We start from the raw sequence: 72,089 nt of genomic DNA, 5'->3' as shown, positions 1-72,089 counted from the left end.
CCATGTGTCAGTTCATTTAATTTACAAACCTATTGGGTGTTATGCATTTTTATTTTAGACTTGATATTGGTCCTGTGGATATGGACATAATAAGAACTTTCTTTCAAGTTGTATTTTTATATATGGGACACCATACACCTTTCGGTTCCCCTGAATACTGTGCTTAGCATGATTTCCCATTATTTGAGAAGGTGACTATTAAGCTTTGCGTATGAGATTTCACAAAGTTCATGACTACTGCTCTGTTTGCTAAACTTAAGTGATGCTAATTTTGTGCGTTGCAGTTTTATGTAAAAAGCATGATTGTGATCTGATTAGTAACTTTCGCTCCGGTCACCGTGGAATTGAGTGCTATGAAAGTGGTTATATAGGAAATAAACAGATTGTTTCTTATGCCTCAGGACGTGGGGTTGAACAAACTAAAAAGGGAAAAATACCTGAAAATGAACTGATCCTGATATCCCTGTATATCCCTTACTTACTGGTTTATGCGCAAGATTAAGCTTATCAGAATGTAAAACATTATGGTTCCAATTTAATGCAAAGTCCACGTATTCAATGTGAAAATTCCATTAGAGTAGTAGTTAAAAAATAGATACATTGTAAGAACATAAATTAACTGTAATATTTTATCGGTTTCCACAAGAAATATACAAGTACACTTTTCTCTCTTTTTCCCCGATTAATGCACATGAGGTCCAATTTTTAATTTGTCAAACAAGTTGTTTTAATTACATATTCTCTTTTATAATTTGTAGTATTTTTGAAATGATTAATGTTTTGGTTTTTCCCTAGGAATCAAGAACTCTTGCGGAAATTGCCAAAGCCGAGCTTGATGGTATGATCCTCAAAAATAGACCCCTGCGCATTCGTTTTGCTACTCATGGAGCTGCATTAAGTGTCCGAAACCTCTCTGCTGTGGTTTCAAATGAACTCCTTGAAGAAGCGTTCTCCATTTTTGGTCCCGTAGAGAGAGCTGTGGTTATTGTGGATGATCGTGGCAGACCAACGGGCAAAGGCTTTGTAGAATTTGCAGCAAAACCCCCAGCTCGGAAGGCTTTGGAGAGGTGCACAGAAGGAGCATTCTTATTGACCACGTAAGTAAAACAAGTGAAATCCATTAGTAATAAAAACTTAATGGCCAATCTCTATATCTATACTTATCTTTCCATGTTTTTCCATTTTCCTTATTTAGACAAGTGCAGATTTTAAATTAATTGAAGGTAGTTATTCCAACATCCTGCATACGTTCTGTTAATTATTGATTTATATAGCACCATCATATTCCACAACACTGTACAATGGGTAAACTGGGCATAACAAGGAGTGCAGAACATAATGAGCTTATAGCCTAGAACATTGTTTATCATTTACCTTGAAAATGCCCTCCTTCTGGTCTTAATGTAGTAATAAGTGGGTTTATTGGTAGACTGAACCAATGCATGGATACTGTTCTGGGATACACTGTCCATTCTTGTGGACACCTTTGAGCATTCTGAACATTCGTTATATCGGGGATTAACAAATTTGGTTTGGATCTAGGAGACGGCTAAAACATCAAGGAGCCAATATAAAAATTTTAAAACACCATCTAGGAAATAGTGATCACAATAGGATACATTATAACTTGTCCTTCAATAAGGGAACTCTTAGAGGAGCCACAAGAACCATGAACTTTAGGAAGGCAAAGTTTGATCAACTAAGAGAAGCCCTTAACACTGTAAATTGGGAAAATGTCCTCAAAAACAAGAGTACAGACACTCAATGGGAGATTTTTAAGGATATCTTAAATTCTCACTGTGAAAGGTACATACCGTGTGGGAATAAAAGAGTCAGGAACAAGAGAAAACCAATGTGGATAAATAAAAATGTAAAGGGGGTAATAAATGGCAAAAAAAGGCATTTAAGCTACTAAAACAGGAAGGCAGTGAGGAAGCACTAAAAAACTATCGGGAAAAAAATAAAATATGTAAAAATCAGATAAAAGCAGCAAAAGTGGAGACAGAAAGACTCATTGCCAAAGAGAGTAAGACAAACCCCAAAATGTTCTTTAACTATATAAATAGTAAAAAGGTTAAAAATGAAAGCGTTGGCCCCTTAAAAAGTAATGAGGGAGAAGTTATAGCCGGGGATCAGGAAAAAGCTAATCTATTAAATATATTCTTCTCTGCTGTATTCACAGAGGAAAATGAAATGCCAGGTAATATACAGCAGGATGAGATAACTGCCCCAGTACATGTCGCCTGTCTAACCCAGGAAGAAGTGCAGTGCCGCCTAAAAAAAATCAAAATAGACAAATCACCAGGTCCAGATGGCATTCACCCCCGCGTTCTAAGGGAGTTAAGTAATGTAATAGACAGACCCCTATTTCTAATATTCAAGGACTCTATAGTGACAGGGTCTGTTCCCCAGGACTGGCGCATAGCAAATGTTGTGCCAATATTCAAAAAGGGGACAAAAAGTGACCCGGGGAATTATAGGCCTGTTAGTTTAACTTCTGTTGTGTGTAAACTGTTTGAGGGTTTCCTAAGAGATGCTGTTTTGGAGTATCTCAATGAAAATAAGTGTATGACTCCATATCAGCATGGGTTTACAAGGGATCGGTCCTGTCAAACTAACCTGATCAGCTTTTATGAGGAGGTGAGCTCAAGACTGGATCGGGGTGAATCGCTGGATGTCGTATATCTTGATTTTTCCAAAGCATTTGATACGGTGCCACATAAAAGGCTGGTACATAAAATGAGAATGCTTGGGCTGGGGGAGAATGTGTGTATGTGGGTAAGTAACTGGCTCAGTGATAGGAAACAGAGGGTGGTTATTAATGGTACATACTCTGAGTGGGTTACTGTTGCTAGTGGGGTACCACAGGGGTCAGTTTTGGGTCCTATTCTTTTTAATATATTTATTAATGACCTTGTAGAGGGATTGTATAGTAAAGTATCAATCTTTGCAGAAGATACTAAGCTCTGTAACGTGGTTAACACAATAGAGGACAGCGCACGATTACAAATGGATCTGCATAGGTTGGAGGCTTGGGCTGGGATGTGGCAGATGAGGTTCAACACAGATAAATGTAAGGTTATGCACATGGGGAAGAAAAATTTAGGCTGGGAATATGTATTAAATGGGAAAACACTGGGGACGACTGACATGGAAAAGGACTTAGGAGTTTTAGTTAACAGTAAATTTACCTGTAGCAACCAGTGTCAGGCAGCTGCTGCTAAGGCAAATAAAATCATGGGGTGCATCAAAAGGGGCATAGATGCCCACGACAAGGAAATAATTCTACCACTGTACAAGTCACTAGTCAGACCACACATGGAATACTGTGTACAGTACTGGGCACCAGTGTACAAGAAAGATATAGTGGAGCTGGAGAGGGTTCAAAGACGGGCAACCAGAGTAATAAGGGGAATGGGAGGACTACAGTACCCAGAAAGATTATCAGAATTAGGGTTATTTAGTTTGGAAAAAAGACGGCTTAGGGGGGATTTAATAACTATGTATAAATATATAAGGGGACAGTACAGAGATCACTCCCAGGACCTATTTATACCCAGGACTGTATCTATAACAAGGGGACATCCTCTACGGTTGGAGGAAAGAAGGTTTCTACACCAGCACAGACGGGGGTTCTTTACAGTAAGAGCGGTGAGATTATGGAACTCTCTGCCAGAGGAAGTGGTTATGGCAAACTCAATAAAAGAGTTCAAAAGGAGCCTGGACGTGTTTCTTGAAAGCAATAATATTACAAGTTATGGATATTAGATTAACCCCTTAACGACAATTGCCGGTCCTGGCACGACACGGAAAAGCATGTGCTTTACGACAATTGACGTGCCAGGACCGGCACGTCTTTAAACGGGTGCAGAAAGCGGTCTGTTTTCGCTTTCTGCACCCAAAAAACGTTGCTGAATGCCTCGACCTCGAGGCATTCAGCAACGCCGCGATCGGAACGAAGGGGCCATCTCTGGCCCCTCCACGGGGCGTCAACATCCGCCATACTTTGTATGGCGGCGGACGCCCGTTTTAAAAGCGTTTAGGAGGCGATCGACGATCGCCTCCTAAACTTAAATGGTGTCGCTGGAATGCCTCGATCAGGAGGCATCCAGCGACACCAAACACTTACCTTTCGATGGGCTGTGACCGCTCCGGAGAGCGGTCACAGCCGCAGCTGCCGATGATCTTCGCCATCAAGCAAGATGGCCGCTGCCCTGTAACAGGAACCAACAAATTTTAAAAGTTCGCTAGATGGTCCAGACCATCTAGAGAACTTTGGCTCCACTTGCAGGTTGAATACAGGTACTGCATTCACTATGCAAGTCAATGGAACCCAGCTTTCTAATCACAGTGTGATTAGTAAAAATAAATTAAAAAATAAAATAAAATTAATAATAATTAGAAAAAAAATAGTAAAAAACTAGTAAAATGTAAAAATCATTTCCCACTGATGTCACTATCATTAATTCATTCATGTGAGGTATCACTGTACTCAGGAGATGTTGCTGAACACATATTGGGGTGTTTTGTGACATATACGAGAACTTTTTAATTCATACCTGAAGTAAAATGTGTGTGGAAAACCAAATGCAAAAAAATGACTACCACAAAGTTTGACAAAGACTGGTGGTAGATATGGTGCATGGAAAGAGTTAAAATACTAGCATTTGAAATACCCTGGGGTGTCTAGTTTTCAAAAATATATGGGTTTATTGGGCACACTGAAATGGCCCGGCTCAAAGATGTACCAAATAGGGCATAGACAGTGGATCCCCAAATGCCAAAAGTTCAACATTGAAAAATGCGCATGCCCCAAATGTGGCCCTTTTGCCCCCAAACAGCCAGGCAAAATCATTCATGTGAGGTATCGCTGTACTCGGGAGATGTTGCTGAACACATATTGGGGTGTTTTGTGATAGTGACATAAACGAGAACCTTTTAATTCATACCTGAAGTAAAATGTGTGTGACAAAACAAATGCAAAAAAATGACTACCACAAAGTTTGACAAAAACTGGTGGTAGATATGGTGCATGGAAATAGTTAAAATACTAGCATTTGGAATACCCTGGGCTGTCTAGTTTTCAAAAATATATGATTTGATGGGGTAAATTGCATTGGCCGGGTTCAAAGATACCCGAAATGGCACATGGGGGGAAGAATTACCAGATTTGGAAAAAATGGCTTTGAAATAGCAAAACGCTACCTGTACTTATTGCCCCATAATGGGTAGAAAAAAGCAAAAAAACATAAAAACATTGGGTATTTCTAAACTCAGGACAAATAGTAGAATCCATTTAGCAGGTTTTTTCATTACCTTTTATAGATGAGTAAAAGATTTTTCAACTAAAAGTTAGAAACAGTCATTTTTTTCTAAATTTTTCACCATATTTTATACTTTTTTTAGTAGTAAATAATATGATACAATCAAAACAATGTCATCTAAAGAAAGCCCTTCTTGTCCTGAAAAAAACAATATCTAATGTGTGTGGGTTCAGTAAACGGGAAAGAAGAAAATTACAGCTAAACACGAGCAGCGCAGAAATGTTAAAAAGGCCATTGTCACGAAGGGTACAAAAAGTAAAATCAGCCTTTGTCACGAAGGGGTTAATAGGGACAGAACGTTGATCCAGGGATTTATTCTGATTGCCATATTTGGAGTCGGGAAGGAATTTTCCCCCTGGTATGGGGCAATTGGCATCTGCTTCATAAGGGTTTTTTTGCCTTCCTCTGGATCAACACAGTAGGGACACAATATGTATATAGGTTGAACTTGATGGACTTTGGTCTTTTTTCAACCTTATGAACTATGTTACTATGTTACTATGTTACCATCAAACTACCGTATTTGCGCAAATATAAGATGACCCTGATTATAAAACGACCCCCCCAAAATTTGAAGATTATTAATTTAGGGCAAAAGAAAAAGCCTGAATGTAAGACTACCCTATAGGAAAAACAGTTTTACTAGTAAATATGAATTCATGTGTAAACTATTTTTTCATATTTCTGATATACAGAGTGAACCCCCTGATTACTGTGCAAAAGAACACTACTGATATGCTAATAGAGATACCTTGAGTTATACTCCAAAGTGGATATTTATACATTGTGCATTGCTTTCTGAAAGAGAACAGTTTAAAATATGTAAAATAAACGTTAATACAATAAAATATATATATATATAAAAAAAATAGTGGTTCTCCCCACCCTCCTGCAGTTGCTTCTTTTCTGGACAAGAAATAAAGCAACACTGTCCAAAGCAAAATGCGGCCGATATTAGTGATGAAATGGAGAGAAGTTGAGTTGGGAAAGCTGCTAAACTGTCCTAAATGGGACATCGGAAAATGAACCTGAATTGCTAGGCATACAAAATATCTTACATTTATGAATATGGTTTCAATAGAAAAGCCTACTTGTGCTGAAAAAAAAAAACAAGATTATAGTTGAACAGAGAGTAAAAACATGAAAATTGCTCTGGTCCTGAAGGGGTTAATGAGTCCTTGCTCTTGTCTTACATTTAGGATAGCCATATGCTTTTCCTAGGTATCTTAGGCAGCGCTCAGGAGACTGACTCCCCCATGTTACCTTGTGTTTTTTCTGTGCTGGTAGGCAGATGTCTTGTCTCTTATTTATTACATTTTTTCCTCCTACTCTTCCCTGAAGTAGTAACCCCCGGCTCCAGGCTATGCTTGAAAAAGTTAAGATCCTGCCTTTTGCACCCCGCTCTACTTTTGGGACTCCTAAGCCTGAGGCTTTTGAACAACCCACGGTTGCAGTAAGCAGCTCTAGATTTGCTCTGGAATTACCTTCCTCTACCTTACACCAAGCAGAATTCTAGAAGTAATCTGTCTGCTTCGCTCTTGCTATGAAAGAACCTAAGCAAGTTGTAGAAACAGCTTTTGTTTCCTTCTAGAAACAAGTATGGATCCTTCTATGGATTACAGCAGGAATAATCCTTACTTGTTTTGTGATAAATCATCCCGAGGCCTTGGCAAGGCTTCTGAAACCATTTTGCAGCTTGTGGGAGGACTTTTTCAACTCTTCCTGGAAGAGTGAACACTTAAAATAAAATACTTGGATCCTACAAATTATACAGATGGTTACAAACTAGAGCTCGCTGCTCATCCGCCTCCTTGCTTTCTAATTTTCCGATCCTCACGCAAAGCCCATATGATTCTGGACTTTTTACCAACATTAGTTCACCTTCCCATTCCCAGTTCAGATCTGAGCAAGGGAATTTATTCTCTGGTCTTGTTAGTACTCAAATGTAACTATAGTCGTGTTGTGGTATTTTATCTCCCAAGTTTGCTTCAAAATGCAGAAAGTAGTCAACCCTCTCAAGGATGCTTCTTTTAATATCCCCATGTGGTCAGTACATATTTGGGTTTATACACTGAAGAAGAGTTTAGGGTTGAGTTTTCCTCACATCACTATTTATTATGAATGGCCATCACTTCAACAACAAGGAATCTTTAAAGAACTCTTGCTGATTTAACTATACGTTATACAGGGCAATCCAATCTCTTCCTGCAGCACATAATGTACCCTCATAATGGATCGTGAAGTGAGAGATGAAACTCTCCCTTTAGCACATAAACCCCAGTAAGATCCCATAGTCTTTACTTTATCCTGCAAACCTTTCGCCACTGGCACTTGACATACTAGAAAGTGGAGCAGTACCTTTTAACTTCCTGACTTCACTGTGCTTTACGAAGGAAAAATCCAGAACTGCTTTGCCCTTCATTCTCTCAGAGCTGTCAGGTAATTCAATTTACCCCCTTAAACCATATATTTTTAAAAACTGTACCCCAGGGTATTTCAAATGCTGGTATTTTCATGCTTTCCAGCCTATGTCAAAGTTTGAGGTTGTCATTTTTTTTTCTTTCCACGCACATTGTAATTTAGGTATGAATTTACAGTCCTTGTATATGTCTGTGTCAAACAACACCCCAATATGAGTTCAGGAAGATCTCCTGAGTGCAGTGATATCATCCATGCATGTGTTTGTCGGGTTGCTTGGGGGCTAAAAGGCAACATTTGAGAGGTGTGCATTTTTTCTTTTCATTTTGACATCTGTTAGTCTGCCCATGTCTTATTTGGGACATCTTTGAACCCAGCCAATTCAGCCCCAGCAAACCATACATTTTTAAAAACTAGACACCCCATGGGTATTTGAAATGCTAGTACCAGGATTTTGAGGAAGATAGCGCTAAAACGTATCTTTTTCTATGATATATATATATTAGCGGAGTGTCGCCTTTTTAGAATCAAATCTTTGTATTGTGTCCTGGTACCCTAGCTGTGTCTGTATTGCAGGAGATTCAATTGGTCAAACGCATCCCTTGTGCGGCATTGCACCCTATCTCATCTGTTTACATAAACAGGTAGCCTTCACATTGATCTCAATTAGTTTTTCTTTTCTCCATGGGTTATTCATATTTACGAGCGTGAATCTTTCCCCTCATGTGATAGGTAAAAATGAAAACCTTTTTTTTAAGTTAATATCAAGTTAGTGATATTTCACATTCCCACTGATTTGTTTCAGAACGCCACGGCCGGTCATTGTTGAACCAATGGAGCAGTTCGACGATGAAGATGGTTTACCAGAAAAATTCATGCAGAAGACTCAGCAGTATCTTAAGTATGCTAACTTCATCATATATAAGCTGAATATTTTTGTGTTTTTGGAAACTTGTTCCATGTGGCTGTAATGCTTTGTTGTGAAACAGCCTATTGCTGCATGTATTGCTATTTTTTTTTGTTAGATTGCCCTCATGATATTGTCCCTATAGTGATTTAGAAAATTTATTACTTTTCAGGTTTTTTTTTTGTTTTTTTTTTCCGGTTTTCATTAATCACATGATTAGTATGTTTTATAGATGATTTGTAAATAATAATAAAAAAAAATATAATAATTTTAGGGAAAGGGAGGAACCTCCACGGTTTGCTCAGCCTGGTACATTTGAGTTTGAATATTCTTCTCGATGGAAGGCGCTGGATGAAATGGAGAAACAGCAGAGAGAGCAGGTGGACCGAAACATCAGGGAAGCTAAGGAGAAGCTGGAGGCAGAAATGGAAGCTGCCAGGCACGAACATCAGCTCATGCTCATGAGGCAAGGTGAGAAATGTTGTCCTGGTGGTATTATGCACGCTCTTCTGTTTAATTCTGCATCCGTAAAGTTATTATATACCGTTTTTATGCATCATTGATAAACTTCATCAAAAGCCTCTTAAATACAACGTCAAAAAATTTGGCTTCTCTTTTTTTTTGTAATTTTTTTGATGGTGTTAAACATGTTCCTAAAGATCTATGGCTTCACTACCATTGCAGATCTTATGCGCAGGCAAGAAGAGCTTCGAAGACTCGAAGAGTTAAGAAATCAGGAGCTCCAAAAACGCAAGCAATATCACATGAGGTAATTCTGATTATTTTCCTTCCACCTAATTTTCCCTGTTTTACACCACATAATATGTGTACAATTTAAATGGGTATTGGTACTCCTTTTTATATGTCAGAATCCCTTAAAGAATTCTGTATCACTTCTTATATAGAGTTCTTGGTTTAGAGCAGGGCTTGACAAATTTGTTGTGAATTTAGCGCCAGCTAAAAAAGTTAGGAGCCAGGATTTTTTTTTAAACTAACAGTTGGTCAGGAGTGATCTGATCATCATCAGCCCACTTACTAAACTCACAGCATTTGACCTGGAAGCACTCTGGACTTTCAGGTCAGTGCTGTTTTTTATTGGATTTTTTTTAACTCTTTCAATGCTGATGTTCCATTAGAGCACAGCATTGACTGATATTTAGTCCCCACAAGCTTGTGGGGACAAATGTTAACCCCTGCAATGCCACGAATGTGTCATACACAATTGTGGCATTGAAGGGGTTAACGCTGCGCTGTCGCTCTCATGGAGGGATCAGACAGCAGGGGGGTGTTGGGGCTGCTCTCCACACTCATGTGGAGACCGAAGAACCCTCTCCCCTGTCCCTGAAGCAGCAGAGCCCCGTACCAAACGGGAATTAACCCCTAAAATGCCGCAATCGATGCACTGAAGGGGTTAACGCTGCACTGTCGCTCTCATGGAGTCAGGTCCCTACACTTGTGTTGGGAGCCAATCAACACTCAACCCCCTTCCCTGAAGCTTTTTCCCGCAATCGCAGTTTCAGCCTACAGGATCACTCCGTGGGAGTGATCTTAGGCTCGGGGGCGGGCTCTGAGTGGCTGTGCTGTCTGCCCAGACTCCTGGGCAGACAGCAGCAGCAGCGCGATCACCACGATTGTGACATGGGGGCATTTTTTTAGGGATTTAACAGGCTGACAAACACCTTGGCAAAATGCTCAGTTGCCATGGCGACATGGCGCCTGGGATTTGTCGAGCCCTGTTTTAGAATTACAGTTTAGTATGCCAAGTGATTTATCCATTTTCTCAGACATGAAGAAGAGCAAAGGCGACGTGAAGAAGAGCTTATTCGCCATCGTGACCCTGAGGCATTCAAGTCTGGCTACATGGATGCCGTAAGTAAAATGTAATTTTAGGTATCACTGAAAGTAAAGATGTACAGATGCTATACAGCTAGTAACACATGCTTTCCAAACAACTACCATTTTCAATACAGTTTTCTTTCTCTAAAAATGAAATTATGCACTTTTATAGTTGCATGAATTGGTAAACCTTAATCTGACAAAGATGTAGATTGAATTTATTGGTTACTTAGGTTGTTGATAAAGTTAACCGGTGATAAGTGTATCAGGGACCAGCCTCTGTCTTTTTTGCAAGTTTCTTTAATGTTTGATGTTAAGACAGGCTGTCATTAAAACATGTTCGATCCCATTTATGTTGTGCAACCCTTAAAATGTTAATGCATTTCATACCTTTTTACGTTACACTTCTTTTAATTCTTTATACTTCTAATTTGCTAGCTCATATCAAAACATTAGATTAGTGACTGTTGCAAATGGTTGGCTCAAACTTAGTGTTTGGCACCTTTGGCCAGTTATACATTTTGTTATCAATATATTGAATTACATCCCATCACTTACGTACAGTGCCTTGCAAAAGTAGTCACGCTCCTTGGCATTTTTTCTAATTTGTTGGGGGTTTGTATCATTTGACTTACACAACATGCCTTTCACAATAAAGATATTTAGTATCTTCAAACAAGAAATAAGACAAAAAAAACAGAAAACTTGCTCCAGCTCCTTCCAGTTGGATGGGTTCTTTAAGTCATACCACAGATTCTCTATTTGATTGAGGTCTGGACTTTGACTAGGCCATTCCAAGACTTAATTCCCCTTAAACCACTCAAGTGTTGCTTTAGCAGTATGCTTAGGGTCATTGTCCTGCTGCAAGGTGAACCTCTGTCCAAGTCTCAAATCTCTGGACTGAAACAGGTTTCCCTCCAGCTCCTTCAGAGTTATCTTTGGTCTCTTTGTTGCCTCTCTGATTAATGCTCTCCTTGCCTGGTCCATGAGTTATGGTTGGTAGCCCTCTCTTGGCAGGTTTGTTGTGGTGCCGTATTCTTTCCATTTCTTCATAATGGATTTTGGATTTAATGGTACTCCGTGGGATGTTCAGGGTTTCCATTTTTTTTTTTTATTATTATAACCCAACCCTGTACTTCTCCATAACTTTGCCCCTGACCTGTTTGTAGAGCTGCTTGGTCTTCATGGTGCCCCGTGTCCAGTGGTGTTGGAAACTCTGTGGCCTTTCAGAATTTCATAAATACTTACGCACGCACCACTTTTTTTTTTTTTTTTTTTAAGTTATTTTCCTCATTTCACTTCACCAATTTGAACCATGAAATCAAATAAAAACCCATTTCAATTCCGGGTTGTAATGCGGGTGAATGCTTTTGCAAGACACTGTAAATACCAATGTATTTAGGTGTCATTCTTTGGTCTCTCTAAATACATACATAATAACTTACAAATTAAGTTCTGATCTCAAGCTGAGCACATCCCAAACATTTCTTTCACTGGGTCAAGTGAGATATCAATCCACGCATTTGAATGGGAAAAAGAACATATATGGATATCAGAATAATTGTGTAATGGACATCAGCACTTTAACTGTCAACTGATGTTTTAACAACGAAAAAACAAAAACTAGCAACATAACGTATAATGTTCATATTAATATTTTCTGTGACCCACCAAAATGACGTTTTCATTCTAAACTACTTCCTTGTGTGCGCTAAAAATATCACACCCTGGGTTATTGAACTGATTAGTATAATGAATATGATTCAAAATGAATGATATTTTATTGTGTAATGCTAAGATAATATCTATTTTACGCTAGTTAACTCACTAGAAGAGTAGTAAAGGCTATTTGTAATTCAATGTACAAAAAAAATGTATAATGGGAACCTATTTTGTTATTGTGAAAGCCCTTGGCGTCCTGACGTTTATACCGGAGCAGCTTTGGACGGGGTCATTCAGTAGTCTGGTCTCTCTCTTCTAGGTGCAGGGATTTAGCAGAATGTTGTCACTTGGTGATAGTTTAAGAAAAAAATGATAGATATTGGTCTATACAGTTTGTGACTAGCTCCTAAAATGTCACTCCCAGATCCCTGTAACGTTTCCAGAATTATGTTTTGACTTTACAGCCTCCAGAGCTTGAGCTCGATGTTATTGTTAAAATACAAAAGTATCAGTCTGCTTAACCTCCACCTTATCAAAAATACATGGTCAAAGAAGTCACAGAATCTACCACACCCTTTTACTGAAATGATTACCTATCTGTTATATTTGTAGTTAGTGAGTCTCTACGTATAAACATAGACTGTGATGGCAGAAAAGAACCTAATGGCCCATCTAGTCTACCATTACAGAAAGACCTTTACTTCATTTACTCCTTAGGATAATTCAAGGCACCCCAAGCTTTCTTGAATGTATATATTGACTTTTATCCTCCTTTTTTTTCCCCCTCTGTGTCTTGTGTGGAGGTAATGAAAATAATTCCCTTTACGTTTCGCTGACCATCATGAGTTAAATACCACTTTTTATGGTTTATTTTTGGGATCCAGATACTTGGATTGCCGTTGTGTGAGTGATCTTTAAAGTAGCCAGGGCTAAAGGGGTTAACTTTGTATGGTTTTCTCTATGAACGTGAACTTGCGTTTAACCCCTCTGTGAACTATGGCGTATCTATGTCATAAAGCTGTGTCTCTAGAGACCAGTGACCTACCTGGTGTATGTCACGGGTAAAAATGGTTGTGTTGATCTCGGGTTGCTGAGCGCTTCTGCAGCCGCATGGATGGATGTAGTCACACGGCAAAGGAAGCGTTTCTAATTTTATGTGCAAAATAAGGCTAGCATGTGCTGCTGTATTATGTGCCTTTTCTTCATTCAAATCCAATTGAATTCTATGAAAGCACTTCTAGATTGGTCTAATTTTAGAGTTCCACTGTAAGAAAATATACAGATAAATATTCATTTGATCTACTATGTTTTATCTCTGCTCAGGTTTGCTTAATGGAGTTATTTTCATGCAGCTCTGCTGTTAATAACCATGCGTATAAGCATTGCATTTTCGTTCCACCTTGTAGAATTGCATATATGATTTTTTTTGTGTGTTTATTGTGCATGATTTTTATCTCTTATTATATTTATCTGTTTGTGGCTCCTTCGGAAGTGACCCTGGCATCTTTTATGCAAGGGCGGCTTAAAGGGAATACTTGCAGGCTTGTGGTGGTCGTGCTCCAGGAAGTTGCAAATTAATGCTTTCTATTTAAGCTGTTTTTCGCTCACTATAATTAGTTTATGAAATTAAGTTAATTGTGAGAAACACTTGCTTTCTTAGTTTTAAAGAGTAAGCCATTAGGATTAAACCTTTTTTCTTGTGACTCTCCAACCCCCCCCCCCCAGGTCTAGCCTTCACAAAATAATTCTATGGGTTAAATGCCTGTATCGGTTTTATAAAAACAAATGCTGACCTGGCTTCTGTGTAGGGCAGCGCATGCACCTACATTGCTCTTCCAGGTTTACATGATGCTGATGTGGATTGATCACATTCATTCCATGTATTCCATAGGATGTTCGCATAAATAATTCATACTGGCACAGCTGACAGCAAATCGCTCTTTCATAATGCCTCCCAGTTTTATTTGGGGGAAGTTAAGATTTGTATTTTGCCTTCTCCTTATTCTGATAATTTCTGCGCCATGTTTCTAATTAAGCGATTCCTCATACCACGCGATCTGGACATGTTTTGTGTAACGTACAGTTCTGCCATGCTTTAGCTTAATGTGAAGCCGTGTACTTTAGATTACACTACAGTGTACCCTGGAGATCTTAATTACACTTTTAATGCTAAATGTTCTATCAATTTTCACATGTGTAAGAAAACACTGTACTGAATTTCTTTGGTCCCTATGGAAAAAAAAATGGGTCAATTTATGGAGTCTGCTACTTTTTACAAATTTTCTGTTACTGTGCCTAGCCGTGGAGTTGTAATGTGTGTGTTTTCACTCAGATGAGAATTTTAACTTCAAATGTTAGCAAGATTGCTAGAGCTGTTGGTGTATAAAAGTTCAGCACCTTAAGGATCATTCAAGCCCACAAGCAAATGGGATTGGTTTTACTGAAAGGCAACTGAATGGAAAAAATGGGGGGAAAAACCCATCCAGAGCCGTTACTGTAAGGCAGCACAACCTTCGGAAACCACGCAGAGACCTTCAGAATAACGGGTCGGTAGCTGGAGGGGATGCTTCGTCTGCAGTGCACATTTGCTAAGCCCTTAAGATAAGGTATCATTAACACACTGTAAAAATGTTTTGGGCATTTTTCACTTCCATAGGGCCTTAGAAACTCACTCCATTCGGGCACAAAATTTGTTACAGAATTTCCAAAATGTTGATATACCAGCACCATGCCACACATCAAAAGTTTGTTCGGCCTAATTATTTGCAGAAGGGCCAGAAACCAAGAATGAGTGTTTTCAGGAAACACTGAAGCATGGTGGAGGTTCATTGCAAGATTTGGGCAGCATTTCTGCAAATTCAGTTGAGGATGCTAAATGCTGAGAAGTACAGACATATACTCATCCATCATGCACTACCATGATTGAGACATGTAATTGGCCCCGAATGTATTCTGCAGCGTGACAACGACCTCGAACAAACAGCCAAAGTCACGAAGAACTATCTTCAGTGTATAGAAGAACAAGGACTCCTGGAAGTGATGGTATGGCACAGAACCCTGATCTCAAAGTCATCGCAATTGAGACTGTCTAAATCCACAGAAGAGCTGTGGTTAGTTCTCCATGATGTTTAGAACAGCCTACGTGCAGAGTTCCTTAAAGTGTGTGCAAGTTCGCTGAGAAGAATTAATGCTGTTTTGAAGGGCGGTCACACCAAATATTGATTTAGATTTTTGGTCTGTTTGCTCGCTTCACATTTTGTTAAATGATACAAAAAAAAAACCATTAACATGTCTATTTTTCTTGCTTAACAGCATTTTTTCAGACCTGCCTCAAACTTTTGCACAGTACTCCGTTTTCTGCGGAAAGGCAGACCTTTCTCGATATGCAGCTGTGGTGTAGAGTATTTCTCTATTTTTTTTTATTTTTTTGTTCATTAAAGTGGGAGTTTGCAGCGGACACACAGCTCAGACTAATGACCTTGTCCAGCAGTTTGTGGGATTGACCCCATAAAATTAATTCGTGATTAAAAGCAAAGGTTTGCATCATAAGCAGGATGCATAAATTGTGCACCCAGCAACATGCTATGTATAAACCGAAGTACCACTCCAATCATCATATGCACTTTAATACACATGATAGAGATCATGTTAAATGTTTGTTTGCCCCACCTTGCGTGTTTGCCCCATTTCCTACCCCAAGCTATTTTCCTTGCTGAAGATGTGTTTAGCTAAACGAGACCCCCCCCCCATGCATGGAAAGCACTGCCATTCATTTGAATGGGAGAGCTTTACAGAAAATCAGTGGCAAGAATGTTTGTACCACAGAGGAGGCATGGAGATGCAGCTTTACCTTAAGGTGAGTGCTTTAAAAAAACTTTACTATGCTTTGTTCCTTGGTGGCACACTCAGGGACCAGGTATGTCATGAAAAGATGTCCCAACAAGACCAAGGATGTATCTGGTATGTCATCTGTTAATGCTTGCATGTTGCTGGATCACCGATATTGCATGACCAGTGATTGTGAGCTGAAGAATTACAGAAAGCAGCGAGAAACTGGATTCTCTGGATCACAAGCCCTGATCCTTTTTTTCCCCCCTCTTCTTTTTCTAACCTAAGGATGCTCTGACCCAGTTGTCTAACCATCACACTTTGGCCCTTGGCTCGGATCTTTACACATTTTTCCTGCTTCTAACATCAACTTGTAGGATGAAATGTTCACTTACTGCCTAATATATCCCCCTTCTGACAGGTGCCATGATAGCAAGGTTATCAGTGTTATTTCCTTCACCTGTCAGTGTTCATAATGTTATGGCTAATCAATGTGTATATGTTTTTTCTGGGGTTTTTTTTTTTATAAAGTAAGTGTGTGTGTGTATATATATATATATATATATATATATATTAGTGTGTGTGTATATATTTTTAGGGGCTACGTTTAAAAATAAATAAATTAGAGAACTTAAATGAAAATTTATATAGGAATACAAGTGATTTCCAGATAAGGATAAGATAACAAATATATTTTCTGGGGCTTTTTGCATTTTAACTAGCTGTGTATGATTTATATATCCTGTAAAAACAGTAAATAAATGTTTGTTTTTCTTAGCCCCAGTTTTAAAATAAATTGTATTACTAAAAATATCTTGCCTATATGGATGTGGTTTAAAATAAAAATAGTTCAACTCTTACTCCAGGACAAGTAGGGCTAAGACATGGCATAAGCACGAATATTGCTCTTGTCCTATAGTGTAAAATACCATTGGTCCTTAAGGGGCTAAACATACGGTTGATTTAGTGTGTTGCGGATGTGATAACTCTTCTTTGGATGCAACAATTTGTGTAAAGGGCAAGAAATATTCATACACAAAATCCATCATGTTCTGTGAAGATCAGTTGTACATCTCTTATAGTAATTTGCAATTATAGATGCAATTTCATACTTTGACATTTGTGACACATTTTATATACAACTCCCATTGTTCACTTGGTTGAATTACTTAAATAAATGCGCGAGTTCTGCTGTTGCTTGCTATGTTTAATTGTATGTATATTTCTTAATGGCTGTGGTTTGAAAAGCTTCCAGGTAGTTAATATGATTACAGTCTGAACTTGTGAGTCTGTAATAAGAGTGGATAACATTGTAATTGCATATAAGTAACTGTGTGTTTGTTTTTTTGGGGGGGTTAATAACTGTCGGAAAAATGTGAATTTCACAAAACCCAAACTCAAAAAAAACAAAAAAAAAAACCCCCACTAAATATGTTAGGTTGACTTTGAAAACTATTTTTATTTTCAGAGAGAACAGGATATGAGAATGGGTGATATGGGCGTCCGTGGATCAATAAGCATGGGAGGTAAAGATTCCATTAAAAAAATAAAATAAAAAAAACATTAAAGTAGTTCTCCATCCTTAAAAGATTTTTTTGAGACTGTACATAGCGGACAGTTGGCTTTTCAGGTTTTGTGGATTGTTTTGCTCATAAGTTCATTAAATGTGTTTGAAATGTATCTTAACCATGTTGGGAAATGTGTTTCACTTGTTTGTTGGGGCCTCTTTAACTACATTCTGTTTTCTAATCTTGTCACTATAAATGACACAGCCTTGAAATATTTACTTTCTACTTAAAACCCACAGCTGAAATATTAAAGGACATCTTGTTATGCTACAGTATGTATATGTATGTGGGTGTGTGTATATAATTATTGGTTCTCTTTTCCTATGTGACCAAAAGTATGTGGACACCTGACCATCACACCTATATGAACTTGTTGGAATTCCCATTCCAAAACCATGGACACTGATATGGAGTTCCCTCCCCTTCTGGGAAGGTCTTCCGCAAGTTATTGGTGTGTGTTTGTGCCCATTCTACCAAAAGAGCATTTGGGAGGTCAAGCATGGATGTTGGACGAGAAGGCCTGGCTCGCAATTTGCATTCTAGTTCTGTCTCAAAAGTTTTCAGTGGGGTCGAGGTCAGTTCCTCCACACCAAACTCATCCAACCTTGTTTTTATGGACGTTGCGTTGTGCACAGAGGCACAGTCATGTTGGAGCAGACAAGAGCCTTCCTTTGGTGCCATGAAGTTGGAATCATACATTTGTCTAAAATGTCATTGTATGCTGTAGCATTAACATTACCCTTCACTTTAAGTAAGGGGCCCAAATCCTGACAAACAGATAAAGACCATTATCCCGCCCTATGCGTTCTGGTAGGTAGCGTTCGCCTGGCATCCGCCAAAACCCAGATTCATCCATCAAACTTCCAGGTGGCATAATTGGTGACTTCAAAGAACACATTCCCACTGGACTGGAGTCCGGCGGTGATGTGCTATACACCTCTCCAACCGATGCTTCACATTGCGTATAGTGTTCTTTAGCTTTTGTGCAGCTGCTCGGCAATGAAAACCCATTTCATGAAGCTCCCAAGGGACGGTACATAGGCTTCTTCCAGAGGCAGTTTGTAACTCTGTAGTGAGCGATGTTACAGAGGACAGGCTTTTTGCTACGTCCTTCAGCTCTTGGCAGTCCAGTTCTGTGATTGTGCGCGGTCTACCATTTTGTGACTGAACTGTTACTCCTGAACGCTTCCACTTTACAATAATAGCACGGTGGGCCAGGGCAGAACTAGCAGGGCAGAGCTTGAACCATGAACTGACACGTGGCAAAGGTGGCATGACAGTGCTCTTGAGTATAGACCATTCTACTGCCAGTATTTTTCTATGAAAATGCCACCTATGGTCTTTGTTATGTTTTTGGCCATTTAGTGTATAACAGAGTGCCTGCTTCAATTTAACTCCCCCAAATACTTGCAGCCATTCCTCACCTGGCCCATTGCTTTGCTGGAGATGTGTTCCATCCTCATAAACGAAATTCGGCCAGGCTTAACATGTAGTTATAAGGGATATTGCAACCAACAATGTATCCTTATACTGTATAACTTGAAATAAAAACACCATACTCAAATTTGGAATAAACAGGCCGTGTACTTTTATTTAGCTTAAAACAAACATCACAAGCTTTAAAGAAACTCTTGGCCCAAACCCAGAGTCTCACCTCCAATAACTTAAACCATAAATATATATATACACATATATAACCAAGCCATCCGCCCTAAAAGCCAGAAGGCATACACCATTACACCAGTCCATCCCAAGAAGGGACAACTTCTACCCTGATAAAAGCACACGACAGATATATAAAAATAAAGCATCATAATATTCACAACAGGGATGGGGGGGATGGGAGTTTCTCAAGAAGAAGTTCCATCTTCGCCCGCGGCTCTCCTGCACCGCTGAAATACAAGCCTTTACAGGTAAGTATTCACAGCTAAGCAGTTCGCCTTGTGGCATGACTGCTAGCGCTCCCACAGCTCCTATTTATAGTGCGAATTCGCGCCTTTTTGTGCAGCGCGAGGCATCTCGAGGGGCACCAAAGGTGCCCGCGAGGCCAAGGCGGCGAATCACTAAGCAGCACGCGCACATCCAGCAATTTCTAAGTTATATAACCAAGGCTATTTTTTTTTATTTATTTATAACTTCTGACCTGAACTTTTGACCCTGCCTATTAGATCAATAGCTGACCTCTAGATGAACCCAACCTCCTATCCCCACAACTACATGCCGCCCCGCGCTATTTAGGCGGCAGGGCTTTTCATAACCTCTATTATATGAACGCCAGTTTATTTCCTTTGGTTTTTTATTTAAAGTAAAGCTCTGTATGTTGTTTTATTACCCTCATGTATAATTAAACAGTGAATTTTGTGTGTGGTGCCGTTGTGTGCAAGAGGCCTAAATTGTTCTCACAGCAAAGATACCAGGCAATTTGAACAAAAAATCCTGTTCTTGATTAAATCAACAAGCTAATGGTTATTTTTTCTCTTGATAATTCAAAGTCCCTCTTATAAAGCTGCTTGCAAAATCTAGACACACGTTGGGAATTGGATAGATTGTTGCCTTCTCTGCTTTCTGAGTTGTCAAGCGCAGAACTTTGGCCTGGTAGGTATTCCATAGGAACAGGTAGTTCACATTTTTGTGATTGTTAATCAGTGAAAGTTCTTTTTTATGCAAGTTGTTGCAGTTTATCAGTATCGGATTGTACATATTAAATCAGATGTGCTTTAATTCATATGCTAACCGAGTTCCTTTACTTTTGTGTGATCCCTGACACAAATGCACATCTATTTAAGGTTAAAGGGATGTGATTACCAGAATGCATCCCCTGACTCTTGCTATACTTAATCCCATATAGATCGACTAAGGGCCGCTTGCACAATGGAAGGGGGGGGGGTGGTTATATAAAAAAACTCAATAGTGTAGATTGTTATAGTAATTGTAGAATATAAATCCATGTATTTTATGCACTCACAAGAGGAAAATGGTCTCTAAAATTAGAGGGGGGGGGGGGGAGGCACAATGGCAAAGTACCCTCACAGCTGAAATAAAGGAATACATTCCAGAACACTTACAGGAATATATTGCACATGAAATGTGCAAACGCTGCAGTAGGAAGTAGAAGGTAGAAATATATTCCTTCTAAGGTGCTTCTCATAAAAGTGCTTGGAATGATGCATCACTTTATTGAAGCTTTATTTTCCTCTTGTGAGTGCGTAAAATACAGATTTATATTCGAAAATTACTATAAAAATCTACACTGTTGTGTTCTTTTATATTTTCCCCCCATTGTGCAAGCGCCCCTTAGTGGATCTATATTATGTTGGGCAGTCGGTGTCTTTTCTTGGGTTGCAGCTGCCTATTGTTGGCAAGTTGTATACTTAACCCCAGTCAGTTCTGGTGATAACTTGGTGAACGCTCCAGATGGCTAGGGTCTAACGAGACCCCTGTGTACATGCACGAAAATACTTCCCCCCCCCCCCTAAATATTCCCTTAACATATGCTATATGATAAACATGTGTAGCTAACCTTACTCCTAACAAGTTTCATGTTTTGCATTTGCCTATAAATGTTCTTGTTGAAATAAACAGACGGACTGCTAGCTTCTATTTTATTTGATGATTAAACCTTACAACAAGTCCTGTGATCACCTGTACAGTCTCAAAAAATTCTTATCGATTTGTAAAACAGAATTCTATGTTAAACAGTCTCTCCTTTAAGTGGATAAAAGCTGGTCTTAAATGTTTCACAATCCCATTCAGCATTGACTATTGAACTTTGCAACCATTGCAGATAAACTAGAACAGCTCTTCTAAGTATAGATTGTCTTGCATAGATACCTATAGCCCAGCACCTGCTGGTAGCCAAGGTCCTCCTCCCATGATGGGGATGAATATGAACAGCAGAACGACAATGCCTGGCCCTTCTATGGGTTCTGGTGCCGCGATACCTACTGAAGGAACGGCCAGCCTGGGAGCAACAATGATGCCAGATGATGGATCAGTGGTAAAGTATCTGTAGTATTTGTTTCTAATCTGTATTGTATGTGTTTGTGATTCATAACGGAGATGGCACATTCCACTAGTATATGTCTGGCCCTACACGGATACTTGATTTTTAGTTGGGATGTAGGTATGCAATATTGAACTATTTTCTAAGAATTATTTCTATGTTATAGATAGCGTATTTATTTATATCCCACTGTCTACATTTTAATAATTGTGTGCTCAGGACAATTAACTTTGTCTTCTTTAACGCTTAACATTTTGGGACTCCTTAAAGGGAAACTTTCACATTGTTTTCCTCAATTTAGATGTTACTGTACTCCTTGAAGCAGTGTGAACGTTTTAGCTAGTTCTGCTTTTTGAATAAAGTCTACTTTTTCCCTTTATTGCAACTTGCAGTTATTTTGTTATAAATGCTAATTTGTCTGATAATTAAAAAGGACAATAGATATTTTGTCATTTTTTAAAGCTTTTTTTCCTTTTTGGACTTGGCTCCCCTCCTCCTAATATATGTTAACCAACAGCTCAAATTATTGTAATGGAATAACAGGAATATGTTACACTAGTAAAGAAAAGTTTCCCTTTAAGGACAAAAAAAATCATACTGAAACGCACATGTAAAACTTGATTAGTCGTTTAATATTCAAGTATTTTGTGGGTAATCTAAAGTGTTGGAAGTTGGTCAGTTAAGCACGGCGGATAGTAAATGCTTTTTTATTTGAATTTCCAGTAAAATTCAGAATTCGTATGATTTTTTCACAGCTTTACCTTTTCTCTGATTATTCCCAAATTATATCACTTGCTGTTGCTTTTACACAGCGTTTGATACTGTAGATCTGTGACACTGTTATTTACACGGGTACCCTCCACCTCAATATTGATTCTAAATTACTATGAGCAGGACAGACTTTTTGGGGGGTTTTCTCCATCTCTTTGAATTCGGTATGTACTTTGTTGCTTTGTAAGGAATATTATGTAATACTGCTAAATAATATTTTACTTTTTATTTTACTTGCTTTTTGGTTATTTTTTGTATATTTTTATGGGAAGTTCCATCTTGAGTTAGTTAATGGGAATGGGGTTATTTTGGTGACTGAAAAACATTTTATTTTTTTTCTCCGTTTAAACATTGTGCATATTAACCCGTTCAGGCATGAGGTTTTCATAACCAAAGGACAAATATTTTGTTATTTTTACCAAATGTTTGTTAAACCACGATTCACTTTCCATATTTGATGAACCGGCATATTTTTTGCAGTCTAACTTTTTCTTCTATACCAGGGGTGTCCAAGTTTTTTTCTGCAGTGGGCCACTTCATCAGAATTGTATACGTGCGCGGGCCGCACTCATTTTTCACTGTGAGAAAATATGGCCTTTAATAAAATATGCAGATTAAAATAAAGTAAATGACACAAAACCTTTACTTTTCCTCTCACTGATTTCTGGGCCTAGTTACACATCCAACCAGTAAATGCTAGAACCTAGGCATGATGGGACTGTGATTGCTGTTAGCAATCACACTCCTATCATGCCAGTGCATGCTGGTACAGGGTGACTGTAAGTGATGTGCAGACCCCATACTGCTGGCAGCATCAATACACAAGGGGGGTAGCTAGCTAGGTTTCAGCATGTACTGGCTGACTTGGCATGATAGTGTGATTGCTAACAGCAATCACAGTCCCATCATGCCTAGGTTGCAGCACTTACACATCCATGCCATCACACACACTCATTCATTCATATACTGATTCATTCACAGATTAATTCCCTCAATCACACATACTCATTCAAACACCCTCCCCACCCTCTTACCTGCACTCCAGCTCCTCGATGCCGCTCAGACTTCAGCAGGGGCGCGGCCTCCCTCTGCGTTCTCTGGTACTGAACAGAGGAAGCAGGACTGGAGCAGAGTCATGTGATGTCACGTGAACTCTGCTGGGTTCCGCTTCCTCTGTGCAGTACAAAAGACCCTCCCACAGATAAGTAGCAGGGCTCTTGTTGTAGCAGGGCTCGAGGTGTGGCCCGCGTAAGATCGGTTGCCCTGGCTGCCGATCTTACGCGGGCCGCACCTCGCGGGCCGCATGTTGGACGCCCCTGTTCTATACCGGCTGAACAGTGACCCAATTATTTTTGCACTGTTCCCAGAGCCTTTTGGGGATCTCTCATACATTCTCTTTAATGCTGGTGATGTCATGGTGACATCACTGTGATCCCAAACTGTGACCCCCACTTCCGGTGGGGGTCAGCATTGACGCCTACCGGAAGAGAATGCATGATTGGGCATTTCTTGACTGACGGTGACTAGCACTTTTGGCAAGTGCTGTTAAATACGATCAGTAGGCAAGAAACCAGCTATCACATCAAATTAAAGTTATATACTTTCACACTGTTTTTGTTTGAATCTTAATATTCATTCAAATGTGTTTTTTGTTTTTTTTTTATTATTTTAACTAAAATTATTAATCTAGTGTAAAGCCTTTTGAGTTGCAGGCTTAGAAAGCTCAGTTATCTCAAAGATGTGACAGCAGGCTGTTGCAGCCATGTGCATCAGAATTCCCTTGGTCTGTTTCTGCTTAATTCTCAGTGGAAAACCTCAATGGTTTAGTCAGAACTTCAGCACCGCTAGACTTTCATTCACCAAAATACCACAAGTGGCACGTTAAGGTATTCTACAGCAGTGTTTCTTAACATCAGTCCTGAAATATCCTTAATACATGGAGACGCTGAACACATGAATCGGTTTGTGTCTGAGCTCTGATTTTTAGAAACTCTGCTGATTTTTAGATATCTATCAGGTGGAACTTCCCTTTTTGTTCTATAGAAATACATTTTTCCAAATGCTCTTTCATACTTATAAATTTCTCACAAATTACATCTAGTGAGAAATAAAGCCAAACTGTCTTGCGCCACAAAAAATATGGCGTTTTGTTTTTTTGCTTTGCTTTTTTTCCTTAAATCATAAATGTAGTTTAGTGACTAATGTAATTGCTCCTCTCTTCCTTCTATGTATGATGCAACTTCCGGACTCTCTTCTGAACTTCATGACTGCGCTTTGTGAATTTTTCCAAACATGTTGCCAATACCTTTAATTCTTAATGGACTACGTAATGAACAATTGCACTCTTAGCGCAATGATAGATTTCCACAAGCATCTCCATCACAGATGGGCTCCCCCATGGTTAACAGAGCAGGAACTGAAGCTGCTCCGCCAGCAATGGGTGGTGTAAATGCTGTTGGTGGTGGTGGACCTGGTGGCTTTGGTAGAGGAAATCAAGGGGGAAATTTTGAAGCATCTAACAAACGACGTCGTTATTAGTACATCATTCCATACTGTTCAGAAAAAGGTTCCACGAATTCCGTTGGAATGCCGTTTTTTTATTTTAAAGTGTTATATAAGATCACCCTTTTGACATACATGTAGTATTTGTAGATTTTTTTTATGTACCCTCATACTTTTTATGTTCTGGTCAATAATGTGATATTAACACAATTCATTGTGATAGTTGAATGTGACTTTGATCTAAACTATATAAATACATATATCTATCTGTGATGGTGTGTTGCATAAAAATGTGTTGACAAAAAAGAAAAGCTACATGTTGAATGGTCTAATAAACAACATTTTAAAAGTAGAAATTAAATCTGAAGCCCAAATAAAGCAAGGGGCTGTATTTTAATTTGTGATTTGTTTTATTTTTTCTTACCATAATCTATGCTTATGAAGCGTAAAATATTAAATTGGAAGGTCTCTTGTGACCTTAAGAAAAACAAAATAGTTCCCAGAATAAAAACAGTTTGCCCGGCTCTGCGTGGATCGCATTGATTGACCCATGTCCATCTCCGTAAAAGTAGCCCCTGTTTTGTTATTTAAGTTGCTTACGGGGGGCAACGATAAGCCTCCACATATTTATAAAGTCAGCTGGTACCATTCAATTTCTAACAAACCCAATGTACAAATGTAATTGAAACTATATCTCATTTGTACTTTTATAACCACGTAAAATGTCTTGAAATCTTGTGTTGTAGATGACTTAGATGTCCGGTCGCATTTTTTTTTAACCTTACACTACATAAAATTACATGAAACGACCACTGGGAACTGATTTTCTTTTTCTAGCTAACTGTGGACGATAATGGTTATAAAATTATTTGCCATTGTTAATTTAGGATTTTGTATATATATCACTATTTAAAATTCGCATAACAAGGAATGTTCTTCACTTCCATTTTAAGAGACAAAAATAAGGTTGTTTCTGTAGTAGTTATTTTGTGATGTTGCTCATGCTTTCTATAAGATTCACACTGGATAATAAAACAAGCCTGGCTAGGTTTATGGTTATGTTGTTAGTGCACTGGAGAAAACAAGCTCCTATCATCATCATTTAGTGAAAAACTGTTGTCTACACAGCTTTCAGCAAAATTAAATGGCTTATTAAAAACTGTATTTAGCTTGTACTTTTCAATTTTTATTTATTTTTTTTATTTTTTTTTATTTTTCAAATTCAATGGAATTGCTTTGGAGGTTTTTCAGAATCCCTTGGGGTTCCCAAGACTTTGCAATTTTCCATTAATATGTTCCTCCACCTGCTTACACAAGCTGCTGCTAAAATGCAAACTATAATAACAGAAGGAGGAATACGTTAAGCTCCCACTCTACATGCATTAACTGGATCTTTAAGTATAGGGAAATGTAAACTAGGGTTTCAGAGTTATGCAGAACCCTTTGATTTATCTCTAAGAGGTTTGAAATGGGTCTGTTAATGAGTAATTAAAACTATTACTGTATGACCCTTGCTAGATCTACAGTCACACCTTGTTATAACTAGAGCAGCCTGTTATTTACAATGGAGTGCTGATCTTGCCTGGTATCAGTGATTACAAAGAAGGCAGCGCAAGGGTATTAGATACGCATCTCTCTGCCAACTGGTCGGTATAATTCATCTCATTCAAGATATTTCTCATCTTATTTTCATTATACCATGTATGTGAAGCACTGCCTAAAAGAAAAGTACTCTTTCCTGCTGCATCTTCTTTACTTGGGTGACATCGGTATTCCTTTGACCTTTTTTGTGTGGGATTGTCGGTGGACCTATAGAGGCCCTTATGCACAGCATTCAAAAGCTAAGCACTGCATAGGACATCTGAGCTTTGCTCCCTTTTGTAACTTTTGCTAACAATTTCCCCCAACAAGAAAAGCCACAGAGGTCCATCTGGAAGGAAAAATACATTTGATCTTCAGAAGGGAAGATGTATTAAAAACTATTTTTAGCTTGTGCTTTTGGTGCTTCTTCTGATCAAACACCGCAATAAGCATTTTATAGAAATGCTAATTAACTGATGCTTTTACAATGAAGTAGAGCCCTGGGCGGGACAGTTTTCTTAATCCTGCTCCCGCAGAATTTCTGACCATTACCGCCTGCTCCTGCAGCGTGTGTTCAATCCCGCCCACTCCCGCAAACATCATTCACAAACATTCATTCCCTCATTTACAGATACTCATTCATTTACTCATTCACAGATATGCATTCAGATATTCATTCCCTCAATCACGCATACTCATTCATACAACCTCCCCACCCCCTTTACCTCAACTGCAAATTTCCCGCAAGGCTGCCTTCGTGTTTGCACACAGCGTCTCTTCTTTTGTCCCACCCAGGGGAAGCAGGAACGGAGCAGAGTCATGTGACGTGACATAAATTCACGTGACTCCGCTGGCTTCCTGGGCGGAACAAGAGAAGAGATGCTGTGTGCATGCAACGCGAAGGACCCCCCATCCCGATGCAGTCCTCTACTATGAAGTCCTTTCCTTCGTAGGTGTTCATGAGTGTCTGTGACATTAAGACTGATCCATTGTATTTATTAAAAAGGTATATGATAATGAGTCTCAAGGTGTTTAGTAGATTGAGCTAACAGACCCAGAACAAGAGAAAATAAAGCACTGCATTTTGGAAAACTTATTTTTAAACTGATAGTAATAATAAAAATGAGGCGTTCCCATTTAATATTTATCTAAAAGTATTTTTTTCCTATTTCTACTTTTCATATAATATTTTTTACAACAAATATTATTACAACTGCACATGTGTGTTTTGGTAGCACTAGTATCTAGCCCAACCTACTAAATGCATTGGCCGCTCGTGATACGGACTTGTGGTTGTTAAAATGTCTGGATGAAAGAATTTAATTTAACAAATAGGACCTCATTCGCATTTTCCAGGTCAGTGTGGCCTTGGAGCAGAAAAAGTTAAACAAAATATCACAGCTGCTTACAATGAAAACGAGGTAAAGGAAGTTTATCGAAAGTAAAAAGGAACCCCATTGTTTCCATTGGCCTTCTCCTTAAATATATTGCCTACTTGGCAGGTCATCTCTTATGGTTTATAAGTATGAATAAGGCACACGGGGACCGCGTGAACAAGTAATTTTGGAGATTATACTAGGTTGATTAAAATTCAAGTTTTCATTTATATTTGACATTTGGATCATAGTCTTAATACCCTTTTTGTTTCATTACACAGTCAGCGATATATAGGATAATGGTGCACTGAAGCTCCTAACTCTTTACTGTTGCATGTCTATAGAGACACCACAGACCATATTTATAAAAAATAATAATAAAAAAAAAAAAACCCCACACACATTTCAAACACAAATAGATCTTTGTGCTTCATCTAAAGTTTTATTTACCAAAACAGTGAAGCTACATCATGTATGTTTTAGTAGCTTAATTTCCTTTCTGTGACTGGAATATCTTAAAGCACTGTTGTATCCCTAATGATATTTTGATATATAGAAAATCAAAAGGCTCTATGAGGCCAAAATGTATTTAAGTACTCTTGCTATTATACGGTTTCGTTTTAACATCACCTATGGCCTCACTTTGAACTATTACAAAAGACAAATTAACTTCTGAGCTCGGGTACTGGACGGATTATAACACTGTAAATTGCACTTCTCACAATACACAAAAAATGATTTTAAGATGTTTGGAGCAGCAACCAGAGTTCTATATCTGCTAGTACAGAGAAAAGGTCGCCGTCCGAAAAACCCAGACCCCCCCTCCAAAGTGAAAATCAAGAGATAATGGCTGCAGTCTGCTGGTCACGGGGCAGAATCTATTTGTGTTGTGAAAATACCTTGTCATGGGATGCTGATGAGATGGCCGCAGGTAATAAACACCTAACCTTTCCCAGATTTTTTTTTTTTCCCTGTGACATTGGCAAAAGGAGGGATGTATGTTCATATGACACATTTTTTATTTTACTTTAACTCAGAGTCTGTGATGCGGTAGTATCATCTTTTAACATGTTGTATTAAAGGGTTAGTAATGGAACGTAACATCTGGAATCTTTTATACATTAATATCATCTAATCTTCTGTTTTATGTACCGAAGGTTGTTTGGTCATGGTTTAGGAGACCACGAGATGGAAATCGCACCTTTCTCTTAATTTGATCCTGTATTTAATCTGCATGCTTTTTGTATCTAGTAGTAGTTTATAATAGTCATTGAATTAACACCATAAAACTTAAAAAAAAAAAAAATGTTTTAAAAAAAGTAAATGTCTCGTAATATTTAGGAAACGAGTAGTTAAGGATAGTAAATGACCAATGCTGTTTAGTTTGGCAGAAGATCCAACGGGGCTTCAGGCCTCTTACTTTCCAGAGGCGCTATCAGCACTAATAACACCCGAATGGTAAAGTTCAGCATCTGTTTTTAAAGAGCATTGAGGCTAATGTTTGAAAAGGGATGTAAAGCATAGTATTTTTTTAATGCTTGGCAGGCGTATACAAACATCTGATCTGGTACCAGTACTTCTTACTGACTGCTGTAATGCATGAATGCCAGCAATGTGACCTCTGTTTGCATGCTGCGTATATCTTTTCAAATCACGCTGATGATTTTTCCTAAATTTCACTCAATTAAGGGGTTAGTTGTAGGTATAATTACATTATGTATACCTTTAATGACATACTAATACACTAATACCCTTTATTAGTTTAATTTGATTTTGATGCAGCTAGCATTTACAGCATATTTTACTTGGCAGCCTTGACAATTTATTTAAAAAATAAAATCTTTTGATTTGTTAAAAGTACTTATTGGGGAGATTGTTTTAAAAAAAAAAAAATCCTCATGTAAGCATTTTGAAATGCTAATTTTATGAGAATAATAAATATTGCTACATTATTAAATTAGATCATAAATCATAGCCAAGCATAGAGGTCTCTTTAAAGTGTGAATTTATAAAATAGAGATTATTCACTAAGGGGAGAGTTGTGGTTTCAGCTCCCTCACTGCCCTATATACCCAGTGAACGTTTTGCTGCTGGAAGAGCTTGGCTGACCCTGTTTAATGTTTTATTAAATCAATGAGGGTCTTTTAATTCTTCATTTTACGGGCCAGCCGGGCTTATCTGAATGAAGTGAGGTGGATGAAGTTACAAATCATTTCACAACTCTCCTTTCAGTGAATAAAACCTCCTGTTGTGATTGTATGTATATGAGTGTGTGTGTGTGTGTATATGTATGTATATATATATATATATATATATAATATAATTTGCTTTACAAAGTGCCATCGTGTTCCGCAGCCCTGTAGAATGAGTAAGCATGATGTAAGTAGTGCATAACAAAATAATTTGAGCTACGGAATATATATCTGTATTGTATATGAATGGTTACATGATGAACTAAATGTAATTTAACTGGTATTTGTGATGTATTTTTGCCCACATGGTTTTCTAGTTTTAAGCGATTGTAACCAGCCAGTGTGTGTCTGTTGTGTTGTGCTTTTTTTTGTGCACCGCGCTTCTCTAGGAAGATAACCATTCCTGTGATGAACAAGCAAGCTTCAGTGGTAAGAATGTAGAGAAAGATGCCGACTTTAAAAAATGTGTTAATAAATAGGGAGGTTAAAAAGTTCTGTACTTGAGATTATATATATATATATATATATATATAATCGTGTGTGTGTGTATATATACATATTGTGACACAATACCCCTTCACTTGGTACTCTGTCTGGGAATCTTTACTCACACACAGTCTATCAGGCTGCAGAGACGGCTCAGACACGAGGAGGGTAAAATAAAAGGCTGGGCCTGTTTTTATTTTTCGCCACAGGCATAACAGGAAAAATAAACAAATCAAAACAAAAGCCTTGCTCTTGTGAACACTAACTAATACACGGTTCTCCAACCTAACTGCAGTTGGACGGCTTATCTGTTCTGTAACAGATCGTATGCAATAATTGCAGCACTCAGTAGCTTAGCAGCTCTCTCCCTCTCTCTCAGGGAGACAAAATGATCTCTCTTGCTCTGAGATCAGGAGACTACTTAACTACCTCTCCCATTAATTAGTGGAAACAGGTGAGTGCTTAGGAGAGTATCCAGGAATCTCCCGACTGGATTCCCACCTGCTGGTCTTCGTCTGCTCACAAAATGTGGAGTGGAGCACTGGCCCGCCCTACTCGCCAAGTGCTCCACACCAGGGACCCAAAATACACAAATATCAGACATGAATAATTCCATTATTAACTAGACATCTCCCTGGGGCTGGTAGAAACTATTGTTGGTAACCACTCTGCAAAATATAAGGGGATATATACACTCCCTCCATTATCATCCCCTGCTTTCTGTCACTATATATATATATATATATATATAATGTGAGCTCCTTTGCAGATTACAAACATGTTTAGTTGGGTTATATGAAATAAACTGGGATCTGTTTTTTCCTAATGTAAAACTTGTGCTAAAAACTTTGGATTGTTCATGCTTTAATATATAAATATGTACATTTCATGTAGATCTATCCCTGCGTACATCTTCAAACCAAGGTCCATATACAAGTGACCAAAGTTCCTTGGTTTTTCTTTTGTGTATCTGTGTAAATAATTTGTTTAAATACAGTTGTGCTGAAATCTTTGTTGGTTCCATAATTTCCTCTTTATCGCTTAGGGGGTTCTCAATTTGCCGCCTTCTTTAAAATGAAATCTGTTTTCTCATGGTGATATCTGAGAAACGAAGGGATTTCTTTTCAGTCTATCGAGAGGAAATAATGCACAAGCCGCTGTGAAGTCTTTTGTAGCAAATCTATTTTTTCTTTTTATTTTGGCAAACGTTTTCAGTTTATTGTATGGTTAATTAGTTATGACCTTTTAAGAGGAATCCTGGCACATGATACATAGTGCTTTGCATAAAAGTTGCAAAAAAACCCCCCAAAAAACAAAAAGCCACTTTATTGAAACACCTATAGTGCGGCCAGGAATAGTCACTATTTATAGACAATAGTTATCCAGTTGCCGACTGTATACATCTACTACGTTGGGAATTTTTTTTCTTCTTTCCAGTATTAAGTTACCAAATAATAAACCCTAGTTATAATATTAGTATTTGGTAAGAATATTTGATGTCTTCTTAACGGGCCGGTGTATTTGTATTGATGCAGTGTCTGTTGCAGTTTTATGTAGCTTATGTGCCGTACTGTGAAAATCTTGGAAAACAAAAAGATTTCCCAGTCTGGCACAAGAATGGAAAGATATATCCGCAGGAAAGAATTAACTTGAATACGAGGAACATCTGATTTGCATTGTTGTTTTTTTTGTTTTTGTTTTTTTAAACTAGGTTTAGCATCTGCGTGAAAACCACACCACTTTAAATAATGAGACGCTCCTTATAAATCTTTCATGCATCATACACAACCTTTGTCAACGTGATCTCATCTTACTGACCTGCTCATTTTTAGTTTACTGTCTCATGCCGTTTGTCATATATCATCATGCTAGTACCTGCATTTTCTTATATGGTTATTCTTTTCACCTTCTGTTGGTGCCAAAGTAGGGCACAGCATATGTGTTTTTTTTATGTCAACAGATTTATGACGTGGAGCATCCTTCGAGTAAGTGAAGCACTGTTTTACAGTCTGTTAATATCATCCAGCGGTCACCTGCGGTCTCAAGTGTATGGGCTTGTCGAAAGGGCTGCGAAGGGATGAAGCTTTGTTAGTTTCAGGAGAGACTACCAGGGAAAACTGACGACTTTGCTAGGCCTCATTGCCTTTATAATCATTAACTTTTACTCCTCTACAGCACTGAATAATACTGTTAATTCTAGTCGCAGGCTGTGCAAACATGGCAGTTTCTATAACAATGGACTAAATTGGTTGAATCAATAAGTGGAATACATTATATAGTTAATGTCTCTACCTACAAGAGGAGGTGTTATATACTTTAATACTCAGCGTTTTGCTCGTCAGACCACAGCTTTATAAACAGAGTGTATATCGGAATAGCGGTAACTATAGGAGGAGGACTGTTGGAGGTGGATGTATTAATCATGCAGTGAAAAGTGTTTCACATTTATGTTAACCACCTATAATATGCATTAGGACAAAGCTTACGTTTTGAGAACGCATTGGATCTATGTACTCAGTTCAGTATTAGTAGTCAATAGCTTGTTAATTCCATGTATCTTATCTGGAGCCCTTTAATAAATATTGAGGTGTGTGGGGGGGGGGGTCTATGTGCAGCAATTTTAAATTGGGGAAGGGGAAAAGGACAACAAATGACACTGCAGTTCAGTTTTGTAGTCTTGTGGCTCTGGTCTAATATGTCTCCTGAATAATGATATTTGAGACTAGGTGGGTATCTACCCAACTTCGTTAGACATTGTTCATGACCTGTCAGTAACTATTCCTGCCAGTGTTCATGCTTGTTCAGTATATTTAGCGGCATCTCCTCTCTCTTCAAACAATGTATAGTATACAGCAAATGTTAACATTGAGAAAATATGGCCTTTTAGCTTTATAATGCGTATTAATACAGGGTTAATTTGGCGATAATGAAAAAAGCAGTGGAAAAGGATTTTTGATCGCCTTTTATATGTCATTCTATCAATACTAAATTACTTAAACAGTAAAACAAAGTCAGCCCACAAACCATTTAAAACAAGTTTATTCAAATAAAACTGCACAAGGCTGGAGCACCCTGTGGGTACAAGATGGATTTAAGATGGCTGACGCACACTGAGTTGATCAAGGCCGGATTAAGAGCATCACGGGCCTGGTGCTGAGGATTTTGGTGGCCATTTTATGGAAATAAATAAAATAGAATCTTAACTCATCCGCATCGATCTGTACTGAATAAAGATGACATCAGTGCATCGGCAGATAATACAAGATAGAATCTTATGTGATAGGATTGGGTACACTAAAAAAAAGTCTCATGCGGCACGCCTGAAGCCACAATTTACTTTTACTAATCCTTCTTTTTTAATAAAATATGCAGATTGAAATAGAGTAAATAACACAAACCTTTACTTTTCCTTTACTGATTTCTGGGCCAAGAACATTTTGTCCTCTGGAGTGACTACAAATTCAGGAGGATGTTTTATCTCTGGATAAGTAAAATTTAAAAGGTTCAGTTTATTCCTCCAGAAAGTAAAGTGCCAGGAAACAGATGACCAAATACACACCAGGACATGCTCTGCCACACTGACAACCAGACACACACACACACACACACACACACACACACCAGGATAAGCTCTGCTACACCATACACACACACCAGGACATGCACTGACACCCAGACACACGCACCAGGACAGGCTTTGCCACACCGACACCCAAACACACCCCCCAGGACAGGCTCTGCCACACAAACACACACACCAGGACAGGCTGTGCCACACAGACGCCCAAACACACACACACCCCCCAGGACAGGCTCTGCCACACCGACACACACACACACACACCAGGACAGGCTGTGCCACACAGACGCCCAAACACACACACAGCTGCTATAGTCAAGCGTTTTCACTATTTTGGAGCCAGGTGGTAAACTGGAACGTTAAACCAAAGTTTGCAGACTTTCTCTGTAGTAATCTAATGGTAATTGTGAAAATGTAATTAAAAGCTTTAAACTACTTGTTTGTGTAATAGTTAATTCCTATATCTTTGTATTGTTTAGCATTTGTTTTTTTTCCTTGGATTGAACACACAAATGTTCTCTAAATGTATTAAATAGATATTCTAGCAACACATTCCAAGGATCCCAGAACGTAACCTACATTTCCTTGGTAGCAATTTGTCTGCTCGTTCTGTGTGTGTTTTAAGAAGTGTTTGAACATTTGTGCACAAAACTTAGTAATTTATACATGACTATCTTCCGCAAAAATGCTTTTTGCAGTGAATTACATGTTAGTCCTTATTAACATCACAAGTACCATGTATTTGTTAACAACAATATGAGTATTACATAATGGTGTATGCCAGTGTTATAATTCTCATTGCCACATTCACTTGATACGATATTAAAACGTTCCCTGTTTTATTTTGTCCTCGTCTGCCGGTTATATGCTCTCTTGTGCAAGAGTGGTCATCCTAATATTTCCCCAACTTTCAATAAAACTGAAAGCTTCTATACCCTTCCAATACCTTTTACCCAGTGGCAGAGGGTTCAGCATAGTCTGTGCTTCGGTTTGTACTTTATCCTACAAGACACGCTAACATATGCATCAATCAGTCCAGCAAAGTCTACTCAACACAGTGCACAGGGAATCTGCGGAGATGTCACATTTTGGGGAAAGAAAACCCATTGCTCAAATGTATCAGTAAAGTTTGCAAAGTAATGAGACTGTTATGATTGTTTTATTGCCATAAGAAACCCTGTTATTTTGGGAGACCATGTAATGAGAGAAACACAGAAGAAAATACACGTAAAACAGTCTGATTAGCTGCATAATATTTTCTATTGAAAGAGAGAGCCATGGTTGATTGAGAATAATCTAATAGTGAACATTATGTGGCAACATATCTCCATCAACTCACCCCCATAATATCTGTATATTTCTTAATCTGTTCATATAACTCAAGAGTATAAACTGTTTTGGCCTAGTGTGCCATTGGTACAGTTTAATTGTCTCGATCCTGTGGCCTTACACTAAAGGAGAATGTATTAAGAGTTTGTGAATGAGTACTCCCGATTATTGTGGTTTTGCATTTAGCAGACCTGGCAGAAGATAAACAGCAGCTGCCTGAACTATAGACAAACACTCAAAAAATAAAAAGGATCCAATGAAGCTAAACATTTTTCTTACCTCGGGTGACAGTGGGGGAGCCTGGTTGAACAGTCTTAATTGTCCATTTCAAGTATTACTTTTTGCATGTTCCATGACATCAGATTAATTGAAGGATTAATTAACTGTGGATCTTGAGCCTTGGCACTAAATTAGTTTTAAGAAGAAATTAGTTGGGGAACAAGTAAAAGTCGATGAGTTTGTCTACACACAAGATAGCCGCTCAGCTTCACCTGACGCATCACTATAGGAACCAAAGCATAGCAAACCACTTCATAAACATCAGTCCCCAGTAATGATTGATATATAGCAGCAATGTGCTGTTAATTGTAACACTGGCTTCATGAACTGTGAGTCTTACATTGTACAACAACTTATTCAGTTGGTTATTCAGAACCTCAGGTGTTGAACAACTATGGACCAGTTTCAGAAAAAGACCATTGTTACTGATTGGGTAACTGCAGCTCACTGGTATTATTATGGAATCAAAATAGTGAAGAGTAACATGTCAGGATTTAAGTGAAAAGCAAGAATGTGTGTTGGTTGCGTGTGCATTGAATCTAATTTATATAAGTAATTGTGGGGTGTGCTTTACCTATAGAAAGCACTTTAGGTATTTCCATAAAAGCTTGGAGAATGTCATTGATCTGAAATGTGCAATCTGTAGGTTCATGTTACTGTGAAACATCTTGCTTTGTAAAACAAGTGTTATGTATAAAATCAGGATAAACCTTTAACGCTAATGGTCTCCATCCATTTGAGTGGGATATTGTTTGATATTCTCTTGCCTCCTGCTTTTAACATTTGTTTTCCTGTAGTTGGTGGTTCTGGGACTTACAGTTCTAAACTGACTGAAGGGTAATGCAAGATTTCTTTGCGACAAGCTTTAATGTGGGTAAGTGAATTTTTTTCATTTTGTGCATTTCATTGATGCACATGTATGTTATACTCTTCTTTACTGAGTAGAGGAAAATCAGAACAGATTACCCCAACGGTAGTAAGACCTATGAAGCTGTCAACGTGCACATTTTACATGCTTCGTAGCCTCGAAATGCTGAGCTGTGTTGAATGTGTTGCGTACTGTACTAAAAGCTTAGTGAGAAATCGTATGCTGTGTGCGAGTCCATCTCAACATTGCTTATAGAAAATTTGGTGCATTGTACAGGGTGTATAAGGGAAACTTTTTAAACCCAGTTGCTGCATTGCTTTTGTTACCTTGTCATGAATATCTGCTTTGAAGATGCTTTATTGTACCACAGTACATTAAGAACAATGCTCCTGGTAAGGATGACTGTCCGTCAATCATTTAAGAGTAGTCTGTAGGTATGTAACACAAGGGCAATGATAGGTTAAGTCTTTGTTGTCATAGTATTGTTATTTATATAGCGACAATTTTCTGCCTTAGCTTATGTATTTGGAGCAGCAAGTTTTGTAGCAACATTTACCTTGGTCTAATACACAGCGTTTATATTCATACATCTTCAACATCTATACAATATTAAAACGTTTTATAACAGAATAGCTAAGGCTAAAGTTTAGGTAGATCAGTTACTTTGGGGTAAATGTGTTTTTCCTCACACTTACTAATGTCTATTTTTATAGCATTATCAATTTCTTTTATTTAGCGCCAACAATTTATGCAACGCTTCATATACGCTTAAAGGGGTATGACAAAACTAGAGTTGACAGACTAAGATAAACCGATACATTAGGTGGAGAGAGCCGTGCTCGCAAGCTTACAATCTAGACATCATTAAAGTCTATGACAATGTCCCATGTCATAGTCGAGTCTGTTTAAAATGAATGCCTTAACACAGGGGTGTCCAAGTTTTTTCTGCAGTGGGCCACTTCATCAGAAAAGTATGAGTGCGTGGGCCGCACACACCAGGACAGGCTCTGCCGCACAGACACCCAAACACACACACACACCAAGACAGGCTCTGCCACACCGACACCCATAAGATGAGGACCATAAAAATCCCTTGCACAGAACGTATGTATGATGCTGGTGTAAGCATTGTCGAAACCTTGCTGATTGAACATATAAATGCCTGTATAGACCCTGCTGGGGTCTCTAGTGATCCCCTGACACTGATTTTTCCGATCTTTCCTGCAGACACAATTCTAGGCGTGAAATGGCTGTCAAAAAAGTGGTTTGATTAAATTGTATTCAAGTAACAGACATACATAATACGTTTGTAGTGCCTTAGATTTGTACGCTCTCACCCTTCTCCTTTGCAACCCATGGAAAGATTATTGTCAAAAAAGCGGTAGAATTTGAATTTCTAAAATGGCCTAGATTGCCAGGATTTCAGAAACATATCTTGTGGGCTGTTTGCGAATCTGCGATCATCATATTTCTTTTAATTACCAAAATCCTAAGTGTGCAAAGATAAATACAGGAATTTGCTTTCAGATTTTTCTGTTTAATTGTTACATGGGACCCTATGAGGAATTATTTTATGTCATACATTGTTACCAATTTGTTTGTGTATTGTAGTGCAGCAAAAGGAGACATTTACACATGTTTGGGTTTTTTCTGACATGGTTATTTACTTTAGAAGGTGATGACACATTCAGTATTCAAATACCACAGGTTAATATATTTTGTTGTGGCAGTATTCTAACATGAACTTTTCTATGCTTAATATGAGTAACTTGCTTTTATATGTTCTGTACATAAACAAAAGTCTTGTGAACTATATTGTGAACTTAAAAATAAGACATAATTTCATCAAGATAGCTAATGGATATCTGTGGTTTCATTCAAATCATCTGATTATTATTCAAATATCTAATATACCCACTCTTGACATTGGAATCCATGTCTTCCTGGAATAAAAAAACATTTACTTTATAGCTTTCGGCATAACTACATGTATTCAATTGGCAATGGCTTTTTAGAAGATTAAGATTAAATATCTGTGAATATATAATAATCTGTTAAATAAGCGTGTGAAGACGAAATCCATATTTGAATCTAGCACAATTAGCATTATATAATCAATATTTTGTCTTGAAGCTCTGTTCACCTCCCCCACTCTTTCCAATAGCTTCCAAAATCAGCAATTTTAATGATAATGGATGTTCTCCAGATCTCATTCCTCCGTTAAGACTATGGTGACAAAGTATATATAAAATGTGGGGTTTTATAAACAATACCGTGCTTATTATGAAAGCTGTGTGGTCCCTTTATATTTTTGAGGTGTTTGCTTTACAAATGTAAGGAATCCCCTATATGCATTTGACCTCTCCCCCATCCCCAGCTTTGCCTGGCGAACACTCCCAGTGGGGGGTCTGTTCAGACCCAGGTACACATGTACAACAAGTGTTCATGTTGATTTCAGTAGGAGTGCTTTCCTACCTCTGATTGGCTGCTTCAAACATTCAATCAATAACAACAAATGTCAGACCGAGGAGGATGAGGGCAGCTGCTGCAGCAGGGCTGCAACTTCTAGGTCAGGTAAGTTATTTTTTTTTTTTTTTTATTATTTTTTTTTTACTTTTCTTTGGGGGGTGCCAGGGACATAGTTTTATTTTGTGTACAGTTTGGTAATACAGGAAAAAATATAAATCCTTTTAGACTGTGAAAAAGAGGTTGGTCTCAAGTTGTCATGGAACAAATAATCTTGTATACTCTGTAGATCCCTGTTTGTGAATAAGCTCTCAAAACATTGGCGTGGGATAAAGTTCTGAATACACTTATTTGTGTGCAAACATTTTCTCAGATTGGTCAGCGAGTCCTAACTAAAAGCACCCATGTAATGCTTTTGTAACTGGATTATTATATTTTTTAAGATAGCACTAAAACCATCGTGTACATTTAGATTGAAGTATTATATAGCCTTTAGCAGGGAAATATGCTGACGTGCACTCTGTAAATTACAATTACAATTGTCTTTTGGCCCACGTACATACTCTGCATGCTATCAATCCTTTTCCTGTGTATTATAATCCTTTTTCTCACCTAATATCTATAGTAAAATTGGCATCTTATTGCTTTTTTTCAGGTAAAGGCTTTCTTAGCCCAACTCTTATATTTCTTTGTACTGTGGTTATTTTTATCTACGCGCTGTAGTGTATGACCTGAGTCAGAGGTTTTCTTATTGATGGCTCTGCTGAAACATAGTTTAATGGCAATATTTTTCAAAATGTCAAAATTTTCTTTCCTTGTGGGTGGGAATGAATAAACAAATTATTTTACAAAAAGTATACATAACACAGGAGTGAATATATTTGCCTCAAGAGTTTACTGTTTACAGGGGTAACAAACACCAACAGTGGTAATTGCAGATTTACTTTAGTCAAGGGAGCCATTGATGAGAAGGTTTTGGGTCTGGATGTGGCCATAGAGGTGAGCAAAGCAGGGACAAAGGCTCGTAATATAGAGGACATCGTGGTACATAATCCCCTACCATACATCAGTGGTGCAAAGCTCTAATCCACAAGGGTTGCAAGTCCAGTCATACAAATGACTCTCTACTACACCCTGACGTCTTTTTTTATTTTATTATTCTTTAATTTTTTTTTTTTAAAGTTGACAAATTCAGTTCAGCATCAAATTCCATTTAATTGCGTTCTGTGGAATTGAACTCAAATTCATATTCTTTATTTTTAATAGTTTTATAGAATATAAAATATGGGATAGTATATAGGATATGATTTAAGCAACTAAAAAAATCCCAACACTATATAGTTTGAAGTTTAGATGCAGTAAGCACAATGAACACAGTTTCCAGGTATTTCCGGGGGGGGGGGGGGGTGCAATCCTTAAATGAGCTCTGCCAAAACAAACACCCTCAGTACGTTGCGTTAACGTCAATGGAGTGGCAAATCACTGAATGGTAAACTGGTGAGATTGCTCCCGTGATCTGTGTTTGAAACTTTTGCCTGCATTTCAAATGAAATCCCAGGTAAGGGAAGTTTTAAAAATGTTCATATATCCTTTTTTTGGAAATCTCCCTTTAAAACCAACTGTCTGTATGTTGAGATCAAATGTTTGTGTTCCTGCTAACCTTAGCATGCAGTATAAAGTTCTCTTTGTGGTGCACTTCAGGTAGGGCCAAGTATTTTGGAATTATACAGGGCCAACAGAGACTTACATTCAGTAAAATCTCACTTGGGTTGGCGCTACATAATGCCGTCGGACTTTAACTTTTCCATCACACCTGCAAAAATCTCTGTGAGTATCCTCCGGTGAGCATTTTTTAATTCACTGTATGATATTGCAAGATATAAGGTGGTCATAGCTAGCTGCCACCATTAGGCAATGAGTGATGATATGTGCACGTTACAGAAAGCTATTACAATGGTATCCATGTCCGTATGAAGAAGCAGTGTTCACAGACCTGCCACACCTTAATATCGCTAACCTTGACATTTAACTCTATTTGTTTCGTGATGATGTGAGGGCTAATTGTAAATTCATATGAACATGTGTAAATGCTGTGACACATGCTGTCTAATAGTACTTCCTTTCAAGGAAATTAACTTGGATTGGATTGGCATATCATCATACTTTATTTTTTTTAATTTGAGAAAATCTTAAAAACTGTATGAAGTAGTGGCTAGTTTTATAATTCTTGGAAAATCATTTATAATTTTTGGAAACAACTACTTCACACGGGGCTGTAAATTCCTCCATCATGTCTGCAAGAAAATAAGCTAGGAGGTTACTCAGTAGTATCCCTTTGTTGGGGTGGTGGATGTTTCCTGTTATATAGCTTGCCAATCAGATGTGCTGGGACATCGTGGTGCAAGTTTTGATTGTTTCAACAGACCGATATCTAAGTTATTATATTAGACAATTGCAGTGGCTAAAAAGGTAAAACAGGATGGATATCCTCGGGCCATTTTTTTGTTCCTCTCTCCTATCTAAATATATCGGTGTTGAGCCAGGCACAGTATTTTACTATGTAGTGAGCCTTGTGATGTACTTATACATTTAAACTGTACACCGACAATTTATAAAACACATTGCTTCCTTTGTTTCCCAGTGTTCATGTTTTCCATATGTACAGCAGCTTATATCAATCCTACTGCATAGTTTAAATTTCAATAAATCTAAACTTTTTTATTTTACGTTTAAAGGGATTCTTAGTTTATATGGTAATAAGATAAAATATATATTTGTAATTAGTCAATGGAAATTTCTAAAACCTATATGACTTATTTTCTGTAGAGTGATGTACATTTTCCACTTAAGTACAATGTAGGTAAAAAAAAAGTCATTTATATGAACCAATTACCTGCAGACACCTCAATAATCCATATTTAATAAATACATTATACATAATTTTATTTTTTGCTAGTGTGAAATTTTTCACCAGTTGTGATGTCATTTAATTCATCTGTATATTCTGTGATTTTAGGAAAGCCTCACCATTTTCAATAGAGGGTAACTGAAGATGTCGGCATGAGAACAAATGTGCTCCAAGAATGCTGAAACAGAATCAAGTGGCTTGTTTCTTTCAGGTAATCTGTAAAGTGTTTCTTTAGATGCCATTATTTTGATTGTATCATATAATTCACTACAAAAAAATATAACATGTAAAAACTTGAGAGAAAGACTTTCTTTTGCTTATAAAAAAATATTTAAAAGTCTATGAAAGCTAATGAAAAAAACTGCTAAATAGATTCTACTATTTGTCCTATGTTTTTTTTTGCTTTTTTTCTGCATGTTATAGGGCAATAACTGTTTGCTATTTCAAAACCATTTTTTCAAATCCAGTAATTCAGCACCCATGTGCTGTTTGGGACATATTTGAAGTCGGCCAATTCAAGTCACCTCATCAAACCATATATTTTTTAAAAATTGACACCCCAGGCTCTTTCCATGCACTGATTCTACCACCAGTCTTTGAAAAATTACCACCACAAAGACTGGTGGTAAATTTAGTCCATGGAAAGGGTGAAAACACCAGTATTTAAAATACCCTGGGGTGTTTAGTTTTTTAAAACATATATGGTTTGATGGGGTAAATTGAATAGGCCGGCTTCAGGGGTGTCCCAAATAGGACATGGTGTAAGAAGACACACTTCCCAAATGTGGCCTTTAGTGTCAGGTCATGCACGGGGACATCTGCTGTAGACTGACCAACCCAGTCACTGTGTTCAGGAACAGCAGGGTTTTTTCTTACTGGTGACATACCCTCTAGGGATGTCTTTTCATGACAGACCTGGTACATCTTTGGTAACAAATATAAGCAGTATTTGTCTTTCTACGAAGATCTGAATACCTGTAACACAACCCACCAGCGCATGGGGGATGAAGCGCCTTCTCTTCACTATACATTCTTGCAGGAAGAGTGTGGCAGACCCTTGGAAGAACTGTGACCGCTGCGGGGAGACTTTGCTTCTCGCAAAATGGCAGTGCCCATTAAAAAATAAACAAGTTCTGAAGAAGGTCTCTGTAGGTACTGCATTCAACCATGCAAGTCAATGGAGCCCAGCTTACTAATCATTGTGATTAAGAAGAAAAAAATTCCCCAATGATGTCACCATCCAGTTCCAACAAAATGTATAGGAAAAACATTTGACAAAGGCTGGTGGAAAAATTAGTGCATGGAAAGAGTTAAAATACCAGCACTGGAAATACGCAGATGTCTCTAGTTTTCAAACATATGTGGTTTGATGGGATAAATTGAACTGTCCAGCTTCAAAGATGTCCCAAATAGGACATGGGGCAGAATGACCAGATCTGTAAAAAGCCTCCTTGTACTTATTGCCCTATATTATTGGCAAAAGTTTCTAAACTCAGGACAAATAGTTAAATCTACTTAGCAGATTTTTTTCATTAGCTTTTGTAGGTGATTAACCCCTTCATGACAAAGGCTGATTTTATTTTTTGTACCCTTCGTGACAATGGCTGTTTTAACATTTTGCCAGCCAATGCATGAAATCATATTTTTGAAAACTAGACACCCCAGGGTATTTCAAATGCTGGTATTTTAACTCTTTTAACAGTCTTTGTCAAACTTTCTGTTAGTCATTTTTTTTTTCACACAATATGTGTTCAGCAACATCTCCTGAGTACAGCGATACCCCGCATGAATGGTTTTGCCTGGCTGTTTGGGGGGGGAAGGGCCACATTTGGGGCATGCACATTTTTCAATGTTGAATGCGGTGATCCACAGCCCATGCCCTATTTGGTACATGTTTGAGCCGGGCCATTTCAGTGTGCCCAATAAAACCATATACACCACAGGCTATCTTAAATGCTGGTATTTAAACTCTTTGCATCTTTTCAAAGTTTGCGGTAGTATTTTTTGTGTGTATTTTTCCCCACACACCTACTTTATGTATGAATTTACAGCTCCTGGTATATGTCGCTGTCACACGACACCCCAATATGTGTTCAGCAACATCTCCTGAGTACAGTGATACCCCACATGCATGAGTTTGTCATTTTTGGGGGAACTAAAAGGCCACATTTGGTGCATTTTTCTAATTGGAAATTAGATGTGTGGTCATCCTTCCCCCCCCCCCCCCATGTTAATTGGGGCATTGTTGAACCCGGCCAATTCAATTTACCCCATCAAATCATACATTTTTTAAAAGTAGACACCCCACGGGCATTTAATATGCCAGTATTTTAACTCTTTCCATGCGAGAATTGTTTTAAGCTAATGTGCTCACAAAAATATTTTTTTATATATATATTTTATTTTGCCTTTTTATTTTTTTACATTTTTTGGAACTTGAAGGCTCCCCTGATAGTGACATCAGTGGGAAATTTTTACATTTTACTGTTTTTTTATTAACTATTTTTTTCTAATTATTATTATTTTATTTTTTAAATATTTTACTAATCACACTGTGATTAGAAAGCTGGGCTCCATTGACTTGCATGGTTGAATGCAGTACCTGTATTCAACCTGCATGTGGAGCCAGAGTTCTCTAGAGGGTCTGGAGACCATATAGTGAACTTTTTCAGCTTCACTATTTTTATTTTATTTTTACAGGACGGCCTCCATCTTGCGGTTGGCGAAAATCACTTGCAGTGGCGGTTGTGACCGCTCTCCGGAGCTCTCTGACCGGTCCTGGCACATCAATTGTCGTTAACCCTTCGTTTTCAGGTGACGTGCCTGGACCGTCAATCATCATTAAGGGGTTAAAATATTTTTCAAGTAAAGTTGGTCAACAGCAACAAATTAACAGGTATAGGAAAGGCTATGGTCACCATATTTTAAATTTTCTTAAAGTAAATTTTAGGGTCTACTTGTGTTGGTTCAGTAAATGTCTTTAGCTGTAATTATTGTCTCTCAAACACCACAGAAATGTTAAAACCGCCTTTGTCACAAATAGTGCAAAGATAAGGGGTTAAAGAACAGAAATTATTTATTGCATATATATGTATATAATGCTGGTCTAACTGGAATATCAAAAGTAGTACTATTCATACATCTGTGTCCCTAAAAGTGGTTTAAGTGGCATTGAATTTAGAAATCTCATTTTATTGTTTCAGGACTCACCTGTACCCTTCAAACATAGTGTCTAAAGCTAAACAAAGTACACACCTCTGGGAATACGTGATCGTCTTTGGAATGAAATACAAGGTAAATGTGGGGTTTGCATTTATATCATACTCATCTGAAATATAAAAAAAAATATCAGTTGTTGAATTATGAAAGTATTTAATGTGAGCAGAAACTGATAGCGCCGGCAACAAAGCCCTTGTCTTGAAAGAAAAAAACTTGTGTGGGTTCAGTAAACTAGCGGGAAAGAAGAAAATTACAGCTCAAACACAAGCACCGCAGATATGTTAAGCCATTGTCATGAAGGGGTTAATAAAACTGCCTCAATATATGTTTTGAAAACTTTTAATATGATACTAGTAATAGAATTTGGTAATAGTTCCCCTTTGTTTGATTTAGGATTAAGGGCTAGTAATACTAATATTTCTCTCTCTCTCCACGCAGATAAACGTGCTTCAATCAAAATATATTGCTGGATCTCGATGAAAATGCATCAATGTCAATCCAGGATGTATGATTGGATATTCTTTTGTAGACTTTTCTAAATATGAAATTAAATTGTAGTTGTCTTTTCACGGCCACTGTAATTGATTGCATGTTATAGCCAAGAAGAAAACATTTTGAGTTGGAAGTACAGGATAATTCAGTGGAGCTATATTAAGTATAAGTAACTAAATTGGAGTTGGCGAGTTGTACAATTCCAGTTATGAACAAACAGTATGAAAGGCTGGTGAAAAATTAACTATAGCCTGTGCCATGAGTCAGCTTAGACCCACCTGGGACAGCTCACTTGTGCCGTTAATCCCTCCTGTTTATAATAAAAAGGTTGCTATGGCCAACATTTCAGAATTAATGAGGGGTTTCAGGAGGTGCTCAGAGACACATGTAGTTGGGGGTGTAAGGCAGTGTTATATGTACATATCGCCTTCCGCTTAATGATGTTGGAATATGCATTGTGATCTAAAATACAGAACCCAAAGACAGAAAAAGAAGCCATGTTTCCAGATTAACATTTAATTTACAGTTTCATAGTGTGTTCATGCGTTTTTACAAGTCTCAAAGCACTGTACCAACACAACTGAGATACCTGCTACTAATATACAAAAATATAAACTATGGGATATTCACATGACCATGGTTACTCTACAGGGTTAACCGTGGACAATATTGCAAACTCAATCTGACTTCTTTATATGTTATTTTTAAATAAAAAGCAACTTTTAAAAGCTTGCGTGTCCATATTCTGTTTTTGCTGTGGTATATCGTTCGATGACTACTATACAATAAGAAGTTTTTCGAGGAGAAAATGTTGAAATGGAAGTGACCGTACGTCTGTTATGGAAACAGCAGTTAATGTCAGATTCTACCGATTGCGTCCAGTAAGCAGCATTGTCAATACTTTGGTCTGGGTGACATGCCCTAGGAGACAAGAGTAGCGAAACCCTCTTCCCCCTGATCGTAACCAAAAAGATCACTTTTCAGTGTCCATAACATTTAATGCAAATAAAAAAATCAGGGGCTAACAAAGTTGTTATCCTGGGCAGATAGAACACCAACAACATTCTGCAAGCTCCACATTGTGGATATAACAGCGGAATGTCCGTGGTACTCCTGACACTGGTATCAAATATTCTCTTCAGTTTCCGTGTCTTGCGAACTCACCCTAGAGATGCACAGTATCTAGCACTGCTCATCCACAGGACCACATCGCACGTGCGCCCCCCCCCCCCCCCCCACTGTCAGGCTTTCCACCAGAAAACACTTTCCATGTCGAAATTTCACTTGTAAGTGTCTCAAAACAGGAATCCAGTTCCAGCTGCAAGCATGGATGCTTTATATAAAAAGCAGTGCTGCACCACAGCCATCGAGATGGGGATACCACCAACACAAAACTACTTAGAGGGTAGACGAGTGACTGCTGCTGGTGGGTGCAGGGAATGCCATGGGAACAAAAAAAAAAACCCAGGGGAGGGGATACCACATGATTCTGGTAATAGCAATCTAATAGAGGCTGGCATTTCCCCATGTATACATCCTTAAAACAAACTCTATCCACAAACAATGAGTGACACACAATTAAAATTCAGCCACAAAAAGCAGATTGTCCAACTTCAATCCCAGATCCATGCGCATTTTCTATACAGTAAAGTGACTGCCACTTCAATGCTGGAACATCCCACATCGGCAATTATTTCAGCTGAACTCTATATGCACAGATCAGCAGCTTTACCTGTAAACAAAGATGTGCATTAGAGTAAAGCACAGAAAGAACATTATGGACATTTAAATTAAACAAAAATAAAAATAAAAGGGGGGGGGGGTGTAAAACCCAATCACAGTGATCCCACTTGTTATAATTTCCACCCTAACGATCATTTTAGCCTTTACACAGAACAGTAAATTACCCCAAACTTTACACATCTTTGAAGGAGAATTAATGATTTGTCAGGGCCTCTTTCTTTACTCCGGCATCTTTGTACACACAGACTTCATGTAAAATAAACTCACCTTCGCGGTTGGTACCTCTGACAGTCTAATAAACAGTTTATTAAGGCCATTGACAGGACTAAAGGAATAAATAAAGTGCGCGTCCTAGAAGACAAGAGAAAGGAAAAGTTTCAACAAGGCGTAATAGGGAAGGAGTGTAATAATGGACAGAGCTGCATAATACAACGATGGCTTCCAGACTGACCATTTCTCTGGGAAGCATCTTAAACCTACACAGTACTTCTCTGCATTATAAGGGATACGTCATTTCTTTCCTTTTGTATATTTATACAAAGACTATATGTATATTCCCTACTGAATCAAACTATTAAAGTTCTATTGAAACCAAAATCTACTATAATACAAAATATGTTAAAAAGAGGAGCAGAAAATGTGTATACTGATGACGATGCGGTAATACATTGAATTTAAAACCTGGCTATATAAATTTTATATAACCGCTGTGAATAACACTATTTGTTGCAGCCTAAATTGTTGGTGTGATGTAGATTGATTTGTAAGAGTATTCCGTCCTAATGCGGTCTCTAAATGCCTTCCAGATGTCAGTAGCCAAGACTGCCTATTGTTGATTGATACAGGCTGATATAACTCAGGCTACAAGGTATCATATTACTGGTTCTGAACCTAAATATAATACAGTACCATATTTGCTTGATTATAAGAGGACCCCCCAAAATTTGAATATTAATTTAGAAAAAAAAAAGCCTGACTATAAAAAAAAAAAAAAAAAAAAAAAAAAAAAAATACCCTAAAGGAAAAACAGGTTATTGGTAAATATCAATTCACAGGTAAACTATTTCTTCATATTTAACCCCTTAATGACAAAGCCCATACATGTATGGGCTCAAAATGCATTGTTTTCAATGGGTTTATGGACCGCCCATTGTCCTTAAGGGGTTAATAAAAAACCACGATTGAGAAAAATGCATTTTTTTGTTTTTACTTCCTTTTACTTGCCAACCTGCCCCCCAGTTATGCACATATGCCCCACGGTTTGCTACTCTGCCCCCAAGATATGCCTTATTACCGCCTATTTGCCACTCTGCCCCCAGATATGCCTTATCCCCCCTATTTGCCAATCTGCCCATGATATGCCTTATCCCCCCCCCCCCCCAGCTTATCGATGCATCTCATGTTCCAGACTCCAATGTGTCAAGTGGGGGCAGCTGGTGGGCGTCTGCCTCCGCACAGACAACCTCTGCTGTTACCCGGGACTTCCGTAGGGACTTCCATGACAGAGCACCAGAAGGTCACATGACGCCAGAGGATCTGGATCTTAGTCTTGTAGTTAGACCTCTTTTTGAGCATCTCCTCTGAAAAAAACCTTCTTATAATCAAGCAAATACGGTAAAATGTCATTCTAGACCCATCTATCAAAGATTGAAGCCCAGCATTCCCAATTAAAATCTACACATCCCACATAATCTCCTGTGGAGTCTGAGATTCCTAAATGATAAGACAGTAGGTAATGATTACAGGGGAGGAGGGGTGCTCTTTGAATGTGACTATTTTTCATTTCAATGAGAGGGGGGGGGGACTTACCAAAAATACCGGGAGCTGAAATTTGTCATTTAACACCACGGCCTGTACACTGCACGGTCCACAAAGCCTCACCACAACTTCTTTGCCAAAAAAGTTTGCATGAAACACAAACAGTAATATTCCTGATCCTGTTTAAATGCAATAAGAAACCAAAGCATAAGTATCTGAAATATATACAAATAGTATATTTATATATTTAAAAACCAAAAACAAATGAGTCACACAGAAAATATTGTAATATAAAAAAAGGGAGACAATGCATAAATACTGATACAACAGAAATACTACCATGAACAAGACTGGCTTCAATGTGGAGAACGAGGTAGCAAAGTATATTTGAAGACCTTTACAAGAACACATGGTGGTCCGTAGAAATGCTTTAGATTTGGTATTGGCCATCGTGTTTATATGCAGCCATTCATTCTTATTTTATGACATTATAGATGTTTACATCATACTGGCATGCAGGACAATGATTATTTCAAAGCTTGCTTGTTTTTTCACTGAAGTGAAATATTTTAAGTGCATGCAGCGGTGGTTAGTGAATTCATCCCCTTTAAGACTTTTACTCTTACCTTCGGGTATAAGGTAGGGAGGTTTATAGGGAAAATCCAAAGAAAAATCTGGTCCCTCGCAGAGTCTGTGACACGCGATTGGGAAAACGGGCTCCAGGATTGCCAACCGCATCTCAAAGTAGTCCCTAATTGCATCTTCCACTACTCTGGTAAGCCTATTGTCAAATAATTTAAAACAAACATTACAAAATGGAAACATTAGGATAATACAGTGTATTCAACTCATATGTAATAGGAAAAACAAATAAGCACATGAAGCAATCTCACACTTCATGTCAAAAGATTTGCTATGTGATACTTATAACAGGGGTGAAGTTTTGGTTATATTCCCCCCCCCCCTCCTTTCTAAGGCAATGCTAAACCATCATCATATGTTCTTATGGATATGACGGCATCAGGCAGTTGCTGCAGATTTGTAGGCTGCACATCCATGATGCGAATCTTCCGTTCCACCACATCCCAAAGGTGCTCTATTGGATTGAGATCTGGTGACTGTGGAGGCCATTGGAGTTCAGTGACCTCATTGTCATGTTCAACAAACCAGTTTGAGATGTCAGCTTTGTGACATGGTGCATTATCCTGCTGGGAGTAGCCATCAGAAGATGAGTACACTGTGGTCATAAAGGGATGGACATGGTCAGCAACAATACTCAGGCAGGCTGTAGCATTTAAAACGATGCTCAATTGGTACTTTAATTCCCAAAGCATGCCCCCCCACCACCACCACCACCACCATTAAACCACCAGCCTGAACCAATGATACAAGGCCGGATGGATCCATGCTTTCATGTTGTTTACGCCAAAGTCTGACCCGGCCATCTGAATGTCGCAGCTGGAATCGAGACTCATCAAACCAGGCAACGTTTTTCCAGTCTTCCATTGTCCAATTTTGTTGAGCCTGTGCGAATTGTAGCCTCAGGTTCCTGTTCTTAGCCGACAGGAGTGGCCCCGTGTGGACTTCTGCTGCTGTAGCCCACCTGCTTCAAGGTTCGATGTGTTGTGCGTTCAGAATATTTTCTCCTTTTTCAGACCATTCTCTGTAAACCCTAGAGATGGTTGTGCGTGAAAATCCCGGTAGACCAGGAGTTTCTGAAATACTCAGACCAGCCCGTCCGGCAACAACAAGCATGCCACGTTCAAAGTCACTTAAATCCCCTTTCTTCCCCATTCTGATGCACCATTTGGACTTCAGCAAGTTGTCTTGACCAGGTCTATATGCCTAAAAGCATTGAGTTGCTGCCATGTGATTGGCTGATAAGCTATTTGTTTTAACAAGCAATTGACCAGGTGTACCTAATAAAGTGGCCAGTGAGTGTATGTTATAAATGAAAAATATATTTATAATAAAGATCTCACAAAATATATGTACTAGAAAAACCTTCAGCTGACAAAATCAGTGTAACACTGTGGTATGGGGGCACTAGTTGTGTTTGAGTAGGAGGGGGGATCACCTGAATTTCCATTTAGGCATTCAATGGTGGCATTGCAATAAACCACTGGCAGAGTAGTTTGAACACAAGCCCGTTGCACCGATTATGATAAAGAAAACCTTTTACTGCCTTCCAACCCCAAAAATGTATTAAAAATGAACAGCACCATAGAACGTAAGGTATCGTTCTGATCCTCGTAAATCTTAACATTTCACAAGCGGTGTATTGCCCTACTCAGGGGATATTGCTAAATACAATTTCTTTTTAGCAGTGGCACCTATCCTCTAGAAATATATTGAGCAGAATTACAAGGAAGAAAAGGGCAATGTTTTAAAAATTCTATTTCTAAGCAATAGTGTTATATGTACAACATATGGTTTCAACAAAATATTCTTATTTATGTGGTTGAGCTTAAATAGAAAGGAAGAATACGGTTGAAGAAAAACTGCAATCACAAAATGCTTTGGCCTTAAGGGGTTAAACAAAGCAACAACATTTCAAGCAAATAAAAGCATCACCATTAAACACAAGTATTAAGAAGTATTAAAATAGTTCACACCCTCCAGCTGCCAACAAAGCAATTTGTTTCATCCACCTTAACCTAAACACAGGCTTTTAACCAGCAGCATGCATGGTTTATAGTCACTGGCAGCGGAGCCGGTACTTCACCCCGTCCAAATACAGACACTTGGAGGCGGCCGGGACATCATAGCTATGACATAAGCAAGTTCTTCAGTATCTTTAATCCTTTATGACTGGAGGTTTTACTCTTAGTCACCAAAGCATTTTTGCCATTATCAGATTTTTTTTATTCATTTTTCCATTTTTGGTGTACAGAAACAAAATTATGTATTGTGACTTTATAAAAAGGGAATAAAATGCTTCTTTACATGCTAAACTATTCTTATTTTTGAACTTTGGGTTGCAGGAAAGGGATTTATATTATATTACATATCTATATATCTCCAGTGGGAGGGGTATAATATCCACCCATATCATACATATTAATGTTATGTAGGTCAAGCCTTGCCTTTTATGGTAAAAAGCAGAGTTATTCTAATTGTGCCAACCTTTAGTAGGAGTGTGCTTATTTTCTTTTGTGACCAATGTATATATATTGTGTGAAATTGTGAAGTTGTCAGATCTCCCTGCAGCTGCTTGTATCCGGAATAAACTTTTACACATTCAAACAAGTCTGGTGGTCATCACAAGTTTTTGGCGTAGTCGGCCGGATCCCAACATCCAGGAAAACTGATCGAACCCTTCCTTGGGACTCTCCAGGACACACAAACCCAGCGCACTATTAAGGTAAGACACCTTTTGAAATGTCCATTGTTTGTGTCTCCTGTGAGTGGTATTGTTCCCATGGAAGGCAAGACATTCCTTATGATGGGAACTTTTTACTTTGAATGTATAAACGTTAATATAAAGGTTATACAAGGGGACCTAGGTCAGGGATATTGGAACTTGTGTGAGTGCTGTGTGACCGGGTAATAATCAGACTGCAGCCGCCCCAAGACCCCTGCTAGCCTCTCAGGGGTTGACTAGGGTATCTTAATTGCAAGGGTGGTCAGAGGAAAATTGAGAGCTGAATGAAGTGGTACATATGAGACCCCTGAGGACGTTTGAAGGACAGTCAGGTTATATTTGGTAGAAGGTCCCGGGAGGAGACTGGCTGTGGTGACTTAGATGTAGTGGACTCAGAGCAAGTGCAAGTGCAAGTAGATAATTGTGTCTAATTGTAGCTGGTCCAGGAAAAATAAGTTCTTTGTGTATTATTCCAAGGAAGTGGTGGTCCCACAAAAGGGAACCCTGGTTTGGTATTTAATTACCAGGAATTCACGCGAGGTATATGAAATTATTTATCGGAGCAAATTGGGAAATTATATAAAACTGCATTTCCCCGAGAAGGTACCTTAGATTAAATGTAATGTGAAATTGGCACATAATGCAAAAGTCTAAGAAAAATGATTAAACAAAAGTGTTTAGAATTACTGGCGTGCCTCTCTAAGAATAAAGGCACAGAAATGACGTGTGTGTGAGAGAGAATAAGAATGCATTAGAGTAGAATGTATGTATGTGTATTTTCCTTTCTAAGATGTGCACAAATCATTTTGTTTATTGGATCTTGTAACAGAACAGATGCAAACATATGTGTTTTTGAGTTGTACTTTTGTGAAAGTAAAAGGATGTATAAAAAAAAAAAAAGTGGAAGCATGGAATGGGCTGCTAGTTGTGGTGGTGGTTGTATGAATGATTTGTAACTGGTATGATGTTATAAACGGGTAAATAAATAGAATTGTTAGATTGCTCTATATTTGTTGTCAGATATTAATTTGAACATTCTAGGAAGCAGATACGAGATTTGTAGTTATTGTAAATGTGGTTTATGTAAGTGTTAAACTTGCCTATTCTGTGCATACAGGAACATTGAAAGAGACTAACTTTGTTCCACCATAACTCCCATAAACAATTACACTAGCAGATAACAGCCTAATTATTTGATTATTGTTAAAGTGATGTACTGGAAACACATATTTAAACAAAATAGGCAAAATAATATATTTGTAACTTGATACAATATCAGTTTTTCTTTTTGTATTTTGGGAGTATGTTTTGAAAATTCCCTGGCGTAATGTTTTTAAGTCTGTACAGGATGCCTGACAGTTGCCTCAGCCTGGCCATCTGGGGGAACTGTGAGGTAAACTATACAAAAATGGTTGTCATTCAAAAAAAAAAAAAATCTACTTAAGAGTTTGCAATAAGCAAAGTTGTAGTAATTAATAACACTCATTGTGAATACAACGTGCATTAGATAACTGCTATTTGTAAAAGCTGTTTCTACTCCAATCTGCTTTACCAGTGTGTGTGTGTGTGTGTGATACGAATGAAGTGTGAATGAATGTTGGATAGGAACTTACATGGATATTGTTATAATGCGTGTAAAATGGATTAAGCAGACTGGATTTATATAATAGAATACATCCATATATCTTCATTGGAATAGTTCCCTAACTATATATCCATTAGGAATAGTTCTTAGTACTGAATGTATGCCAGATTAGGATTGTGTTCATTAGGAAATCCGACATCCATATCTCAAGTATATTTATGTCAGATTGTATTAGAATATTGATAGACTAATCATTATGATTTGAGTTATATCTCAACAGGGTTCTCAAGCCACAAGAACTCAGATCTGAAAGAAAGTTGAACGCCTGGTGACCGAGTACTTTTTAACAAGAATGTTTGCATAAAGTCATGATTTGGCCTAGTAGCTAGGGGATTAATTTAGGTTATGAATTCATTTTTATTTCAATTCTAATTTTGTACAAAACTGCAGTTAAGGTAATAAGGAAATCTTTGTGGCTTCTAAATCCACAGATACAGGATCACATCCTTCTAGATTCTATCCCATGGAATTCAATTTCTAACCACTTTCTTTTTCACACTTAAATGAAAATAATTAGAAAAATCTTGTGCTTGTATTCCCTAATTGTATTTATACTTTTAGTCTATGTAATACATATGTCAATGTAATGTGTATTTAGATGTAATGTAAGGAAGTTTTGCTTTACGGAGATGTGGTAGATTGATGGAGCCGCCTACCAGAAGTGGTAAATGCTGGTAGAGTGAGGAAATTTAAAATACAGGACACGGGCATGTGGTTCTTGAGTCTAGGACGGGGGCCGATTGGGATATGGGCCTTATACGGACAGAGTGAATGGGTTGAAAGATTCTTATTTGCTATCAAAATCTATGTTGCATACAAGAGGAGAACTTATAAATGTCAACATCTACAGGTCAAAGCTGTACAGCCAACACTACATGAAGAAACACGTGCTCCATATCCAGTCTAGAGACTTGGTCCTTATTAACAGTTTCCAAAGGAACCACACTGGAAATGAGAATATCTGGTATTATGTACAACACAGACTGCCGTTAAAGTTTCTGAACTATGTTTCCCATTGCAAACTCGCGTCTCCCCCAAAAGATTTAAAAGACTGATAGTCTCCTAGTAATTTTATATTTTGAATAGCTTCATTTTTTTTTTTATGTTGCTTATTTAGATTGTATAATAAACAAGTATTTTAACACAGAGAAAACAGGAAGTTTTAAAAAGTCTAATTATACAAATGTTTCCTTTTGTACATCTATCCTTTGTTATTCTATTGCAATGTTATGAACAGAACTCGTATTGCTCTTGCCAATAGTTATGTTGAGAAAGCACAAGATTCTCCGTCTTGTTTGTATTCATGTGCCTCGTAGTTCAGACACAGGTGTTCCTTTTATACCCTACCCATTCAATAGTACCGAGTATTGTATTAATGAAATGGTATGATTTAGAAATAAAGAGTCAAGTTTAACTCCCGGGTCTCCCTAAAACTCTTTATCCTCCCTTTCTGTCTTGAGGTCATAAAACTAAACTGAGCGCATAGACAGGATATGTTTGGCCTTATAATTCTTCAAAGAGACATGAGGAAAACGCACCAAGAATAACAGTAGTTCAGACCATTGGGGTTTTATGTATGGAAAGAACAAATGTTGAGGGAGGTATTTTTGTAGGAACTAGTAAGTGTCACAAGACTTCATGTAACTGTTCAAATTCCCCTGCAGAAATCAGGTGTCATTGTACATCTTGTTAACATTACATGGGAAGATGATGTTGGGGTATAAGTAGGTTCATGTGACATTATTGGGTGTGTGGAAATTAAGCATTTCCTAGATTACCTGAGAATTGGCAAGGATCATGTTATGTGGCCTACATACTCCCTGCAATAAGACATACTAAAGAAAGAGCAATAGTTGCATTTGGGCTTCACCATATGGCTCTTGAATTAATTTAAGCTACTCTGATCATTAGTGGGCTCTGGATACCTAGTGAAGACAGATAGTGATTTACACCCTCTTACTGCTAAAATAAGTAACGTGCCCGCTTGGAGTACTGTGCATTCGTTACAGTACCCCCCAGCACCCCAAGTCAGCCAGCCTTTGGCACATAAGCTGCTGGGCAACCTAGTTTCTGAGACTCAAAATGATCGGCTAATACAGAAAAGTCTGAGACCATCAAGAAAACTAGTTGGGAGCTGCCAATAGCTGCTGCATACTAATCCACTGGGGAGGGCAAAAATATTGACAAACTGCCCTGGTTACATTACATTAAAAAAAAGGAGACAATAGAAACCGATACTTACGTTTCCAAATGGCTTTCCAGCAACTTATATAAAAGCACATCATTGCTTTGCTTAGCAAACTGTAAAGCATTGGCCTGGTACTTTGACTGTATATTACAGTCCGCTCCATGTTCTATCAAGAGACGCGCAATATCAGAATTCCCTCTTTTACATGCCTAGAGAAACAAGAAAAAAGGGCTTTGTTATATATGGATATGAATTTACTCTATCGCAATATTTCTAGTTTGAATATTAAAAAAACAAACAAAAATAAAGTACTTCTGCCAAGAACTTAAGTTTCTTTAATTCAAATTTCTAAAGTAAAGATATCCAAGAAAATGCATTTAATAGACTCTGCCTCCAAAAACAAGGATACCAATAGGCACGTAAAATTAAACTGGGAAGGATTGTTTGCAGAACAGCTGGATCCATATATAACAAGCTTCATGATGGAGACAACCACTACAGAATAGCCATTCAACAAAGCTGGTTCACTATTCTCACCATCATGAATATTTAACCCCTTCGTGACAAAGGCTGATTTTACTTTTTGTACCCTTCGTGACAATGGCCGTTTTAACATTTCTGCGCTGCTTGTGCTTAGCTGTAATTTTCTTCTTTCCCGTTTACTGAACCCACACACATTAGATATTGTTTTTTTCAGGACAAGAAGGGCTTTCTTTAGATGACATTGTTTTGATTGTATCATATTATTTACTATTAAAAAAAGTATAAAATATGGCGAAAAATTTAGAAAAAAATGACTGTTTCTAACTTTTAGTTGAAAAATCTTTTACTCATCTATAAAAGGTAATGAAAAAATTGGAAATACCCAATGTTTTTATGTTTTTTGCTTTTTTCTACACATTATGGGGCAAAAAGTACAGGTAGCGTTTTGCTATTTCAAAGCCATTTTTTCCAAATCTGGTAATTCTTCCCCCCATGTGCCATTTTGGGTATCTTTGAAGCCAGCCAATGCAATTTACCCCATCAAGTCATATATTTTTGAAAACTAGACAGCCCAGGGTATTCCAAATGCTGGTATTTTAACCCTTTCCAAGCACTAATTCTACCATCAGCCTTTGTCAAACTTTATGGTAGTCATTTTTTTGCATTTGTTTTTTCACACACGTTACTTTAGGTATGAATAAACAGGTTCTGGTATATGTCACTATCATAAAACACCCCAATATGTGTTTAGCAACATCTCCTGAGTACAGCGATACCTCACATGAATGATTTTGCCTGGCTGTTTGGGGGCAAAAGGGCCACATTTGGGGCATGCGCATTTTCAATGTTGAACTTTGGCATTTGGGGATCCACTGCCCATGCCCTATTTGGTACATCTTTGAGCCGGGCCATTTCAGTATGCCCAATAAAGCCATATATTTTTGAAAACTAGACACCCCAGGGTATTTCAAATGCTAGTATTTTAACTCTTTCCATGCACCATATCTACCACCAGTCTTTGTCAAACTTTGTGGTAGTCATTTTTTTGCATTTGTTTTTTCACACACATTTTACTTCAGGTATGAATTAAAAATTTCTCGTATATGTCACTATCACAAAACACCCCAATATGTGTTCAGCAACATCTCCTGAGCACAGTGATATCCCACATGAATGATTTTGCCTGGCTGTTCGGGGGCAAAAGGGCCACATTTGGGGCATGCGCATTTTTCAATGTTGAACTTTGGCATTTGGGGATCCACTGCCCATCCCCTATTTGGTACATCTTTGAGCCGGGCCAATTCAGTGTGCCCAACAAAACCATATATTTTTGAAAACTAGACACCACAGGGTATTTTAAATGCTGGTATTTTAACTCTTTGCATGCACACATCTTACCACCAGCAAGTTTGCAGTAGTATTTTTGTGTGTGTATTTTTCCCACACACACACACACACCTACTTTATGTATGAATTTACAGCTCCTGGTATATGCCGCTGTCACACGACACCCCAATGTGTTCAGCAACATCTTCTGAGTATAGTGATACCCCACATGCATGGGTTTGTCATTTTTGGGGGGAACTAGAAGGCCACATTTGGTACGTGTGCATTTTTCTAATTGGAAATTAGATGTGTGGCCATCCTTCCCCCCCGTGTTAATTGGGACCTTGTTGAACCCGGCCAATTCAATTTACCCCATCAAATCATACATTTTTTAAAAGTAGACACCCCATGGGCATTTAATATGCCAGTATTTTAACTCTTTCCATGCGAGAATTGTTTTAAGCTAATATGCTAATTTTAGGACTTGCTCACAAAAATATTTTTATATATATATATATATATATATATATATATATATATATATATATATATTTTATTTTTTTTGCCTTTTTTTATTTTTTTAACATTTATTTTCAACTTGAAGGTTCCCCTGATTTATTTTTACATTTTACTGGTTTTTTACTATTTTTTTTTCTAATTATTATTAATTTTATTTTTAATTTATTTTTTCTAATCACACTGTGATTAGAAAGCTGAGCTCCATTGACTTGCATGGTTGAATGCAGTACCTATATTCCACCTGCAAGTGGAGCCAGAGTTCTCTAGAGGGTCTGGAGACCGTCTAGCAAACTTTTTAGTCTTTATTGGGTTTTTTCCCGGGCCGCCGCCATCTTGCTGATGGCGAAGATCACCGGCAGCTGCAGGTCCATCCCCAGGTAAGTGTTTGGTGTCGCTGGATGCCTCCTGATCGAGGCATTCCAGCGACACCATTTAAGTTTAGGAGGCGATCGTTGATACAAAGTATGGCGGATGTTGACGCCCCGGGGAGGGGCCAGAGATGGCCCCTTTGTGCCGATCATGGCGTTGCTGAATGCCTCGAGGTCGAGGCATTACAGCAACGCCGTTTCGGTGCAGAAAGCGAAAATAGATCGCTTTCTGCACCCGTTTAAAGACGTGCCGGTCCTGGCACGTCATGTCGTTATCATCTTGAATTTCCGTGACGTGCCCGGACCGGCAATTGTCATCAAGGGGTTAAACGCTAGCAAGAAAAAAAGTTTCAGTATTTTAGAGTCTGTTGAACTTACCTTCATCAGCGCGGTTTCACCGGAAGCCTGCTGCACGTTGACATAAGCTCCAGCCTCCAAAAGGAGGGCCACGGTGGTAAGATAATTCTAGGAAAAAAAGACTCAAGGTTTTTACTTTTACAAATCCAAAAAAGACGTAAATTAGTTTTGTGAACAGCGAAAACACAACATTCCTTCTAAATGCCTTGTGCAAACTGTGTCAACATCACTAATCGGCCTCATTTAAAAATGCCACCCTGGAAGCGCATCCATTCAACATCACTCCCAATTAACCCTACGGAGACCAGCCTATGCTACATTATAATAGACCCTGATCTTGAATGTCCTACAGAACATTTCAAATGGGAAATACTCTGCAGGTCGGGGGGACACGAGTGTTCACTTAATACTGTAATGTCTGTTACTCCGAACAAATTCGTAACAAGTTTATTGAATGTTATACAACATTTGAAAGAGTCAGAAGGGGCACAACCCGTGTACACACAAAAGAGTAAAGCTTAAATATAATGCATACGCAGTGTAATTCCTTTCTTTCACTCTAGCGTGCACCTTTCCATAATAGGCATGGTTTTATTTAACTCCTTTGTGACAGAGGGGTTTACCCCTCTAAGTGACCAAAGCCTTTTTTTGCCATTTTTATCCTATCTGTTTAATCGTGATTCTTCTTGTTTATGTTCAATGCAGGACAAGCAAAGCCCTTGGACACTTGCCATGCAGTCACTTTGCCACAAATTTCTGCCAAAATCTGGCATATTTTAGAATTTTCTGAGAAATTTCAGAAAAAGATACCACAACATTATCCATAGGGTATTTTTATTATTTGGACTATACAGGCCACAAATCACAACATGCCCATTAAAGGTTTTTAAATGTGAAATTTGCAGGTTTTTTGTTTTCTTTGCGCAAAAGTATATTTTTGAAACCAGACTAAACAGAGTATATTCACCTTTCTCCAGAATACCCCATTACTCATAGGTTTTTTTTGTGGTATTTGGAGATTACAAGGCATGAATGAAAACAGGGAGAGGGTATGTATTGTAAGAGAGAATAAATAGCTATGTGTAAGTGGGCATTAATGTCTATGTATAAGCGTGTGTTACCATGAATCTATGTGAGTTGTGTGTACGAGCATCAATGTGTAAGTTGTGTGTTAGCATAGATTATGTATGCGTAAGCGTTTATGTGAGTATGTATGTATTTGTTGAGTTTGGGGGGTTAGGATGTCACTAATAACCTGCTTGGGGGTAAAGGTGCCACTTGGGACATTCTGCTTGGTGAAGTTGGGGTGGGCTTGTGGTTTCTAGTTACACCCCTGCAGTGACTGCTGAAATGTGAACTTTCAGCATGGCCGGTTTGAGACTTTTTAAAAATCCCAAACGCAAAAATTTTAGGATAGCAGATATGTGTAACGAAATAGAGCAAAGCATTCTGGATACTTCAGCCTCTAAATTGCTCACAGATTTGGGCATAGATATTCGATGTGGACCTTTTCCTTGCCCCGAGTAAAATATTAATGATCTCAGAATCCACCACATGTTCTATAGTACCTCCAATTCAGAAACCAGGCCGTTAACCAAATTCTCCGGATCTCCAACATCAGCTTCTGATACTGTAACATTAGATCTGGCCTGGGAGGTAGTGTCAAATACTGTATCTTTGACATAAGTAGTAACATCAGGGCCAGAAGAGAGTAGTTAGTATAACCCTTGAGATTTGTTCTGCTTTGTTTTCCTCAGCACTCTGGGAATCAAGGAAATTGGCGGAAATTTATAGGCTAGATCGTAGTCCTATGTTGTAGACATTGCCTAACAAAATACTCACTTTTTCAGCAGCATGAATTAGAGCGGTGGTCCCGTTTTTCTGCTTTGCATTAACCTTTGCTCCTTTTTTTATAAGAAGTCTGAGAAGGTCATCCTGGCCAGCTGCAGCCGCCATCATCGCAAGAGTCATTCCACTAGAATCCTGCAAGCAGATTTGTACAATTTGGGCAAGATAAATACAAATGTAAAAAAAAATAAACAAAGAAGGTCAAGGGTGAGATGACCATACATTACACAAAATGTTAATCTGTTCATTATAAAATACATGTGCATTTTGTGAAATACTCAGATGTTTATGATTTGACGGGTGAAATGGACGGTTGGTCCAGCACTTACCTCTTGGTCCAAATTGTACTCTTCTGAGGAATTAAGTGCAAATTTTACTGTTAGGTAGTCTCCATTCTTAACAGCATCTTTCAACGCATCTAAAAAAGAAACACAATTTTTACTTAGGTGAACATACAAAAAGCTGACAAACTGAGGAACCAAGAAACTAGGGCTGAAACGAATCGATAAAATCGATAATCGATAACGGAAATCGTTGTCGACGATTTGCGTTATCGATTAATCGAGTGATCGATTCGTTGTTGGCTCCTTTTACTTACCTCCGCGAGCGTTCCCTGCTTCCGCTACACGCTCTGCACTGCGTGACGGATGTGACGCGTTCCGGAGGTAAGTATTCTTCATGTCTGTGCGAATCGCTCTGTGCGAGTGGCTCCGTTCGCACAGAGCGATTCGCGGGGGTGGGGGTGGGGTGGCAGGCCAGGGTAGGAGACTGAGTGCAGGGCAGAGTGGGGGTGGGGGTGCAGGGCAGAGTGGGGGTGTGGATGCAGGGCAGGGTGTGAGTGTGGGGGCAGGGTGTGAGTGTGGGGGCAGGGCTGGGTGCAGGGCAGAGTTGGAGACTGGGTGCTGGGTGCAAAGTGCCAGGGCTGGGTGCAAAGTGCCAGGGCTGGGTGCAAAGTGCCAGGGCTGGGTGCAAAGTGCCAGGGCTGGGTGCAAAGTTCTGGGTGCAAAGTGCCAGGGCTGGGTGCAAAGTGCTGAGTGCAAAGTGCTGGGTGCAAAGTGCCAGGGCTGGGGCAAAGTGCTGGGTGCAAAGTGCCAGGGCTGGGTGCAAAGTGCCGGGTGCTGGGTGCAAAGTGCCGGGTGCAAAGTGCCAGGGCTGGGTGCAAAGTGCTGGGTGCAAAGTGCCAGGGGTGGGGCAAAGTGCTGGGTGCAAAGTGCCAGGGCTGGGTGCAAAGTGCTGGGTGCAAAGTGCAAAGTGCTGGGTGCAAAGTGCCAGGGCTGGGGCAAAGTTTCTTGAACAGTAATAGTCCACCTCTTTTCAGAATGTTTGGGGTTATTTTGTTTCATAAATATTGTGTTTGGGTTTTTGTACTTTGAAAATATTGGTTTTTTATTACATCATAACAAAATAAGAATGTTAATGTAAATTTTAAGTTGTTTTTTAACATCCAGTTCATTAAATTATTTTAAATAAACAAAAAATTTGCATATTGTTTTTTTTAATCCGATTAATCGAAAAAATAATCGGCCAACTAATCGATTATTAAAATAATCGTTAGTTGCAGCCCTACAAGAAACAGAATGCATTACATACTATTGGATATCGTTTCTGTTGGAAGTAGCTCATCAGACCCATCAAGGTGCTTCTGAAAGTCCTCCAGTGTCATCCATTCTAGCTGTAGGTCCATCCCTAAACCCAGAATTTGGGATTTACTATCCAAGGCAGCTGGAATAATAAAATAAAAATAACCTGTCAATTTCTCAAGAAACTTTTTAGAAAGAGAAAATGGTTAAACATGAAATACTGTATTTGCTCGAATATAAAAGACTTTTTTGGGGGGGGGGGTTGTAGCGCAAATGCTTTGAAAAATACCCCTCATTTTATATTCCAGGTCATTTTATAACCCAACCTCAAATAGAGGTCGATAAACACCAAAACATCTCTATACTTCTATTCTGTGACATAAAATGTATCCTCTACCACCAGGATAGTATTGGCTGCAGACCCCAGAGTCAAATGTGATTTAGCATCCACAGAAAGCACTTACACCATTATAATACCATTATATATACACACACACACACACACAACGAGTGAAACTGAGACATTGATGTATATATGAATAAACCACTGGATGTGAATTTTCCAAAATCCCATGACCGCTTAATAAAGGCCAAAGGATGTGACTTGAGGTTTGTGGACAATTTCCAAGACATGTTAAAGTAAAGTAACCTGCAAACTGAGGAATCCAAAATGTAAGATTTCAGACTATTTAAAGGCAGATATGTAAATTAAATGACCATGTACGTACCGGAGTTCTCTTGCAAATGACACACCGAGTCGACCACCTCTTGATCTCCTTCAGAGGCAGTGTAAGACCATGAATCTGTTTCATCTCTTGTATTTCTTCGTTCTTTGAAAGCTGTTTTTGGCTCCTTAGGTTTGAAGTCTTCTGAAAGTCTGCAGTCCAAAGGATCTTCTTTCTTCCTAGCGCACTCTGTGATTTCATTCTTTTCTTCTGGAGATATTGTAAATCCAAATGGTGTACTTTTATGTTCCTTTGAATCTACAACGGATATTGGGGCACATTATTAAGTTAATGGTCACTACAACGCCTGAAAAATAGCACAGCCAGTCACCATTTACTACCAAAGATTAACACACTTCTCACCAATAGTATAAAAAAAAAAAAATGTGGTCTACTGCCATACCTTCACATCGATTATTATTTATGACAACTATAGTAAAAGCACTTATGCAAACTCACTTTTTATCACCTTTGAGTCTTTTTTAACCTCCTTTTCAGAGTCATGTTTCTTCTTTGTTTTGTCTTTTACCAAGTCTGGTTTCTTGGTCTCATTCTGGCAGAAGAAAGAAAAACAATATCGTTTAAAACCAAAAAACATTTCCTAATAAACACATCACAAAAACATGAAGCATATTTTCACAAGTTTATAACACAGGTGTCTTATAAGGCGGCACCATGCACGCCCGTGGATATGGCATGACATGCCAGAGGTGTATATAAATTTTTTTTTTTAAACAAAAACTAATAAGATCTGTATTAAGCAAGCACTGCCTATAAAAAAAAAATACAACAATGTTATAATTATAATTAGGGTAACGGACTGCAGAATTGCTACTGTAATTTCATTTTAATATTAAGCCATTTTCAAAGTACTTCCAGGTGGACCACAGAGATGACACATGCGCATGCTAAAATCTCCACCTGCTCCTGGGGCACAGTACCACTCTGCTATTTTAGTTTCACTGGGATCCTGTGGATTTCATTAAAGCTCACTAACGCGAAAGCGAATGATTATCACTCAGCATAACCAAGCTTCAGCCCAGTTGTTTTACTTCATACCTCTGTTACAGAGTCTACAGATTTCCTTGTCTTCTCCTCGCTGCTCAGCTTGGAAGTCTTCGGGACTGGAGCTGGGAGTTTTTCCACTGAAGGTTCCCTCACCTTCTCAACAGACTTTTGCTTTTTTTGTGACTGGAGGTCATCGCTGGCTATTGTCTTGCTTTCATCCCCTTTGTCAGATTTTAGTTTCTTGTGCTTCTTTTTCTTCTTTTTAATTTTTACATCATCAGATTCATCATCCATGACTTGTAATTCCCCTAATGGTTCTTCCAGGAGATCAGGCACTGCCTCTTGACTTTTGTCTTCTACCTCTAGAGTAGGCCTGATTTTTTCATCCAATACTGCATCTACACTCATATCGGTGGTTTCAGGAATAGGCTCTGAAGGCACCTCATGGGCAGGACTTGGCTGCTCTGATTCAAGCGATTTATCTCTTTCTCTTTTGTGCTTTTTATCTTTGTGTTCCTCTTTACCCTTTGCTTTTGTATCTTTAGTTTCTTCTTTCTTTAATTTCTTTGACTCTTTAAAATCATCCTTCTTTTGCTTTTTGCTGGTTAAATCTTCTTTGCCCTCTGACATCCTTTTCTTGGGTTTACTCTCAGGAGACTCTAAGGGCTCAGACTCCTTGGATTTTTCTTTCGATTTTACAGACTTATTTTTTTTCTTTCTTAAATCGTCCAAAGTGTTGTCGTCCTCGTCATTACTCGACTTTTTCTTCCTCTTGTGAGGGGATGCATCTTTTATGTCACTTTGGGGCTCACTCTCCGAATCTGCCTGGAAAACATCACTCAATGATAATTTCTGCAAAGAAAAAAAAAAAACGCATTGTCTAGCTGAATTTACAATTTGAATATAAGATATCTATGTTCTTAAAACCAAAATGAAGTCTCGCTAAACAGCATGGAAGTTCAAGTCAGACTTTTTGTCTTAAGAGGTGTGTACAAGATGCTGGTGCCTATGCATGTAAGCTTTGCTAATTAAAATGCTGCCCTCTAAACACTAAAAATAAATATGTTAAAATGTAGTAAACTAAAAATAAGATTCTACTGTGTTGTAATACTTACAGGTGTTTCCTTCTTGGCCAGTTTTTGCTTGGCCTCTGCCTGTTGGCGTCTGAACTCAAGAAGAACCTCTCTACAATCATCAAGATGAGCCTCGGGCTCCCAGGTATCGCCATCAGCATCATATCCCTTCCACCGGACACGGTAAAGTACTTCACCCTGCAAAATAACAAACCAGTGAAAGGACCAGCAATCGTTAACGTAAAGCCTCTATCACAAACCATAACAAAAAAATGCCACCACCTAAGTATCAAACGAACATTGTATGAGACATGCATAAACTTTCTTCTACCACACGCTTGTGCCAAGGATCAGTACCAGTAAATGTGGGAAGAGATCGAGGCTGTAAGCTTGCAAGATCTCTACCATCATAGCTTAACATGTTAGTTTCATTATATTGTAAAGCAAATATGCCAATGGAACAAAAATGAAGTACCATACAGGGACCAGGAACTATTTTATTGGCGAAAAAATAGGTCTTAATTGGTTATTGCATTGATTTATTATCATTTTTCCCATTACAAGACAGGCAGACGTGATTGCGTGGACTACAACTTCAACATCAAAAGCACGGAGTACGGTAAACCAGCGCTGGGTTAGCAAGGCCTCAAACAAGCCTCTCCATACACTCCATGGACAGACAATCAGTCTCTGTAAATTCTTTGTTTTTGCAGATTTAACGTACTTCTATTATCTGTCCAGAAACTAGTGTCCCTTTAATTTGTACCCCCCCCCCCCCCCCCCCCCGACTACGGAACCGGCTGGTGCTCTAGAGATAAAGGGAACAGCGTCAAGTAGATTCGCTTACTCATCTGCAGAAGGTTTTACTGTTTTTGGTAAAACATGATCAGAACTTTTTTTTATACATAAGAATAAGGATAAAACGCAGAGTATCTGAAGGGTTAATCTGCTTTACACAGGAATCGCACACATCACATGAGGGTAAACTGACAGCCTCATGCCCAGGCTGGGATTGAAATTTTTTATTATATTGTGCCAACAGGTCACAGACACAAGTTCAATGAAATATCTTCATATGATGTGAACTAGCTCTATGATAAACAAGCCACGACAAATACACGAGCAGACGCATCGTTAAAAAAAAATCTCACAACAACATAAAACATGGGATCTCGTGCCAATAGATCTGTCTCTTACGCAGCCGTTTACTGTATGGCAAATATTTTTAAACTCAAAATGATAAGCTCCAAAAATAATTCAAGTTTCTGTAATTCATAGCTGCGGTGCGAGTAAAGCCGAGAGCTTTTTATTCTCAATCCCACGACACAGACTTACGTGCCCTGCGACGCTGGACCCAAAATGGATTTCAAAGTAGGTCAGAGAAACCATATTGGAAAAATAAACGGCATTCCATGAAGTAATCGAACGCGGCGCAGATTTACGCAAAGTTCTTTTCGAGCGTGTGGATGGTAATGCTAATGTATCTAGCAAGGAAGGGGTTAACGCTGCCTTCTGTACTCCGGGGCATGCACTTTAGTCTCCTGCTCACGGTTTATTGCTCATATGACAGCCGTCACAGGGGTGAGCGGAGAGAGAATCCGCATATTCCTGGGCATAGCACCCACCCAGCCGAAACTTCCACCGCAAAGGTCATTGGTCACATGAAAGAAAGCAGTTGATCGGTAATATTCAGTTCAAGGAATATTCTATTTATATTTAAGGGTCACCCCATTTACCCCTCTGAGCGCCATTTCAACTCCACCAAGTCCTCTGCCGCCTGACACTGGAGATGCTGGTCTGGGGCAATGTTATGGGGATAGATTAGCTCAAGAAGTATTCACTAAACTGGAGGTCTGCAGAAGCACTGAACATTTCAACTACCTCAAACCACTCTACCTTATGAGAGGTTCAGCAGCCGGAATAACGAAGAACTCGGGGAGAACACCCAACACTTTATCGCTAGTACGACAAGAAACAGGTTGCTTTAATTATTATTTCAAATAATACATTTTCATACAGCTGCATATCAGTCGCGTGCGTGTTGTAGCTGTCGTGTAAGTCCAATTTACTAGACGAACACTCCGATTCCTTTCTCCTGTCACCTTGTGGTAAAGAGACACTCAGAATAGCTCGGTCTTAACCACCCATTCTGAGTATTGAAAGTCTACGGGAAAGGGTTTCATTCTATGGGCAATACTTCATCGGCATCGGTCATATAGAAGCAGCAGAGTCTGGGGCTCGTGGGAGGGAAGGCTCGTGAAATAACACAGGCGACAGTCTCCAGGTCTGCAGACAAAGGAAGTTTATAGGAACAAAATGAAATCAAATCAGCTCGGACCACGTTACTTCATAAAGCATATTTAATATACGTTAAATTTGCTCTGGAAAAAACCTTGTCTTATAATCGAGTAAATACGGTATACACACACAAGCACACCGCAGAAAGCGTTCCAGGTAAGAATAGGTTTATATTGTTTATTATTCTAGTGACAACCCATGAATCTGAATGTTTAAGCTTTTCTAGGTTGTGCGCTGCCCCCCCCATTTTTTGTGCTAGATAAAATATCGTTACCAACGTTATCGTTCCATTTCACTGAAATTCATTCGACTTTGGCAATGACTGAAGCAAAATGCCCTTCAAATACCGCTTTGCCTTCCCAGACAGGAAAGCAGAAGATTTACAGGCGAAACCATCCTGAGCTCAACAGCCCCAGACCAAAGCCGCTGGCAGCCCAAGCCGTGCCAAACAACAGGGGTCGTAATTAAGGGGTAATGGGCACATGAGACCTGGGGAGCCAAAGGGCAAGCGCTGGCCCTCAAAGCTAACACTCAGATGGCGAAGCGGGTCACACTATATTTTTACATCATCATTCACGTTGATGCGTAGAGAAACGTATCAATAGATTGTGTGTCGGACAGCGCTGTCACCGGTAACTCTCCCGTCGGTTGGTTAGCATCAGCAGTGTAGGAAGCAGCCGGGTTAAGGAAGGGGTTAATATTCTCCAGGCGACTCCCTGTCGTCTGATGTCACTGTCTGACCTGCCAATGCCTCCCCCACCCAGCCCTCCTCTTATCTGCATGGGCTTCCTGATAACACGGGGTGGGAATAACCAGGGGACCGAGTACAGCCTCGGGGTCAGGGCAAAAACGGAATTCCCGAAAATAAAAGCCTCGCATAAAGCCAGTGAGCGCCCCGATTAGCGGCAGCCCGGCCTACGTGGGATTATGCTGGCCTATGGCAGAAACATACAGCTAATCCTTGCCCTGCAGCTTCCGCTAGCATTATCCCCGCATCTCGGTCCGCGTCTGATACGATTAAATACCGGGGGGGACACGGCCGCCGCCCGCACCGCTATATCCCATGCCGCTGCAGCGCTTGAAGCCTGAGGCCCTCTATGTTGATAGCTACGTCCCTGTGAGCAGGCCCTAGACGAGCAAGCGAATCCCCCAGACACCCTCACATGACCCGGGATTCCCTCGCTCACCCCTTCAATCTTGGAGTCTATGATACTCTCCACCTCGAAGACGTCGTCTTCGTCATCCTGCTCGCTATCCGCCGTGTCTGCCCTACCGCCTCCATCTCCTGTCTGCTGCGCAGCCGTCGCTTTCCCCGTAAACGGTTCCGATTTAGAGCCAGCGTCCATAGTTCCACTACTGTCTCGTCTCGCAACCTCCGCCATGAAGGTTTAAGCTGGACGGACGACAACGGGGAAAATCCTCCTGCGCCACACACCTCCTGATACGTCCCAAAGGGCTAAGCGCTCTACCAATCACCGTGTACGGGAGTAGCAGCGGATGTCGGGGATAAACCAATCGGCTTTCAGAAAGGAAGAGCTTTATTCACATGGCAAAGTACCGGGTAACCTGGTTGGCTAGGCAAAACTGCTGGCAAGAGCAGTTAAATCAATCGGCGTGTGTTGTACCGTAACGCGTACGTTTTTGGAAAGGTAAATTCAGGCAATGCCTGAATTGGAGCCCGGAACTGCGCATCCGAGCTTATGAAGGAGACGCCATTTTTATTAAGGGCAAGAAAGTTTCCGCTGCAGATCTACCGTGGAAAAATTCTATTTGCGTAGTAATGATTTCCACTCAGGATGTGGTCTCTTTGCATGTACCGCCAGTTTAGTTGAAGCTATAAATCCCACGATTCCCATTTACATTATTTTCGTATTCAGTGTAAATTTCCAGGGGGCGGAGGAAATTGGCAAAAAAAAAAAAATAGCAAGCACATTTTTATGATATGTATTGATTCAATCACGATTCAACTTTTATTTCCAGGACAGATTGGCTTTCTTTTGATACCACTTTTTAATTTTTAAAAAGCCACCATTTTTTGCGCTTTTGCGATGGTATTTGTCGGTCGATGGGTTGGCCGAAATACAAAATACGAAATATATTCATATAAGCGTCTTGAGTTTGGGAAATACCAGATATGTATACCTGGGAACTCTCCGGGAGAGTAGTATGCCCCACTCCCCACCCATTTCCCCCTTAATTGGGGGGGTTCCGTGACATCAGCGGGTAGTCCTGTCCGCGTCCAGAAAGGGAGGGCTCTGGGTAGCTGGAGTCGAAAAGCTGATGTGTTAGAATCACTATAACTTTATGGCAATTTGCGGTTTCAAAGTCTTGCATTCATTTTACAGTCCGTTTACTGGTTTGTAATGTAATCAAGATCAAAAACAAACGAATAACTATTACAAAATATGTATTAGTCGAAAGCGGACAGCTCGGTATTTCATTAGGAACCTTTAATCTCCTGTTACCCAACCATTTGGCCACCAAGTTAGCCGTTATTATGTTCACTTCTTTTTTCGGAAATAGCTTTCATGTTGGATGGCATGTTTTGAGCGGGTTTTGTTTTAGTACACAGAAACTCGCTGCATCTCCACCTACCGGAAATACCCCACATGTATACCTGGCACTCTCTGGGTTTCCCCAGGGGCTCCGGGTGAAGCGCCGCTTCTCTGGGTCACTGCGGGGAAGCTCCTGGTTGCAGGAACGGGGTTGCAGCACACCCCACTCCCTGCCCACTTCCTCTCTAATAATGGCGTGTGTCCTGTGAAGTTGCCGGGACTGCCTGCTGATGTCGGCTGGTCTGCCCACCCGCATCATGCAAGAGGGGGGTCTGGATAGAGGGTTCCCGTGTATGCCCACATGTATTGGTCACTATATGGTTATGGAAACTATAGGGCATACTGCACAACACGCTCATCTCACTTTAGGGCCAAACTGGAACTTAAAATAGTCCCGTGCACTTTAAAGCAGAAATGTACCACCTACTTACTCTTATTGCCCCACCAACTATTAAATATATATATTAATATATATACCGTATTTGCTCGAATATAAGACGACCCTATAGGAAAAAAGTTTTACTGGTAAATATTATTTCATGTAAACAATTTTTTCATTATAAAAGCTATGATTGAGAAAAAATTTGTTTTCATTTCCTCTTATTTGCCAACCTGCCCCCCCAGTTATACACATCTGTCCCCAGAGATGCCTTATGCCCCCTATATGCCACTCTGCCTCCCTGATATGCGTTATACCCTCCTATATGCCACTGCCCCATGATATGCCTTATACCCCTATATGCCACTAGAGGGGGTTGTCTGCATCCATTGAGCAGACGTTTGCCAGCTGTCAGAGAAAATAATTTGCCGCAGCGCTTCGGGGAATTCTCCTCTCTGGCAGCCGGGGAAGGTATGCGCAATGCCGGCAGCAGCGGAGGTTACCAGACAGGAGGATCTGGGTCCCCTGCAGCTCTGCGGGGGATCTGGATCTTAGTCTCATAGTCAGACCTCTATTTGAGGTCTGGTTATAAGACCACTTCGATTATATATAATAATATATATATATATATATATATATATATATATTATATATAATATAAATGGATTAAGCCGTATTGCTTCAGACCTGATGAAGAGAGGGTAACTCTCGGGCGTGGCTTGCTGCTTACCAAGATGGCTGCTTAAGCCTTGTGCTCTGCAGTACCTCTCCGCTTTATTCCGCTTAAACTACGACTTTCTAACTTTTTGCTGAGATGGGGAAGACCAACAAACCTCCGGGAACCCCCCGATCACAGCCGCAGCGAGACAGGACAGCACTTACCTCTGTCCGCTCCTATTTTCAGGGGTCTGCAGACCTGGACTCCGGAGACCCTCTCTCCAAGATGGCGCCTTCTCCCGCCAGCTCCCACGAGGAGTGTTTGGAGGAGGGAGGCTCTGCGGCCTTTCACCAGCTTGACCCAGCCATCCGTCACGCTCTGCTATTGCTGCCTACAAAGGAGGAGATGGTTCCTCTGATTGAGAAAGCCACACAGGGTATACGGGAGACGCTGTCCGAAATTAAATCGGATGTCCGCCAGCTGGGAGACCGAGTCACTGCTACGGAAGCAGACGCCGCCAAGATTATGGATACGGTGGACCAGTTGTCGCGACAGGTGACTACCCAAGCGGACACGGTTAAGCAGCTCTCCCGCCTGGAAGACCTAGACAATAGGGGCC

General features: G+C 39.1%; 2 protein-coding genes across 2 annotated transcripts in view; one reads left to right on the top strand and one right to left on the bottom strand.

Moving 5' to 3' along the window:
- Positions 1 to 24,855, top strand: part of LOC149288936 (paraspeckle component 1-like) — a 25,712-nt gene extending 857 nt beyond the window's left edge. Inside the window, exons 2-9 of the mRNA XM_089491194.1 lie at positions 796 to 1,097; positions 8,548 to 8,643; positions 8,924 to 9,120; positions 9,334 to 9,418; positions 10,434 to 10,518; positions 17,444 to 17,501; positions 21,371 to 21,540; positions 24,667 to 24,855. Of these exons, the coding sequence (XP_089347320.1) occupies positions 796 to 1,097; positions 8,548 to 8,643; positions 8,924 to 9,120; positions 9,334 to 9,418; positions 10,434 to 10,518; positions 17,444 to 17,501; positions 21,371 to 21,540; positions 24,667 to 24,855 (1,182 nt within the window). The remainder of the gene's footprint in view (positions 1 to 795; positions 1,098 to 8,547; positions 8,644 to 8,923; positions 9,121 to 9,333; positions 9,419 to 10,433; positions 10,519 to 17,443; positions 17,502 to 21,370; positions 21,541 to 24,666) is intronic.
- Positions 24,856 to 47,285: 22,430 nt separating this feature from the next.
- Positions 47,286 to 69,260, bottom strand: LOC149288935 (M-phase phosphoprotein 8-like). Its single transcript, XM_089491192.1, has 14 exons — positions 69,066 to 69,260; positions 65,623 to 65,778; positions 64,559 to 65,359; positions 63,959 to 64,052; positions 63,524 to 63,757; positions 62,785 to 62,916; positions 61,524 to 61,612; positions 61,189 to 61,329; positions 59,368 to 59,454; positions 56,348 to 56,502; positions 49,723 to 49,877; positions 49,148 to 49,275; positions 47,606 to 47,689; positions 47,286 to 47,327 (listed from the first exon to the last, which is right to left on the bottom strand). Exons 1-14 carry the CDS (start codon positions 69,258 to 69,260, stop codon positions 47,286 to 47,288), a joined length of 2,493 nt encoding a protein of 830 aa, XP_089347318.1.
- Between the last annotated feature and the right edge of the window lie 2,829 nt (positions 69,261 to 72,089).

Source organism: Sceloporus occidentalis, unplaced genomic scaffold (genome assembly GCF_023333645.1).
Source record: "Sceloporus occidentalis isolate IW3139 unplaced genomic scaffold, rSceOcc1.0.p SCAF_49, whole genome shotgun sequence".
NCBI lineage: Eukaryota > Metazoa > Chordata > Lepidosauria > Squamata > Phrynosomatidae > Sceloporus > Sceloporus occidentalis.
The sequence above is the reverse complement of the archived record's forward strand: the minus strand, read 5'-3'. Positions and strand labels throughout refer to the sequence as shown.

Excerpts from the sequence above, each read along its gene's own strand:
- LOC149288935 (XM_089491192.1), bottom strand. The coding sequence starts at position 69,260 with ATGGCGGAGGTTGCGAGACGAGACAGTAGTGGAACTATGGACGCTGGC. Across the intron at positions 61,613-62,784 it reads AACAGAAACGATATCCAATA|ATGCGTTGAAAGATGCTGTT; the intron begins GTATGTAATGCA and ends TTTCTTTTTTAG. Across the intron at positions 49,878-56,347 it reads CTGGAAAGCCATTTGGAAAC|GCTTACCAGAGTAGTGGAAG; the intron begins GTAAGTATCGGT and ends ATTTGACAATAG.